Here is a 71,767-nt window from a genome sequence, read left to right on the forward strand (position 1 = left end):
TAAACAGGAGTCTAATGTGATGGGAAATCTTACACATGAAAAAAAATTTATTCTGAATCTAAAAATAGTTTGAGAGTACATGAAGGGTTTTAACACAGATGTAGTCACCACATGTTCTCCAGCTCTTCTGGGAAAGCGGCATAAACAGCTATAGGATGGATCTAGGTTACTTAAAGGAAAAGATCCCCAAAGTCCTTACAGACATTGAATGAGCTACTGATGGAAGTCAAATCACCTTACCTGGAGTTTCTCCTCATTCTACTCCTCTTCCTCCTCCTCCTCTTTCTTCTTCTTCTTTTTTTTTTTTTATTTTGTTTTTTTTTTTTAGTATATTTTATTGATTATGCTGTTATACTTGTCCCAATTTCTTTTCCATTTGCTCCCCTCTGCCCAGTATCCCCTCTTCCTTCCAGCAATACCCCCCTTAGTTCATGTTCATGGGTTGTGCATATAGGTTTTTTGGCTTCACCCTTTCCTATATTATTCTTAACTTTCCCCTACTTTGTACCTGCTGATTATGCTTTTTTTTAAAGTATATTTTATTGATTATGTTGTTACAGTTTTCCCAATTTCTTTTCCCTTTGCTCCCCTCTGCCCAGTACTCCCCTTCCCTCCAGCAATCCCACCCCTCTTAGTTCATGTCCATGGGTTGTGCATATAAGTTCTTTGGCTTCACCATTTCCTATATTATTCTTAACTTCCCCCTGTCTATTTTGTACCAACCACTTATGCTTCTTAATCCCTGAACCATTCCCCCATTTCTCCCCCTTCCCCCTCCCAACTGATAACCCTGCAAATAATCCCCACACCTATGATTCTGTTCCTGTTCTGATTGTTCAGTTTGTTTTTGTTTTTATTTCTTAGATACAGTTGTTGATAGTTGTGAGTTTGTTGTTATTTTAATGTCCATAGTGTTGATCTCCTTTTACTTAAACAAGTCCCTTTAACATTTCATATAATAATGGCTTGGTGATGATGAACTCCTTTAGCTTCACCTTGTCTGGGAAGCACTTCATCTGCCCTTCCATTCTAAATGATAGCTTTGCTGGATAGAGTAGTCTTGGTTGTAGGTCCTTGCTTTTCATCACATTGAATACTTCTTGCCAGTCCCTTCTTGCCTGCAAAGTTTCTTTGGAGAAATCAGTTGACAATCTTATAGGCACTCCTTTGTAGGTAATTCTCTGCTTTTCTCTTACTGCTTTTAAGATTCTCTCTTTATTGTTCACCTTTGGTATTTTAATTATGACGTGTCTTGGTGTGGTCCTCTTTGGATATAGCTTGTTTGGGACTCTCTGTGCTTCCTGGACTTGTATGTCTATTTTCTTCACCAAATTCGGGAAGTTTTCCTTCATTATTTTTTTCACATAAGCTTTCGATTTCTTGCTCTTCCTTTCTCCTTCTGGCACCACTATGATTTGAATGTTGGCATGTTTAAAGTTGTCCCAGAGTTTTCTAAGCCTCTCCTCATTTTTTTCAATTCTTGTTTCTTCATTCTGCACTGCTTGACTGTTTTTTTCTTCTTTATAGTCCAAATCATTGATTTGAACCCCAGTTTCCCTCCCTTCACCATTGGTTTTGTGTGGATTTTCCTTCGTTTCATTAGCATAGCCTTCACTTCTTCCCTTATGCGTTTGCAGTACTTAAGGATATCTGTCAAGTCTGTGAGCATCTTTATCACCAGTATTTTGAACTCTGCATCTGTTAGATTGGCTATCTCCTTGTCACTTAGTTCTCCCACTGGAACCTTGATCTGCTCCCTCTTTTGGCCCATACTTCTCTGTCTCCTCTACTTGACAGCCTCCTGTGTTTGCCTGTGTCTTAGAGCTGTGGCACCTGTTATGTTGTAAGGGGCAGAATCTTAGGTATTCATCAGTACTGGGTGACCCATTTCACCACGTTGTGGTGCTATGTGGGGGAGGGATCTGAGAGGGAACAATGCTATTTTCTCAGGACTCACCCCTTTTCCAGGCACTTCTCCCACTTCCCATATGGGACTGGTGCCTCTAGCTGTTGCCCTGGCCATGGTTCCCAGAGCGGGTGGGACTGTGTATGTCCTAGGACCGTGGGGCCCTCTGAACAAGCGGACTCTGCTGAGAGACCAGCAGTTTCCTCCTCTGCCCCAACTCCCACTGTTTTTCACAGTCAGAAGCAATGAGGCTTTATTTTCCCTGGTGTTGGAACCATGAGCACTACAGTCTGTTCTGGTGCTGAGAGCGCTCTCCAGGTGTTCTTCCCTTTTTTAAATGTGTTACTCACTTTCCACCTGGTGGATCTCTTGGCACTTTATAACTGGTATCTGTCTCCTCCCGTGTTGAGTCGACATCTTGCGATGATGCTGGAGTGTCCTCTCCAGTGAAACTGAAGCTACAGAGCCTGGGCAGGGTGATATGGAGGGTCTGCTGTTGCCCATGCAGCAGACCCCCCCTCTCTTCGCAGCTGAAGGGTCCAAGGGAAAGACAAAGTCAATACAGCTTGGCTTCAGGTGCGCCGCAGGAGTTGCCGGTGTTGACTACAATGTCAAACCGCCTTAGGGACTCCGGCTCCGGATTTTCTGTCGGGGTTGACTCCCTTAGCCTTTCCCCTGAAGAGGTATGCCGCAAGGCAGCGGAGGTTTTTTGGAGTCAGAGTTTTCCTTCTCTGATAGAGATCCACCAGGTGTCATGGAGGCACCCCCGCTCCCACCATTGGCACCAGCTTGACCTCGTCATCACCAGAAGAACGGATATTGGCAGCACCCTCCTCACCCGCAGCTACCACAGTGCAGACTGCGACACGGACCATGCCCTCGTGGTAAGCAAGGTGCGCATAATGCCGAAGAGGTTGCACCACTCCAAGATGAAGGGTCGCCCACGCATCAACACCAGTTGTGCCAGCAACCCAGTTAGGACCCAGCAATTCATCAACAAGATGGAAGATGCACTCGGCGAGGGAGGGGCGGCAGATGACATTATCGAATCCAATTGGCCACGTCTCCGCGACGCCATATACAACTCCGCCATTATTGCTTACGGGAAGAAAGAGCGGAAGAATGCTGACTGGTACGAGGCTCACTGGGAAGAAATGGAACCCGTGATCGAGGCTAAGAGGAAGGCCCTACTGGCTTACAAGGTCACGCCCACTCCCAGTACACTTCAAGCTCTACGGGCTGCCAGGAACAAAGTCCAGAAGACCGCCCGCCACTGTGCCAACACCTATTGGCTAAACCTGTGCAGAAGCATTCAGGAAGCCGCCGATATAGGCAACGCACGAGGAATGTATGAGGGTATCAAGAAGGCAACAGGCCCAATCCCCTCCAAGATCACCCCCCTTAAGTCCAAGACAGGTGAGGTCATCACTGACCAGGAACAGCAAATGCGGCGGTGGACCGAGCACTACCTCGAGCTGTACGCAACGAAGAACACCATAACAGACACTGCTCTTAACGCCATCCCAGACCTACCAGTCATGGAGGAGCTAGACACCCCACCTACTGCGGCAGAGCTCAGCAAAGCCATCGACCGCCTCGCTTGCGGGAAAGCACCAGGAAGCGACGGAATCCCTCCAGAAATCCTAAAGAGCGCGAAACCAGTCCTGCTACAGTCGCTCCACCATCTACTCTGTCGCTGCTGGAAGGAGGGTTACATCCCCCAGGATATGAGAGATGCCAACATTATCACCATGTACAAGAACAAAGGAGACCGCAGCAACTGCAACAACTACCGGGGCATCTCTCTCCTCAGCGTCGTTGGCAAAGTATTCGCCCGGGTCGCTCTTGCCCGCCTGCAGACCCTTGCTTCCCGCGTCTACCCAGAGTCCCAGTGTGGCTTCAGAGCTGGCCGTTCAACAGTGGACATGATCTTCTCCCTACGCCAGCTGCAGGAGAAGTGTCACGAGCAGCATAAACCACTCTACCTCGCCTTTATCGACCTTACGAAGGCGTTTGATCTGGTCACTCGAAGCGGTCTCTTCAGCTTGCTACGGAGGATTGGCTGTCCACCACATCTGCTTGCTGTGGTCATGTCCTTTCATGACAACATGCACAGCACGGTGTCCTACAACGGCGCAACCTCTGAGGCCTTCCCAGTCAGCAGCGGAGTAAAGCAGGGCTGCGTCCTCGCGCCTACGCTGTTCGGAATCTTCTTCTCCATGCTCCTCCAATACGCCTTTAAGGACTGCAGCGAGGGTGTCTTCATTCACACCAGATCTGATGGCAAGCTCTACAACCTGGCCCGTCTACGAGCCAAGACCAAAGTCAAAGAGGTGCTCATCCGTGAGATGCTCTTCGCCGATGACGCAGCTTTGACATCACACTCCGAAGAGGGACTCCAGCAGCTAGTCACTTGCATTTCCCACGCATGCAAGGAGTTCGGACTAGCCGTCAGCCTGACGAAGACGAATGTTATGGCTCAAGGCACGGGGACTCCCCCATGCATCACCATCGACGGGTACACCCTGGAGGTTGTCAACGACTTCACTTACCTCGGGTCCACCATCTCGAGCTCTCTGTCAGTCGACTTGGAGGTCAACCGGAGAATCGCCAGGGCAGCCACAGTTATGGCCAGACTGAACCGGCGAGCATGGAACAATTCCAGCCTCACTGAGAAAACCAGACTGCGCATCTACCAAGCCTGCGTACTCAGCACTCTACTCTATGGCAGCGAGACGTGGACCACCTACGCAAGGCACGAAAGGAAACTCAACAGCTTCCACATGAGGTGCCTGCGACGCGTCCTGCATGTCACCTGGCAGGATAAGGTCCCCAACACCGAGGTGCTGAAGCGAGCCAATATGAGCAGTTTGCATGTAGTTCTTAGCGAGAGACGCCTCAGGTGGCTCGGCCATGTCAAAAGAATGGATGCAGGCCGTATCCCCAAAGACCTCCTCTACGGCGAGCTAGCAGAAGGCAAGAGGATGACAGGGCGCCCAAAACTGCGGTTCAAAGACATCTGCAAAAAGGACATGACACAATGCTCCATCAATCTCAACACATGGGAAGTTCAAGCAGACGACCGTCTAGCCTGGAGGCTCGCGGTCAGGCAAGGTACATCACGCGCGGAGGCTGCGCGCAACGAGGAGGCGGCCCAGAAAAGATCGAGGCGGAAGCAGTGTCAACAGCAGCAACAACGGCCATCTGCCTTCACCTGTAACAAGTGTGGCAGGGATTGTCACTCCCGAGTCGGACTGCACAGCCATTCTCGGCGGTGCAGATAGACTCTCAAGAAGCTACGCCATCGTCTCTCGAGACGGACGGCTGCCGACGACGACGACTCACTTTCCACCAGCTGGCCATGGACACTGTTGCCTCAGTCTCACCACCTTCACTCTGAGTTCTCTCTGCCCTGGCCCCGCCCATCCTACCATTCTGGATGAGTATTCCTTGTTTATATCTTTGTTTGTTGGACTTCCATGCAACTTGATATTCTGTTACTTCTGTTTGCTTCCAGTTTTGAGGTAGTTGTAGTCCTTACTAGTTGTGGAGGGAGATGCAGCATGTCTACTTACGTCTCCACCTTGGCCAGAAGTCTCCTCCTCCTTCTTAAGTGTAGAAATGTTCACATGTTTGGAATGGATTAAGCACAGTTCTGCTTGAGGATAAATGGTAGAGATTTGGTAAGAAGCTTCCAGCTCTCAGATATGAGAACAGACACATAGTATTGGGCGGAGAGTGTCTTCAGGAGGTTTTGATGAGTTATCCCCCACCTTGCTTCCTATGTCCTTTTTGACACATTTGTAAACATATATTCAGGAGAGCATGGATCACTCAGTTATTAAATTGGCACTTATGTAATGAGAAAGTTGCTGCCATTTAAGGCAACTGCTCTAAGCTAGGTTTAGTTGGCACTACAGATGAGGGAAACTAGTTCAGCCTTAAATAGCTCTGTGAGAACAATGACCAAATCTAAGTGCCCTCATCAGGTCCACTCTGTTTCCTCATCAAAGTTCTAAGTCTGCTACTTTAGGCACTGAATGTTTTTGAAATAGTAAAGTGGTAAACCCAGAAACAACTCATGTGTCTGTGATCCAAAGTCCAAGGTTAATATTTGCATGTTGTCCATTTCCAAGTTAAACAGGAAGAATTAGAGATTCATTTTATTCAATAAAATTTATTCCCTAATACCAAGATGGAAGTTTGTTTAGTGATGATTAGATCTCACACACAATAGAATTCAATTCCCCTATTTTAGCAAAACTGCCCTAATCAGAGCTTACACTCTAATGGAGGAGGGAGGATAATATAAACTAACTATAATTCATTAACAATTGTTTAAGAATATGCTGAATATTTGAACTTACACACACTTTGCCACATTTATTTAGCTTCAAAATAAACACAGGATTTTGACTAGTGTAAGGTTAGGTTCTTCAAGTAATTGTTGCAGTTATTGTGGCATCAGGAAGACAGCCTGGTGTTTTAATAACTTTTATGCATAGGAACAATAACAATTGGGAAAGTTCTATATGCTCTGAGTGTCCCCTTCTCCGCACATCTGGAATCAGTCTATAGAGGATTTGTGACATAGTAATATTACTTCTCCAAACCCAGAAATGCGCCTTAGCAAGTAGAGGCCATAAATACAGAAAGAGGTGCTGGAAGAGCCAGTTGCCTGCTTTATTATCTTTATCCAGGGGACTTCAATGTCAGGCTCTCAGTGACTCTATAAAGCTGCCAGGTCTTATTTCTCAGTTACAGGTCAAAGCGGAGTTCAAGAAATTAAAAAACAAACCAAAACAAAACACAAAACAGCTCCTCTCTATCTGAGGACACATCTGTTAACACCCACTGTTTTCTGCTCATGTCCTTCTTTTTGAGACATCTGATAGTAGCAGTCTAGAAAACTTCCCCTATCATTTACCCTGGACACATATGCCTTCAAAGAGGGGCCACAAAGGAGATGCTGGCAGGTAGCTCAGGTACCAATGATTTCTTGGTGTGGATTTAGTCAAATCATAATCCTATCAAATTTCAAGTCCTTAATTTGAGTATTAAACTCCTCAATGTTTACATTTCACTTACTGTCTTCACAGATTTGTAGCCCCACTGTTTCACTCATCAGCATAAGGAACATTTAGTGTTAGGAGCACCAACTCTGGCACCAAGCTGCTTGGGTTTTTTATTCTTGGTTCTGCCATTAGTTGGGTGACCTTGTGCAAATTACTGTTTATGCTTCGGTTCTCTCCTCTGTGCAATGGGGTAATAAGGTTGTCCTGAGGGTGAAATGACTTGATAGAAGTAAAACAATCAGAACAGAGCCTCGTATACACACAGGTAAGTGCTAAAAGTGTGGGCACTTGTATTGTTGAGCACCTACCATTTCTCAAGGTACATGCTAGTCACTCTGTTGCTGTATTGCCACTAAACAAACCTCTATCTTGGTATTAAGGAATAATTTTGGTAGAATAAAACAAATCACTAATTCTTCCTGTTTAATTTGGAAATGGGCAACATGCAAATATTACCCTTGGACTTTGGGTCACAGACACATGAGTTGTTTCTGGATTTACCACTTCACTATTTCAAAAATATTCAGTGCGTAAAGTGGCAGACTTAAGACTTTGATGAGGAAACAGAGTGGACCCGATGAGGACACTTAGATTTGGTCATTGTTCTCACAAAACTATTTAAGGCTGAACTAGTTTCCTCATCTGTAATAAAAGAAGTAATACCCGATTCAAGAAATTATTTAATGAGAATAAAGCAATGTGTTCTGCTGGACTACAAGGATGCAATAAATGTAATTTCCTCTTGTATGGCAAATGAAAGTATTCTCTAACTAGGTGGCTTCATTAAGTCACGACTGTAGATTCTCACTCTGCCATGGAGGAAATTCCTATTGAATAGATGAGAGGGGCAGGGGCTGACACCAATAGTCAACACAAGGCTCAGCAATCATTACCTTGGGGACCAAGTAAGGGCTCCCCAAAACAGGCGGGTGAGAAACCAGGGCACTGGTCTACACCCGAGGTTAAGAACTGCTCTACTGAGTTCCCCCCTTCGGCAAATTGCTGGCTTGTCGGAAGCTCTCCCAATTCCATTTCCTCGAACCGTACACGTCCGGGCTCCATTTCCGTTCTAAGGTGACCCCGTGCTCAGATCCGGCTGGCCCGCTCGCCGCGCGTTACCTGCAAACCAAGGGAAGCCTTTTACTTCCCGACTCTCTGTGCTTACCTGCAAAACGGGGGCAGTGCTTCCTGACTCAAAATAATTAGAAAAACGTATGTAAAATGTTTATTAAATACAAAAGGCATTTATGAACGTTCTCTCTAAAGCCCTAGTGGAAAGGCAGCCACAGCAAGGTTGGCGTCAGCATAACGTAACTAAAGAAGGAAAGCTCTGATTGCCACTTGTCTCAGCATACTACTCTTCATCCAACCTCCGGAGACAAAGGAGACAGGTGAGTAGCAAGCTCCCCGAAGAAACCTCAACCTCTGCGTTATTTTTGTCGAAGGGACTTACCAAGGACCAAGGAAAAAATCGCCCCTCCCCACGCACTTTTCCTTTAAAAGACCGGGACCGAAGCCCCGCCCACTACGGAAAGCGAAAGGGCCTTGCTGCGAAGTCCTTTGCTCCTTCTGCCAGAACTTCGCCAGCCCCTGTACAGGAAAGCCAAAGAGGAGGGGTGCTGAGCGACCGCGGGAACCGGTAGCAGGAAAAGTGGCCTTAGGGACATGCCTGCAGAGGAGGCGTCACTGTGCTCGGCCGTGTCCCTGGAAGGTCAGTGCCACCCACACTGCTGGGCTGATCGCGGAGAGGCCTTGCAGGCTCTGCCGCGGGGTTGGGGTCGGGGATTCGACAGGACTGTAAAGCCAGATATCTTCGGGCCCAAGCTGCTCCCCAGGTATCCCGGAGTCTCAACGCCTAAACCCGCTGTTGGTCCTACAGCCCCTTGCACTTCCCACCCCGCCATTCAGGCGCACAGCCAGCGTCCCCACATACCCCCTTTCAGGGTGGGCGTGGTTGCCTCTGACACATGTTGATCGGGTTGTTCAGCTGGGAAGCTCTACCAGCTTCTGTCTACCCGGTGTTTGCACCGGGAGAGAAGGTCTGGCTGATCTAAAGCTACCCAAGGGGTCGTCATGGGGAGGGTTGCCAAGTGATTGTGGGACTACTCCCTCCCCCCCCCCATTATCATTTAGTAGGCTTCATGGTATAAGTCTCCTGAAAAAAGTAAATAAGTTTTCTTACTGAAAAGTCGCAGTTCCAAGTGCATGTTAGGAAAGGTCTAAGTCTTAAGCAAATACAGAATGGAGGAAAATCTACTGTTTATTGTGCCAGGCACAAGACACAGTACAGGATAAATTAGATTCTTTTCCTGCTTCGTAGAGCTTACCATTTAGTGAAGGAAACAGTAATAAGATTATCACAAAATTATAATTGTGATACTGTATGGGAAAGATGAACTATACTTTAGAAGTATTTAATGTTGGGCGTTAATGTTGAACTCAACAAATGAATGGTTGGGGGGGTGATTAGGGAGAGCTCAGGTAAGTCTGGGAGGCAATCGGAAGAATGCCGTGAGAAAGGTGGCATTAGGCAATGATCTGGTGTTTCGTAAACCAAGGGAAAGAACACATAAAGAATCTGAAAGGCCAGTGTGGTTTAGACAAAAAGGAAGTTTGGTATGGAATGAGGCTGGAAAAGTGGGAAGGGCCTTGTGGCCTCCAGAGAGGAAGTTTTAGGTGGGGAGACAGCCATGCAGCAGGACTCCCCGTCCACTCCTCATGATTGTATCTACTAAGCCACCGTATTTAAATTGCATTCCAGGAAGTTTCCTTAAAAATACACCATCAGTACCTCCTAAGGTACTGCAAAAGGTAATGTAAGATAACACATAGCAAAAGGTACCTGCAAAGAAAAGAGGGAATGCAGAATAATACGCCATAAGGGGGATGCAGCTGTCCTTTGGAGCAGTTATCATTTGGGGGAGGGCACATTACAAGAATGTTCTTAGCAACTTTATTGATAACAGGCAAAAGCTGAGAACAGCCTAACTGTTCATCATCTGGAAACAGGATTTTAAAACTGGGTTATTTGTATACTAGGACACTTCTCAGAAATAAAAAAGGATCAAACTAATGATACATGGAGCAACATGGATGAATCTTAACATTATGCTGAGATTCTGTCAACAAAGAGTACATATTGTTTGATTCCAGTTATATGAAATCTTAGAGCAGACTATGACAGAAAAAAATAAAAGTCATAGCCTCTGGTTGGGGATGGAGGCTGACTTGGAAGAAGCATGAAGAAAATTTCTGGGGTGATGGTAATAATGTACATGTGGATAGAAGTTTTGGTTCCAAAGTGTTTGTGCTTGTCAGATGACATGCCTAAGATTTCTCTACATTTCACTCTATGTAAATTTTGCCTCAAGAGAAAACAAGAATCATAAACAAATACTGAACTATAGTTAATGATACGCATTTTGAAATATTTGAGGATGAGTGTACCATGTCTGTAGCTTCCTTTGAGATGTATCAAATAAAGTGGATGAAAGAGGAATAAGTAGATGGATACATACAGCAAGAAAACAACATGTAGAGACTAGGTGAATGGGTATTGGTGTGTTCACTGCACAATCTTTCAACTTTTCTGTATGTTTAAACATTTTCATAATGAAAGGGAAAATAAGCCTTCAAAGAATATTGTTCATTTTAGGTGACTGAAAACTAACATGAAAATATAAAGAACATAGCCCTCACCTTACCTGAAATACACAGCATATGGAAGCAGCCATATTTTTATTTCATTAAAAAATTTCCCACTCCATGGCTTAATATTAAAATCATTTCAAATTTTTATGGAATATGTAGATCACACATTAAAATTATTCTATGTTGTGTTCATTTTGAATAATGCGATTGATCTTTTTTCTAACCTCATCCCAGGGGAGTGATATTGCCAGAGGGGGCCAGGAGGAGGAGTGAGGGCTGAAAGGAGCAGGAATCGCTGAGAGGAGTACAGCACAGAGGACTGAAGGGGCTTTGGGGCTGTTGGTCAGCTTATCCTCCGGTACTTGGAGGGTATAGAGTTATATCAGTGATCTATCTCAAGTAAATAAAGAATAGAAAGAAATTATGTATTTTTTTTTAGAATATGGAGTTGGCTACTGAATTTAAATCTACCAACAGAGCCCTGGCTGGTGTGGCTCAGTTGGTTGGAGTGTGTTCCCATGGACCAAAAGGTGCAGGTTAGATTCCTGATTGGGGCACATGCCTGGATCGCTATTCTTTTTTTTTTTTTTTTTTTTTTCCAGAAATGGCAAATAGATTTAATATAGAGTATCAGCTTCGATTGATTGATAGTGACTGCCTAGAGTGCTGTGTGGAGTACGTTTCTGAGGCTGCACCCTGGCATGAAGAGAGACAGCTGGGATTAGCAATATCTGAAATCTCACTTGTAGGAAAAACCACAGGCACCAGAGCTGCCGCTGCCACTGCTGCTGCCACCAGCTCCACTGAGGCCAGTGAAGAGCCCAAATGTGAGAGTGGCTGTCAGGCTGGCACTGGCACCAGCACCAAAGCTGCCACTGGCACTGGCACCAGCACCGGCACCAGTGCTGGCACCACCACTCTCTTGGGCTTTGGCTTTAGCTTCAGCTCCCACCTGGATCCGGGCTTTGGCCCAGGGTCCAATATCAGCTTCGTCCCAGTTGCAGGGCCCAGCAGCATTTTCAGAGCCAAACCCAATGCCCATTTGAGCTCTAATCTCCGCTGTCGCCTTGGCTTCAGCTGCAGCCTCAGCCGCAGCCTTTATATCTGCTTCCATCGCCTCTCGGTACTGAGCTGCCCATTCCTTGGGATCCTTCTTCTGTACCTTGCAGGCAAACTTGAGGACTTTCATCTTGCTGGTCTCATAGTAGGAGCGCAGGCCCCAGAAGAACTCATACTCAGGGGGATTGCTATTAGGGACTCGAGCATAGTCAAGGTACTTCTGCTTCACAAACTCATCAATAATGAGCTTCTTCACATCCCCCAAAAGTGAGTGATACATCCCAGGACGCAGCCCCAACTTGCGCAGCACCTCCCAGATGACAGCCTCACTGGACCGATTTCCATTCATGAAGATGATGCTAAGAAGCACCATGAGGAGACCCAGCTTTGGGAGTCCTTGGTTGTTCCCAGTATGCCTGCATCAGTGGGTTCCAAGGTGCTGAGAAGAATGTACAAGTGGTCATTCTTATCAATTTCCTTCAATTGGATCCCAAATACCTTCTCCAAGGAATAGCCTGCTCGTTCAATGATTTCTGGGTACACATGAGTGTATTATTTGATGATGTCCTTCATCATGTCTGAGCGCTTAATGGGAATCTTTGTCTGGTCTTTAGCCAACAGGTACTTCACCAATTCGTTTGCCTTCCCTTGCAAGAGGGCTACATCCCGAGATGGTGGTGCTTCAGGCTCTTGGGATGACTGGAGCTTGGCAGCTCTGTGGCGAGCCTTGCCCCTGCGGGCCTTAGGTGACCTGAGGGAGAGCAAAGTTCTCCGGCCCAAGCAGCCAACCGAGTCCTTGATGCCCTATGGGCCCAAAAGGCTATGGGACCCCTGAAGCCCTGCGGGCCATTGAGGCCATTAGGGCCTTTGAGACCCTTCGGCCACCTGTGGTCCCAGAAGCCTGACCCTGATCACTGCTGCCATCCTCTTCTCCATTCAGATTCTTCACCTTTCGGGCTTTCTTGGCCTTGATCTTGGGCCGAGTATCCTGATTCTCCTGAGTCTGGGCAACTGCACCCTCAGGCTCAGGTTCATCTGCCGGAGCCTGAGAGGCAGCAGCCTCTGTCTCCACAGCCTTTGTATTGACCTTTGTATCAGCCACACAGCTAACCTTTTTGGTCTTAGTCTCAGGCATTGTCACAGCCTGAGGATCAGCATTCTGTATCTTGGTGTCAGCTGCTGGACTCTTCTTTTCAGCTGTCAAAACCTGTGTATCGGTCAGCTTAGTGGTAGGTGAGACCTTAGTGGCAGCTGCCTCCTGAGCTTCCGGGGCCTTTGAGACCTCTGTGGCCTTTGAGAACCCTGCATCATTTGAGACCTTCACAGCTTCTGAAACCTCTGGTGCCTTTGAAGCCTTTGGTGTCTCAGAGACCTCCAAGTTCTCAGTCACTGTCAATACGGTCTGCACCGTCAAACTACTTTCCTTTTCTGAAGTTTCAGCCTGGAGGAGGGTTGGACCCGTACCAATCTCGCTTGTGTCAGACATGTCTCAGGCTGGCCTGGCAAGAGCTGAGCCTTGTACTCGAGCAAGTCCGGGATTCGTCTGCCCTCTCTCAGTCCCTCTCGAAGTCTCAGCCTCCTGGACTCTGGATCGCTATTCTGTTGGGAGGCGTGTGAGAGGCAGTTGGTCAATGTTTCTCTCTTGGATCCATGTTTCTTTCCTCTCTCTTCCACCCTTGTCCTCTCACTAAAATCAATAAGTATGTTCTCCAGGAAGGATTAAAAAAAAAACAACTACCAACACATGTAACATTATGTAGCACAGTGTGAGTGTGATTTTGGTAAGGTCTGAATAATCAAAATCAGCAATAGATATCTCAAGATGTAATTTTGTATTTTAACTAACTGACTTTAAGATAATTGGTTCTTAAATTTTTTTTTTTTTTTAGTGAATGGGTTATCTTTATTTATTTTTTTAATTTTATTTTTTGATTTTTCAATTACAGTTGTCTCATTTTTCCCCCATTGCTCCCTGCCACCCAGCCCACCCCAGCTCCCACAATCATATTCCTCCCCGTTGTCCATATCCATGAGTCCTCCATATACATTTCTTGACTAAACCCTTCCCTTATTTATTCCCCTTCTCTCCCTCCCCCCTATTGACTGTTATTCTGCTCCTTGTCCTATTTAGTTTATTTGTTTATGTTGTTCTTTAGTTTCCTGTATTAGGTGATATCATATGGTATTTTTCTTTCTTTGCCTGGCTTATTTCGCTAAGCATAATTCTCTCTAGTTCCATCCATGTTGTTGCAAATGGCAGGAGTTCTTTCTTTCTTTCTGCTACATAGTATTCCATTGTGTAAATGTACCACAGTTTTTTGATCCACTCATCGACAGATGGGCACTTAGGCTGTTTCCAGCACTTGGATATTGTAAATAGAGCTGCCATAAAATAGGGGTGCATAAGTTCTTTTGAATTAGGGTTTTAAGATTTTTCAGGTATAATCCTAACAGTGGAATCGCTGGCTCAAAAGGCAGTTCCATTTTTAGTTTTTTGAGGAAATTCCATACTGTTTTCCATAGTGGCTGCACCAGTCTGCATTCCCACCAACAGTGCAGTAGGGTTCCCTTTTCTCCACATCCTCGCCAGCACTTGTTGTTTGTTGATTTGTCGATGATGGCCATTCTGACTGGTATGAGGTGGTATCTCATTGTGGTTTTTATTTGCATCTCCCTGATGGCTAATGATGTTGAGCATTTTTTCATGTGTCTATGGACCTTCTGTATGTCCTCTTCGGAGAAGTGTTTGTTCAGTTCCTTTGCCCATTTTTTAATTGGGCTGTCTGTCTTCTTTGTGTTGAGATGTGTAAGTTCTTTATATATTTTGGAGATCAGTCCCCTGTCTGAGATATCATTGGCAAATATGTTTTCCCATATGGTTGGTTTCCTTTTCATCTTGCTGATGTTTTCTTTTGCTGAGCAGAAACTCTTTAGTTTGATGTAGTCCTATTTGTTTATTTTTAACTTTATTTCTCTTGCCTTAGGAGATGTATTCGTGAAAATATTGTTACGTGGGATATCTGAAATTTCCTGCCTATGTTTTCTTCTAGGACTTTTATGGTATCACAGCTTACATTTAAGTCTTTGATCCATCTTGAGTTTATTATCGTGTGGCGTAAGTTGGTGGTCTAGTTTCATTTTTTTGCACGTCCCTGTCCAGTTATGCCAGCACCATTTGTTAAAGAGGCTCTTCTCACTCCATTTTATGTTCCTTCCTCCTTGTCAAATACTAGTTGACCATAGATTCCTGGATTTATTTCTGGGCTCTCTATTCTGTTCCACTGATCTTTATGTCTGTTCTTAATGCCAGTACCAGACTGTTTTGATCACAGTGGCTTTGTAGTATTGTTTGATGTCTGGTATTGTGATTCCTCCTGCTGTGTTCTTCTGTCTCAAGATTGCTTTTGCTATTCGTGGTCTTTTTTGGTTCCATATGAATTTTTGGAGTATCTGTTCTAGATCTGTGAAATATGTCATTGGTATTTTAATAGGGATTGCATTGAATCTGTAAATTGCTTTGGGTAGTATGGCCATTTTGATGATGTTGATTCTTCCCATCCAAGAACATGGTATTTGCTTCCATTTATTAGTATCTTCCTTAATTTCTTTCTTCAATGTTATGTAATTTTCAGAGTACAGGTCTTTTATCTCTTTGGTTAAATTTATTTCTAGGTAATTTATTTTTCTTGTTGCTATAGTAAATGGTATTTTCTTTTTTGTCTCTGTCTCTGATATTTTATTGTTGGTGTACAGAAATGCCTTAGATTTCTGTATATTTATTTTATTTCTTTTTTTTGTCTGATTGCTGTGGCTAGGACTTCCAACACTATGTTGAATAGGAGTGGACAGCCTTGTCTTGTTTTTGATTTCAGGGGGAATGCTTTCAGTTTTTGTCCATTGAGTATGATGTTGGCTTCAGGTTTCTCATATATAGCCTTAATTATGTTAAGGTATGCTCCCTGTATTCCCATTTTGCTGAGTGTTTTCATCATAAATGGGTGTCATACTTTATCAAATGCTTCTTCTTCGTCTATTGATATAATCATGTGATTTTTGTCTTTCATTTTGTTTAGGTGATGTATTATATTTATTGATTTGCGTATGTTAAATCATCCTTGCATCCCTGGAATGAATCCCACTTGATCGTGGTGTATGATCTTTCTATGTGTTGCTGGATCCTGTTTGCCAATATTTTATTGAGGATTTTAGTATCTGTGTTCATCAGTGATATTGGCCTGTAGTTTTCTTTTTTTGTTGTCTTGACCTGGTTTTGGAATTAGGGTAATACTGGCTTCATAGAAAGAGTTTGGGATTTTTCCCTCTTCTTGGATTTTTTGGAATAGTTTGAGGAGGGTAGGAGTTAGTTCTTTCCTAAATGTTTTGTAAAATTCCCTGTGAAGCCATCCGGTCCAGGGCTTTTGTGTGCAGGGAGATTTTTTGATTACTGTTTCAATTTCCTTCTTTGTTATTGGTCTGTTGTGACTTTCTACTTCTTCTTGGTTCAGTTTTGGAAGGTTATATGTTTCTAGAAATTTGTCCATTTCTTCCAGGTTGTCAAATTTCTTGCCATACAGTTGTTTGTAGTAATTTCTTATAATCCTTTGTATTTCTGTGGTATCAGTCGTGATCTCTCCTTTTTCGTTTCTGATTTTGTTTATTTGGGTCCTCTCTCTTTTTTTCTTGATGAGCCTGGCTAAAGGCTTGTTGATTTTTTTTTTTTTTTTTTGAAGAACCAGCTCCTAGTTTCATTGATCTTTTGAATTGTTTGTTTGGTCTCTATGTCATTTAATTCTGCTCTGATCTTGATGATTTCCTTCCTTCTTCTTGCCTTAGGCTTTGTTTGTTGTTGTTGTTCTAGTCCTTGTAGCTGTAGGGTTAGATTTTTTATTTGAGATTCTTCTATCCTTTTCAGATATGCCTGTATTGCTATGACCTTCCCCTCTTAGGACTGCTTTTGCTGTGTACCATAGGTTTTGGGCTGTTGTGTGTTCATTATCATTAGTTTCTATAAATTTCTTGATTTCTTATTTGATGTCATTGTTAACTCATTCATTATTTAATAGCATGTTATTCATTCTCCATGAGTTTGGATGTCTTTGATTTTTTTCTCTGATGTTGATTTTTAGTTTCAAGGCATTGTGGTCTGAAAGGATGCTTGATATGATTTCAGTTTTCTTGAATTTGTTGAGGCTTGTTTTGTGTCCTATCATGTGGTCTATCTTTGAAAATGTCCCGTGTGCATTTGAAAAGAATGTATATTTTGCTTCTTTGGGGTTAAAGTTCTATATATATCAGTTAAGTCCATGTGGTTTAGTGTGTTGTTCAGTGCTTGTATATCCTTGGTGTTTCTTTGCTTCGAAGATCTGTCTATTGTTGATAATGGGGTGTTAAAGTCCCCTACTATGAGTGTGTTGCTGTTAATATCCTTCTTGTTGGTCTTCTAGTATTTTCTTTATGTATTTGGGTGCTCCTATGTTGGGTGCATATATGTTTATCAGTGTTATATCTTCTTGATGGATTGTTCCCTTAAGTATTATGAAATGTCCTTCTTTGTCTCTTTTTATTGCCCTTGCTTTGAAATCCATTTTGTCTGATATGAGTACTGCTACCCCAGCTTTTTTTTCATGTCCGTTTGCTTGGAATACTTTTTGGTATCCCTTCATTTTCAGTCTGTGTAGACAGCAAATATGTGGGTCCTGTTTTCTTATCCATTCCGTGACCCTATGTCTTTTAATTGGAGCATTTAATCCATTTACATTTAAGGTTATTATTGACGTGTATTTATTCATTTCCCTTTGTACCTGTGTTTCTCTCCTCTTTTTTTCTTCTTTTTCTTAAAATATTCCCTTTAGCATCTCTTGCAATGCTGGTTTGGTGGAGATGTATTCTTTTAGTCTTCCATTGTCTGTAAAACTCCTTATTTCACCTTCTATTTTGAATGAGAGCCTTGCTGGGTAGAGTATTCTTGGTTGTAGGCCTTTGTTTTTCATTGCTTGAAATATTTTTGACCATTCCCTTCTGGCTTGTAGTGCTTCTGTTGAGAAATCGGTTGATAGTCTTATCGGAGCTTCCTTGTATGTTATTCGCTGTTTTTCTCTTGCTGCTTTTAGGATTCTCTCTTTGTCTTTGAATGTTGCCATTATATTATGATGTGCCTTGGAGTGGGTTTTTGGGGGGGTTCCTCTTCATTGGGACTCTCTGTGCTTCTTGAACTTGCATAACTTTTTCTCTCAACAGGTTGGGAATATTTTCTGTCATTACTTCTCCTATCAGCTTTTCTATTCCTTGCTCCTCTTCTTCTCCCTCTTTTATTCTGATGATCCTGATATTATTTCTTATCATGCTATTATGTAATTCCCTTACATCTTGTTCATATTTATTCAATCTTTTTTCATTTTGTTGTATTGTCTGGGAGTTTTTTTCTACATTGTCCTCTAACTCACTGATCCGATCCTCTGCTTCGTTTAGCCTGCTTTTGATTGATTCTTCTGTGTTTTCAGTTCAGAGATTGTATTCTTCATTTCTTCCTGGTTCTTGTTAATAGTTTCTATGTCCTTTTTTATGCTGGTGTAGTTCTCTGCAAGTTCCCTGTAATATTCTTGGAGCTGCTTGTAACTTCCTTGGAGGTTGTTGTAGTTGTTTTTGAGGTTGTCGAGTATATTGAGCTTCTTCACCACCATTGTTTTGAATTCCGTGTCTGACATTTGGGTTATGTCTATTCCATCTACCTCTCTTTCTGGGATTCCTCTTTTCTTTTCATTGAGAGGTTATTTCTGCATCTTACCATGTTGGATTCTTCTTGTTTGTTTTTGTTTTTTGGGTTTTTCTGCTTTGACTTCCCACCTTTGTGGTATAGGATTCTTCATAGGAGATCTGGGGGTTTCAGTGGCGCAGTCTCTTTGATCTCCTGAGCCTGATGTTCTTGGGATACCCTTTATGTCGTTTGTTTATGCTGTCTGGTTATATTTCAGATACTCTTTGGTAGGATCTTCCCTCTGACTAGTTGATTGAGAGTCACTCTGTCCACTTTGTCTTGAGTTCTTTTGTGGAGATGCTGTTAAAAACATAAACACACAGCCCAGGCAGGAAACCCACACCCTCAAAAATATCCCCCATCCTCTGTCCCGCTATCATCAGCAAATGAGCCAGTATTAATATAAATGTAGAGAGGTTAGGGCTTTTATATTATAGGAAGAATAGATAAGAGTTGTTTTTAAAGGGGAAAAATGTGATTTTTGAGAGGGGATGATAGATTAGTAAGAGTAGCAAGTAGTGTTGAGACTATGCAGACAGTAGGTAATATTTACATTGTATGTTAATAATAATAGAAAAAAAAGAGGGAAGAATGCATAATATAGTAAGGAAGTGGAATTGTATAGTATTAGATTCATATAGTAGTTATATTCTATTTATTTAGTGTGAAAGGGAAGCTAAACAAAACAGACAAACAAAAATTAAAGAGGAAGGATGAGAAGGAGAGACGGTATGAAACAAATTAAAGAGTTAAAAAAAATTTTTTTAAATAAAAGTAAAAATTAAAATAAAAAATATGAAATTAAAAAAATTAAAATAAAATACAAATAAAACTAAAATAGAAATAAAAATTAAAAACTATATATATACAAAAGGAAAGTTTTTACTCAGTTCAGCCTTTGTGTGTTGTCTTCTTTTTCTGGATCCACTGCTGGTCTAATGAGGCGGGCCAGAGGTTCCTGGTCTTTGCATGTTTGGCACCTGTTTGGAGCCGGCCGGGTGCTTGTGCTCACACGTACGTTAGCCTCAGGCCTGCCAAGCTGTGCCCCAGGAGTCGGTCTCTCTCCCCTTGGGGCGGGGCCTCGGACACTTGTGCACGGTGGAAGTGAGTGTCTGTGAGTCGCTGCTGCCCGCTGTTCCCACGCCGCAGCCACCCACCGTTCCTGCACCCACCTGGGCGGGCACAAGCAGAGCTCGCGCAAGTGGTCTGCGCTCCGGCCTGGTGCCCACTGGGGCTGGCCAGGGGTGTCTGCGCCCGGTCTTCTGTGTGCCCAGCGGGGCCTCCCTGCACCTGTTGAGGCACTGATCTTATGTCTGTTTGGCTGTGTCCGAAAGGCACCCAGACACGCGTCCCTCGAACTGGTTGTGTGCCTGGGCCAGTGTATGAGGGCACTTCCCTGTGCACACCCGCGCTACCCAGGGGGAGGGTTGGGGAGTGGGCTAGCGCTCTTCTGCGCCTGCGCTCCTCAAGAATGTCCTACCACCCCCAACCTTTCCTCCCCTCTCCGCAGTTCACAAGAGAAAAAAATAAAGGAAAATCACGTTCTCACATACACAGCAGTACGTTGTTTCTTGTCTTTCAGCGCCAGATGTCACCTGGTCCTCTCCTGGCTCTGCCAGTGGGCAGAGATCCGCTCTCCTCCCGATTCTTCTCTGGGGAAGCCTGTGGTCGCTAAAAAGTCTTTGTGTACTTCCTTCTGCAGCTCGGGGAGCCAACCCAGTCATAAATCCCATCTCGTCCCTTTTTCCTCCACTATCCTCACCAAACAGGTCATTCCCAGGTGGTTTTCTCTAATCCAGCAGTGACAAGGCTTGACTCCTGCCAGTGTCCAGTTGCTCACCGAGATATTCTGGCTGCAATTAGCCCAAACTACAGACGGGTCTCGGGAGCCAGAAAGCGCAGCCTCCCCTCACTCCTCCGCCATCTTCTCCTCTCTCCAGTTTTTAAAATATTTTTAGATGTCTCAGAAAGAATAGTTCTGGGAATAAGAGTCACTGAATTCACTCATGTTATCATAAGAACATAAACATTTTTATTTTGGTTTAGACTGTAGGTTCATCCAACCTATTACTTTTTGACAGAGGTATCAAAGACATTTCATCAGAGAACATGGCTCTTTCTATTTTGCATCAGCCTCGGAAGGTTAAGGGTAATCCCAGACATTCTAGCTTAAACTACTTGAATCCACTTACATTATAATATTTATTACTCATTTTCTTATGTCATTTTTTTTTTTTAATCTTTACCTGAGGATATTTTTTTTAATTGATTTTAGAGAGGAAAGGAGAGAGAGACATCGATGCAAGAGAAACATTGACCAGCTGCCTCCTGTTTGCACCCTAACTGGGGATCAAACCAGCAACCTAGGTATGTGTTCTGACTGGGAATCAAACCCACAACTTTTGGGTGTTTGGGATGACACTCCAACCAACTGAGCTACCCAGCCAGGACCTTATGTCATTTTTAGGGAGGGGCCTAACCCAGTGGTTCTTAACAGTAAAGGAGTGAGAAAACATGTTGTGTTTTGAAAAAGTATCCCCAGATGATGCTGGTAAGGTTTGTAATTTCTACACTAAAATAGACGTTAACGCTTACCTGATGGCACAACTAGTGAATATTTTCCTCCCCATAGGCTATTGATTATTTTTTAAAACTTTTTATTTATAAAAAAATAGAGAAAAGTTGAAAGACTAGTAACTAAACACTGTATACCCATAACCTAGATTCAGCAAATGTTGCCATAATTGCTATGTTTTCTGCCAAACCATTTCAAAGTCAGTGGCAAATGTCCTGAGACTCCACCGTAAATACTCCAGCATTCATTTCTTAATAATGCTAGTTTCACACCTAAGAATTATCCTGAATCTAGGCCACATTCAGATTTTCCCTTTATCCCAATACATCTTTTTAGTTGTTTTTTTTTTCAAACACATTGCATTTTACAAGTATGTCTCCTCAGTCTTTTTATTCAAGAACAGCTTTTCCTAGCCCTTTTCCTTCCCAATGACACTGACTTCTTTTAAGACACCAAGACAGTTGTGACTTGTCTCATACTCTGGATTGTCCGACTGTTTCCTGTGATCTAATTTGTTCCTCTCTGAGTCTGGCCCTTGTATTCCTTGGAAACTGAAAGCTAAGTCTGGAGAGTGGACCAGGCTCAGGTTGGCCCTTTGGCAGGACTTCTTCACACCAGGAGGTGTACGCCCAGGATATCGGGTTGTCCCACTGTCTGGATGCTCAGTCTGACCTTTGTTTTGAGAGTGACAACAGAGTGTGTTTTTACTGTTTTAATTTGGAAGTCGTCTTCTTGGGGCACCCTTTGGCACCACATGAATACTTTGTTTCCTCTTCAGCTTTTTCCTTGTTGATTTTTTTATGCATTCTTGCTTAAATCAGTGATTTGATTGGCAGTGGCAAAAAGATGATTTTTAAAAATTACTTCTACTTTTCTTCTTCATTTATTAGTTGCCATTCTCTGAAGAAGAGCTTTTCTTTATTAGCTGGAGATTATTCCAATTTTTCCTTAAAAGGTAGGATACATGCTTAGTTCTTTACCAATTTTCAAAGTAAGGAGTCAGTAATAGTCACATATAGTTGTGGCAAATGATCTTTCTTTTAATAGATTTTTGCATATTTAATGTGCTGAAATGAATTTTAGTAATTAATATTTAAATTATAACATATGTGGCCAGTGAGAGGCTCTTCATGTTACCAAACTATAAATGAAAACTGGATCTGAAAACTAGATCTTGGATGATATAAAGGGATGATTATTAGTTGGGATATTATTGTGGTTATTAAAAAGATAAAAAGGACCTTAACCTCTTAGAGATGACAGACTGAGGTATTTATTGATGAGATAAGATTTACTTTGAAGTTGTTCCTGGATGGGTGGGGGCAGGAATAGTTGAGGGCAGAGAGGAAACAAGCTTGGCCACGTGCTGGTAATTAAGCTGAGTGATGGATGCTTAGTGCTTATTATACTGTTCTTTCTGTACATGTTTGAAATTTTTCCTAATGAAAATTTCTGAAGTTATTTAAATTTATGTGGATATTTGCAATTCAAATTTAGTAACCCATGTTCTTTCTTAACTTTGTATTTATGATGTTTTCTATTAAAAGCTTATTTTGAAGAAGTGCGTACATCTTTAACTTTGCTGATCTAAAGCCACAATTTAACTAGTATTGAGACTTAATTGCTGTATAAGTCTAGAAAACCTAAAGCTTTATAAAATTTGAATAATGGTAAAGAACTTCAAATAAAACAGTTACACTATTTTTCTACACTTTTTTTCTTTAAGTGTTTTTAAAGTAAAATATTCTATGTCATTTTTCTGAAATAGTCTTTGTTTTATAAAGAAATATAATTTATTTATTAGTATAAAAATACTTCCTCCTTATTAAAAATTTTGAGAATAATTATTTAGGGAGAATGAGGAAAAAATACTATATTTTCAACCTCAAATAACCAGGGTTTCAATACATTTTATATTTTTCCTCTGCCTACTTTATTTCCTTAGTTCTTAAGAATAACAGTTTTGAAATAATGTTTTCTATTTTAATATGGTGATGATTCATTACACAGGGCACAGGAGCTTCCATCTGTAACTCAGTGAAATTTGGGACTTGATGCTGGCCACTGTTCTGATAATAAATGGAAAAACATCTTCTCTGCTCTCTTCAGACTTTCTGCTTTGGGTTTGGGGCCTTCCTCCACCGACAAATATGTGACTGCTTTTTATTGAACATTAAGTATCTCAGCTATTTCAGATCTAGCTTGCTCCCAGCTTAGAGTCCTTACAACACCTACAACGAATCCCCAAACCAAGGACTGTAAATTAATTCATTTCATTCACTGTAGATGAAACACCCAGCCATAGATGTCACTGATGTCAGTGGACATTTGAAGCACCAACTAGAAATGTGAGGACTGTGGCTGACCTGTGTGTATGTGGGCTGGTGGGGAGTAATGCATCTAAAGAGGTCAAGGTTAAATGCCAGCAGAAACCACCATCTCTCCTGGCTGTAACCCTGGGCTCATACATTCATTCAATCTGTACTACTGAGCCAGGCTCTAGGCTCTAGTGTTAGGAAAACAGCAGTGAGGAGGAAGGACAAATTACATTTTCTTTTATTTATTTATTTTTAAAATTTTAATATGCTTTATTGATTATGCTATTACAGTTGTCCCAATTTCTTTTCCCTTTATTCCCCTCCACTCAGTGACTTCCCCTCCCTTCAGTTGTCCCCCCACCCTTAGTTATGCCCATTGGTTGTGCATATAGTTCTTCTCTACATCTTCCTGTCTACTCCACTCCCTCCTACTATGCTTCTTAATTGCTACATCATCTCCCTCCCTTTCCCCCCTGCCCCCTCCCCACTGATCTCCCCCCAGAATGTCCCACATACCTATAATCTTTTCTCACTCTCGTTGCCTACTTAGTTTGCCTTTGTTTCTGTTCCCTAGCTTCTGTTGTTGGTTGTTGTGATACAGTTTTCATTTCAATGTTCATAGTTTTGATCCTCTTTCTCCTAAACAAGTCCCTTTAACATTTCATATAACAGTGGTTTGGATCTGATGAACTCCTTTTGTTTTACTTTGTCCTGGAAGCACTTTCTCTGCCCTTCTATTCTGAATGACAGCTTTGCTGATAGAGTAATCGTGGTTGTAGGTTTTTGCTTTTCATTACTTTGAATATTTTTTGCCAGTCCCTTCTTGACTGCAGAGTTTCTTTTGAGAAATCAGCTGATAGTCTTATTGGGACTCCTTTGTACATAATTTTTTTCTTCTGTCTTGCTGCTTTTAAGATTCCCTCTTCATCTTTAATTTTTGACATTTTGATTATAATGTGTCTTGGTGTGGTTCTCCCAGGGTCCAGTTTATTTGGAACTCTGTGCTTCCTGGACCTGTAAGTCTATTTCCTTCCCTTTGCTTCATTATTTTTTCACATAATTTTTCAATTTCTAGTTCTTCTTCACCTTCTGGCAACCCTATGATTCAGATGTTGGCCCGCTTATAGCTGTCCCATAGGTTTCTGAGCCTCTCTTCATTTTCCTCACTTTTTGTTTCTTCTTTCTGCACTGGTTGACTGTTTGTTCCTTGCTTATGTTCTAATTTGTTGATTTGACCCCTGGTTTTCTTTCCCTCTCCACTAGTTTTGTATATTTTTGTTCATTTCAGCAGGACTAGCCTTCATTCCTTCCCTGTCTTGTTTAAGATCTGCTGTTAGGTCTGTGAGCATTTGTATAACCAAAGCTCTGAACTGTGCCTCAGAAAGATTTCCCATCTGTTGCTTTGTAAGATTAGGTATTTGCTGGCTAGTCAGCTGGGTCACTGGGATCTATCATGATCTGTGCCATCGTGACAGTTTTTTGTTTACCTTTCCTTCCTGGGCAGGGCTGTCACACCTCCTACGCTATAGGGGGCAGAGCCCCATGCACTCATCACAACCGGGCTACCTTCTCACTACGCTGTGATGTTTTCTGTGGGGGTGGGAGGTCCAAGATGGATTTCTGCTGTTCACTCTCTGCTGAGAGACCAGGAACCTCCTCCTCCGTCCCCACCCCCTCCAGGCCTCACAGTCCAAGGCAGTGGGGGGGTCTGCCTTCCCTGGCATTGGAATTGCAAGCTGACGGGTCTTGTCTGCAGCCAGAGGTGCTCCCCAGGCACTTCTCGCCTCCCCTTAAATATGGGTGTCTGTGCTTACCGCCATCCCGCTGCCATCACCGCAGCTGCCACTGCCAGCACAGCTTGACACCTCTGCCCTGGGTTCGCCCCTCCTACCCATCCGGAAGAGCACCACTTCTTTATAACTTCATACGTTGGACTTCCATTTATTTTCTGTAACTTCTGGCTATTTCTGGTTTTGCGGTAGTTGTATTCCTTCTTAGTTGTGGATGGAGACAGAGCCTATTGGTCTAGGCCTCCATTTTGGCCAGAAGTCTCCAAATTACATTTCCTCATGAAGCTTATGTTCTAGCGAGGAAAGATTATGAACACACATGTGGATAAATATATGTCAGGCAGTGGATATTTTTAAAGGCTAGGTTTGAAACTGATGAGGTGTGCCATTTTATAGAGTGGCCAGGGGAAGCCTCATCAAGTGGTGACATTTGAGCAGAGATCTGAAGTAAATGAGCCACGCAGCTGTCTGAAGGAAGGGAATGCCTGGGTGCAAGGACCTGGAGGAGGGGCAAGTCCAGTGTTTACAACGAACAGCAAGATAGGAACAGAGTGAGCTGGAGGGAGTGGGGTCAGCGCTGTGGGCAGAGGGATGTGGAGGCTGGGTCATGGAGGGCCCCGTAGGCCTCCACACTTGGCTTTTGCCCTGAGATGGAAGCAAATGGAGAGTTGTTAGCATGGGAGGCGCATAATCTGACACATTTTAAAAGGATCACTCTGTGTGCCTTGTGGTTGATAAATTATTGGAGAGCAAGGCAGACCAGGGAGACCAGTCAGGAGGCTGTTACTGTAATCCAGGTGGAAGATGATGGTGGCTTTTGGGGGCAGGTTAATAGCAGCGAAGGTGAGAAGTGGTTGGACCCTGGATATATTTTAGCAGTTGAACAATAGGACTTGGTGATGAATTGCTGAGCAAAAAAGAAGAGTCAAGGATAACTTTGCCATTTTGGTTTGATCAACCAGAAGGATGTTTTGTTATAAGACCAGGAAGACTCAGAGAAGAGCAAGTGTATGGTAGAAGGTGGAGAATTTTCTTGATCATGTTCACTGAAGGGTAACTGTTGGATGTCTAAGTAGAGATGTTAGGGAGGCAGTTAACTCTACACCTTTGGAATTCAGGGAAGAGGTTGGAGCCAGAACAATAAATTTGGGTGTTATCTAGGTAGTTAAGGAGGAAAATGAGAATATGCACATTTCATGTGCTTTCTATTCAATTTCCTGAGCCCCCATTTTTTTTTTTTTTTTTTTTTTTGTATTACTTGTCAACCAGGGGCATGAGGGATAGTGGTGGGTAAGATCAGTGGGGTGACAGGTGGGATCAAATCTAGGGACCAGAGGGAACTTCCAAGCTTAACAAACAGCCCAGGTGAGTCTCGTGCAGGTAGCCCTGGGACCATTCTTTAGAAGCACTACATAAGGCAACTCATTCTTTCCTCTTTCATCTTTGACAAGGCACATCTCGCTGAGTTTTTGGTTCTCTGGTGTTTCTCAGCAAACCTTAGATGAGATGAATGGGTCTTCCCATCTCTCCTTCACCCTGCACTCTTAGCTTTACCTAACATGTGAATGGAAGGAGAGAAACAATTATGGCAAAGGAGCAACTAAAAAGTCAAAATGCCATTATAAGTGCAGCACTTAAAACCATGAAACCACTATCACCACATGTGCCTCATGCTTAGCTAACATTTCGTAGTAATGCCTCCTTACCTTGTGAGTGATCTTTATAGTCAATGAGGTCAGCAGTTTGATTAACACCAGGGCATTTCCCTTCTAATAGTCTCAACCAGTTCTGCCGGTGGGTCAGCTCTCCTCATGGAGAGGCCACTTTCCCAGAATAGTGCTCTTATATTTTGTACACTATCAGATATATTGACAAATTGTTAAATGTTTTAAGAGTTTATGAATTGGTGTTTATGAATCACCAAGGATTTTGTATACTGCGTCCTCCTACATAAACCCTTCTGATGATCTTTGCTTCTCAAGTTGGCACTAAAGATCCACAGGAAATACAGTCAAATGAAATAATATTTGGCGAAGAAAAAAATGGGAGGCAAAAGCACTGTGTAAATATGGTTTATTCTAACAATAACTTGTACTGGGGACAGTACCACCAGAAGTGAGTGTGACTATGGTCACCTGATGGTCCATGTTATTGGTGTCAGTTTCCTATGCACAGATCCATAACATCACAGATGACACAGTTCCCTCCTTGAACCACAATAGCAAGCCACAAGAACAAGTGATTTACTTTTAATCAACTTCTCTCCCTACTTTTTAGGATGGCTGTTTTTCTAAAGACGTTAACATTACAAACCATAAAGACTGAAAATAATTGCCTGAGAAGATGCTTGGGTAAATACATCATGCAAACAACGGCACTAGCACAGCTGCCCCTAACTGCTTCTGCCCCAAAACTGGCCTACCTAATTCATGCAAAAGCTTTTAGTACTGTTGAAGACACCCAGGATGAAAGAAAAAAGAAAAAAAAGAATGAAACTGATTTTAGTAACATTGGAAGAAAAATTAGCGAGCGAATTATTCACGTATTTGATGAGAAGGGCAATGATTTGGGAAACATGCACCGAGCAGAAGTGATTCGGCTCATGGATGAGCGAGACCTGAGACTTGTGAAGAGGAAGCCCAGCACAGAGCCTCCTGAGTATCAGCTCATGACAGGCCCGCAGATTCACGAGGAGCGGCTGAGACTGAGAGAGAGGGAGAAGACTGGACCTAAAACTGGTGGGTAGTTTGCTGTCTGCCCCTTGAATTCCGTAAGGCTACAAGTCAGAAGTTTAAATTAGGCATTTGCTGTAGTGCCTGTGACAATGGGGAGGTGAAAAATTGGAAATTTCAGTTTCACCACTGTTGCCAATGCTTTTCATCCCTCACTTATTTCTGTTCTTTTTTTCTTTCTTTTCCTTTATATCTTGTGTCCATCATCTCCTCCTTTAAACCTATGTAAATGGAGGAAAAACAAGGTAACACCGCCATGCTGGGAACTCTTTCCCACCTGCCCTTAGTTTTGTCTCCTAATGCTCAGGCTGGCAGAGTAACTAATGGGCATAATGAAATGGGACTCGAAAGAAATGGAGTCCAGTTCCCATTTCTGTCCATTTAGCCTCCTTAAAAAGAAAGAAAAGAAAGAAAAAGTAAAAGCCTCTCATCTCAAAGTGGAGGTGTTTAGTCAATTCCATGGAAGTACTTTCTCAGCACTTAAGTGATTTATCTCCATGCCTGAGTATTTTGTTACAATACTGGCAGCAACACTCCTTTAACATATTTTGCCGATCACCTGATAAGGCATTTGTCATTCAAACCTTATAAAAATCCATTAATTGGATGTTATGTGAAGATGTTAGTTTTCATGATTTTTAATTAAGTACTGATCATAATGAAGGATTGTTCAATGGTAAAAGTACCAGGGTGGGGTCAGAAGCCTAGTCCCAGAGCTGCCACAGTGAGGTAGTGCGTCTTGATAAAAATCACACATTGTCTGACTCTCAGTTTGTAACACCACATCTAACAACAAGAATGTTGACTGGAAAACAAAGAATTTTTTTTTTTTTTTTTTTCCTCTGTGTGGTTGCCTCTCACTCACGCCCCGAACTGGGGATCTGACGTGCAACCTAGTAATGTGCCCTGACTGGGAATCAAACCAGCGACACTTGGCTCGCAGGCCGACGCTCAATCCACTGAGCCACAGCAGCCAGGGCTAGAAAAACAAAGAATTTTAAGAAGAGACCAACTAGGGGGATAAGGACACCAAACTATGTCACTGAAAAAAAGTTGACAGACTAGAGAAGACACCTTGCTGTGTTCAGAGATTGTCAAAGGCGTGAATTTGTCCTGACAGGAAGCTAGGACCAACTGGTCGAAGATTTAAGGAAGCAAGTAGGTGTTAATAAAAGAACTCTCTTTTTAGAAAAATTACTCTTATTTTGGAAATTAGATGCAGAAAAATAAACAACTCTTACCATCCAAAATGAACAAGCATTAACATTGTCATACTTCAGATTTCTTAAACAAACCATGACAGAAAGTTGAGGTCCCCTGTGCTCCCTTCTCCCCTGCCCCCTCCTTCCCCAGAGGTCCCTGTTTACCCTCAGGGACTCATCCAGTCTGTGTTGTTAAATTCCAGTTATGTACAGCTACAGTTATAAACAGTATATAGAATAATTTTGTTTGCATAAAATTATAAATGGCTTACTATTGTTTTCAAGATATTTATATAATGGCTATAGCTAATTATCATTACCAAGTGACATTTTATCATAAGCATGTACCATAGCTTTGTTAGTCCATTTCCCTGGCCCTTGGGCTGGTTTCCAGTTTTCATTATTTGGAACAATGAGCATATGCATGTCAATGTCTCCCTGTGCACGCTCTGGACACCTGTGTGGCAAGTCATCAGCAGTGCATGAAATTCTTCTCATCCCCACCCACACTTGGTACTGTCATGCTAGTGGGTGAGAGAACATATTGTTTTAATTTGTATTTTCTTTCACCATTGAGTTGCCTCTTCTGCAAATTACTTATTCGTAGTCCTTCTTTTCTTGCTTTGATGGTTTATTTTTGTCCTGACTTATAGGGTTCTCTGTTCTGTATGAAGGAAAAACCTTATCCTAATTAGATTTCTCACTTTTGTTTTTCTTCTTGTTTTGAGGTCATAAACATATCCTTTTTTTCCCATTTGTATTAAAGCTGTATTTTTTACATTTAGATAGTCGATCTGGGGAGATTTTTGTTTGGGTTGAAGTCTAACTTTTCCCTTGTATGAAAACTCAGTTGTCCCAGTGCCTTTAATGAAGAGTCTGTTACTTCCCTGTAAAATAATTTTCTAGTAGTCAGATTTCTGAGGTGATGCAGGATGCAGCCTGGGTGACCTCACTGTAGCTAGGAGGGCATTACAAGAGAGTAAAATGAGAAAAGTACTTTTCAGGCAGATCCACATCAGAAAGAAAAACAAGGATAATTAAGTTTATCATAAAGCTAAACTTGTTCCTTTTCAAGGACCATTCTTTTGTTGTTCTTTCATCAAATGATGGTAACGATAAATGGAGGCATTCTGTATATAAATATCCTTTCTTGGCAGGCAAAAGAATGGTACCTTTATGTCTTTTTCCCATTTTTAAAAGTGTTTACTGGACTGTGAAACTAGTCATGTGAGAAGACCATTAGGGCCCCTGTGGTAATCTGAGATTTCCTGAAGTATATGTGATGAGCTTTGGTCTCATAAACAGGGCAGTAAACAGTCCTAGCACCAAGTCTCACTGTTTCAAACCAGGCCCAACTCTGACAAAGGAACTCACCTTTTCTTCAAATATCGGACAACATGATTTGGACACAAAGAGTAAACAGATTCAGCAATGGATTGAGAAAAAATACAAAGTTCATGTTACTGTAAAGAAAGCAAAGGATGCAGAGGAGCCAGAAAATAAAATGGTAAGTAAAAATAGGAGTGAGTAATTATTTTTTGTTTTCTGATCTAAAAGTACAATTGTAGAAAATCTGGAAAATGTAAACGCAAAGAAAAGTGACAGTAATTCTATGAATATAGATGATGATGATAACTTTCCAATTTGTTTTTTCAAAATACAACCATACTGTATATACATTACTTTTTCCATTGTAGCATAAATATCTTGTCATGTGAAAACATTCTACTTCATACTCTAAAGGCTATATAGTACCCTATTTTACAAATTATAGAATATCTAACATTTCAATAGGAAAACTAGAAACTTTATAGATTCATTTTTTGAAGTTTGTTTCTTCTTTATAAACACTAGTAAGAAGCATCATATTTAAAGTCAGATTGTCTTCAAGAAAGTGTGTATCGTTTACAGTCCCAGGATAAGTTTACGGAATATCTAGTTTGCTTCCAGAGGTAGATAACTTATCAACTAAAAGACAGCATCAGCCCAGTGATGGTCAACCCTAGTTCCGCGTTAGAATCACTTAAGCCTAGGTCCCCAGCCAGTTGACCCAGAATCTCTAGAACCAGGTGTAGTTTTCCAATAGTCAAAGTGACTGTGAGTGAGTATAAGGAACTGGGCTAACAGTCTGGGGGATAAGTTGATACTCTGCCAATACCAAACCCACTGCTTTTATACTTGTTTGTGAAAGAAGTTAGCCTCAGTGCAGTGACAGAGTAGGAATTTAAAACTATCAAGCCTTTAGTGCCTTACTTTAGTTACATGGAATTTGTATAACTGCCTGGTTACTGTACAAGTTTCAATCTGCTTAATGGGCATGTAAATTTGATTTAGCTAATCACTTAAATAGCAATTCAAGAATGCTGGGGTTTATGGGTATTAGAGGATTAACACCAGAAAGAATCAAAACATTGGTTTTAAATTAACCTTTTGCTGTTTTCCCTTCTAAGGAGGAGATATTTGATCAAATCCTGCAGACTATGCCTGGAATAGCAACCTTCTCATCCAGGCCACAAGCTGTTAAAGGAGGAAAAGCTGTAATAGGTGTTCTTCGTCATTTGAATAAAAAGGAAGAAGTGGCATATAGAGAAACTCAACAAGCCCAGGAAGGAGACCCTTTGAACAAAAAAAATGGAAACAATACAGAATCAGATGTTCTGCATCAGTGATTAACAAAAAAATGTGCTTCTGTAAGAAAATAATCATACCTTGGTACTTGTTGGCTTCAGAACTTATCAAAACCTGTAGTAGTTGCATTTTGATGAGAAAAAAATGTTTTAGCACACAGCGCTAGCTTGGGACTAGTCTCACTTGCTAGAACTTGTATGAGTCACAACCTCGCCCCACAAGAGAAAATGCTTCATCACTCATTGCTTGCTTGGTACTCATCAGTTTCATCACTCGTCATGAGTTCCAGAATAAATGAACGATAAGTACCAAGGTACCACTGTACAGGCATACCTTGTTTTATTATGCTTTATTTTATTGTTTTACAGATGTTTCATTTTTTACAAATTGAAGGCAAGACCCTTCACCAGCAAAAACATTTCAACTCACTTTTTTGCATTGCGTGGTTTACTGTGGTGGTTTGGAGCCGACCCACACTATCAGATCTGCCTGTAAGTGAGCTGGCTGGTCTGTGGAAAGCAACTGGATGTTAGTAGCTGAGGGTAAGCACTGCAACCGTCGAGAGCACCTTGTCTTCAGCACGGTTCAGCGGGTCTCCAGGTTGAGGCAAAGATAAGCCATGTTCTTTTTTCCCTTTAGGAGGGATATATCCACTGAGATGGGAAGCCAAACTCCGTTTTTCACGTGTTTTTTTTACCTTTGGAAATAAGGAAAACAATTAGGATTCAAGATCATAATTATCTGAATTAATTTTACAATAGTTGCACACCCTGATAGGTACACAACACTCCTTTATAAGAAAGTGAAATCCATCCAGTTGCTTTCAGTAGTGGTACAGACTCACACAGTAATAAGTAATTGAAAATATTCTAAGTAGATTGCATCTGGCTTTAATCAGTATTTTATCTTTTAAAAACAGCCTGCCTAAGTCATCTCAACTTACTTTGAGCTTCATTTTCCTCTTGTCAGGGTCATGAACAACGGCATGCCTAGTGAGGCTTTGCTGAAATGAGAGAAAAAATGAAGTTCTGTTTCTAAAGCATTACCTTTTGGTGTCTATTACACGAAAACTCCATGAGTTATTTAAACAGCCTTCTTTTTGTCATGTTCTGTTGAGAGGTGTGACCTCTACAGAGATTTCCAGCAGAGGAGGATTCTTCCTTAAATCCTGGACTGAAATCACTGCCTCTTCCAATGACCCAGGTCAGGAATTTATACAGTCTTGGTAGGTCCCCTGTGGCTTCCTAGTTCTTTTATATAAGAAGAGGTCAGGAAAACTAGTTCTGAATGAATTACCCCAAGCTGAATGAGGTTCTTTTACCCAAAGCTATGTCAACAGCATCCTGAAACCGGTGGAATACCTGACCAGAGTCTTGCTGTTCTTGATGAGAATGCTGACCACTGGCAGCTCCCAGTTGTTTAATGGTCACCCTGTGCTGAGCCAGCCTCATTTCTCTCTTCAGTCTTCATTATAATTCACGGTGTAAGTGATGTGAGAGCACCAGTCAGAGTGAGGGTCTCCCACGCTGCCTGGGCCCCCCACTCTGTCATGTTCCTAAACCTATTTGAATCACACCAAGACGTAGACTAGATGGATCCCCAAATTTCTGTAGTGCCTCATTTCCTTGTTACCCACTTCCCTTCTCAATCTCTATATGATTTGACCTAAAACAATGGCTCCTGGCTAATAGCAGCCTGAAAGGAACCCAAAATATCAGCACACTCTTCTGAATAAGCATTTGGTTGCATAAGCCACTGGTTCTCAAATGTAGCCCACGTGAGAATCACCTGGAATGTTTGTTAAAACACGTTACTGGGCCCCCAACCCCCAGAGTTTCTGATTCAGTAGGTCTAGAACAGGTCATGTGGCTATGCATTTCTAGTAAATTTCCAGGTGATGCTGGAGCTCCTCAGCCAGGGCCGCACTTTGAGAACCATGTGGCAGATGCAAATCTGGCTCGCAGACTTCAGTTCAGAACCACTCCAGCTGAAGCAAGAGGGGAGGGTCTTAGAGCCCAGCTCACCCAGCCTGCAGACCCTGGGACACCATCCCAGAACCCAGGGCTCCTCGCAACCCAGCTGGAAAGCTACACGCTGACAGGACCGCCCCTGGAGGGTGAGCACTTACTTTCATTGCGAACGTTTTGCCACAGCCAGCATGTTCACACACAAACGGACGCCTTTGCTCGTGAAAGGAGAGAATGTGGCTCTGCAGATTGAACACAGTTGTGTAGGTTCTACCACAGCCTTCCCTGGGACATCGACACACATTCCTTTCTGGAGTATGTGTTTTCATGTGTTGCCTCAGATAATCTTTGCGTTTAAACGTTTTCTGGCATACTTCACACATCACTTCTTCTGATGAAGTAGACAAAAAATTTTAACCAATTTCCCCAGGTATTACCAAATAGAAAACATTAATACTGTATTCAACATATAAGTAACATATTCAATACCTAAAACCTTATAATCACATATAAATCAGAAATTTCAGAGGAAACACTCCAGTTTTTCTTGCTTCAACATTTGTCTCAATTATCCCAAGTTATTACATAAAGTCACCCTTGCCAGGGAGCAAGGGTCCTCAGTATGGTGGCAGTGGCAAAGGGAGAAAATTAAACAGACCAGTTCCTTCCTTCTCCTCTGGCACATAGGGCACTCTTTCCCAAAATGCCCCACAGAATCCTAGTGCCTAGAGGCTTTAAAATGCTGAGTATGCACAACAGCTGGCAGAGACCTGGCATAACTCCTACTGAACCCTGGACCATAGGTATCTCTTCTCTTCTGTCAAAGAGCTAAAGTGTCCAGCACCTCACAAAATATCTATTTTAAAGTACATATTTAATATTTCTGTCTTTAAAAGCACTAAATCAGTTCTAAGGGGGAAATGCATAGACCGAGCCATTCATGTCTGCCTTACCTTTATGGGTTGTTCTCACGTGTTTCAGAAGCTCTGTCCATGTTTTTGCCACAAAAGAACATCCTTTTTGACATTTATAGCCTATTAAAAAAAATAAAATTGGTGTGTTGCCTTTTGTGAATATTCAGTGTAAACAACAATCATAATTAGAAAGGAAACTTATCTGCCAGTGTAATTTTCCTCCTACCTTCCAAGAGTATTCTATTCTGTTAGTCTCAAGAGGTGACAGGAAAACCGAACAGCTGCATATCAAGGAAGCTCATGTACAATTTCACCTCAGCGGACTTCACAGAGGTTGCCTTTCCCTTTCTGCTGCTCTCAGGAAGCTGACTGTACTGCACGTAGACACCCAGCTGCTCCAACCTCCACCTCCGTGGTGGTGGCCCCTCACCCTCCCTGCTTTAAGCTTGCCTCTTCTTTCCTCACCAAAAAAGTTTAGTTGATCCTTTGTCTTTGGCAAACCATCAACAGTTATGTGCCCACCCCCTGGCTTCCTCGAGTCTTAAATCTTGTAAGTTTCAGATGGCAAAAAAGAAGCAGGGTACAGCTAAGGAAGAAAATGAACTAGAATAACCCAGAGAAAAACACTATGAACAAAAATTAACATTGCATAAAGCACCAGAATTGGATTATTCTGTCAATGTAACAGCCAGCCTGAGTTCCACCCAACTAAATACCAGACAGAAACAAAAGAATGAGGTTGCCTGGCACTCTTAGCTACTAGTCTCTTATTAAAAAAACAAACACAAAAATATTCCATAAATTCTAGGGCTTGGGAAATTAGGATATAGATATCAAAAATCCCATATGAGAACACAGTAGAGTCAAGTAGTTAGTTTAATCAAGTCTTTTTTTAAAAAGTTTACAATGTGATTGCTCTGAAAACTCCAAACTATTATATTAACTTATTAACTAAGCCCTTCGAACGCTCCCAGGTAAAGAATGACACCAGGAATAAGCAGAAGAGGTTAAAAACTCGGGTTGGCCAAAAAGTCTGTTTAGTTTTTTCCGTAAAATAAAAGACGCGTTTTTCATTTTCACCAATAACTTTATTGATTTGGATATTTTGAGTATGTCAGCTATCTTCCGGTATTGGCTTCTAGTGCGTAGAGGCCAGGGGCGCTGCTAAACATCTTCCAATGCATAAGACAGCCCCACAGGAAAGAATTATTTAGCCAAAATGTCAGTAGTACCAAGAAACTTTGCAAACCACTTTTGACACATTTACTCAGTCATAGCACCTTCCCCATACACTGCATCTTTTTTTTCATTTCAGTTGCGTTACCTTTCTTGAAATAATAAAGCATAATACGCCAAAAATGCTGCATATTTTCTTCCACCTTTAATATTTAAATGCACAAAAATTCACCAATTTTGATGAGTTTTTTAAAAATGCATGCTGATATGACAGCTGTCACAGTACAATCTAACAAAACTGTTTTGAATGAAATTAGACAACTAAGCACTACTAGAACCACTGTATGGAAAAAACTAAACAAACTTTTTTGCCAACCCAACACTATGAAGAAGCAATGCCTTGGCTGGAGCACTGGCACTACCACAAGGACAGAGCACAGCCAGGGCACTGGCTTTGAACAATACATTAACTTTGAACAACAGTGACAGCGGAATGGAAGAACAGACATGATGTACGGACAGCACCTCTTTGGTCAAGAGTATAAAACCTGAACAAGCAGAATGGTGCTCCTACCTTGTTCTGAGTTTCTTATTATGACCACGGAATAGAGTAGAAAGCCCCAAGTATTCAAAGACTTAAACACATATACCCTTTGGCTGGTGTGTTGGAGTAAGCACTGCAAAGTACATACCCTCATGGACCTTCCCATGTCGTTTCAGCCTGCTGGGCGAAGCAAAGTATTTTCCACAGCCTTCATGGGTGCACCTGGGTTAACAAGACATGAAGTATCAGCCAGGCTGTTTTCACAGAAAATTCTCCTTAGGGTAAATAGTACTTTGTCCTATTTCTCCTGCCAAAGTCTCCCCTGCCCACAGCCAAACCAGTCATATAAAAATGATTTAAGATTTAGACCACATCCTAGGTAAAATTAAGTTACCTGACCAAACTTGAGGCAACACAACTGTTTGAAAGAAACAATGTCACATGATTTTTTTGCTTATATGATCAAATTAAACACTTTTATCTTTATTCTTCTGAAATTATACTCCAGTTTCATGGCTATGAAAAAGATGGTTTAGGTCAACACCTAAACCACTCCAAATAGTTTGTACCTAGTTTTTCTAATGATGCTGCCCCAGGATAGGGTGAAAAGAAAACACAGCAGCAGCTTCACCAGCCTCCAGTGAGCAATGGAACATACGTGCCACTTCGGCATCAATGCCACCAGCAGCACAAGAATAAGCAGACCTGCAAGCGATGACAGGCACTGTCATGGCAGCGGCTCCCAGGCAAAGGGCATTGCTGTGTGAGTGGAAGGAAGGTGCCCAGAGCCCATGCTCTTCAAGAGTAGCCATCCAAGCAGGCGGCCAGGAGCCCTCGATGCCCTTCACAGGTCTAGTATCTCCTGTCACTCCTGCTTGTTCCTCATGAAACCCTCTCTAATGCAGGCTACCCACACTGTTTTTGTTTTACAGCAAAAACATAATTAGTATCTCCATAAGGACATGTCATATAATTGAACAGGCTCTATTGGAATAGTTAAGTCATTTATTAGTCTTCCCTTAAAGCTTAACTATAACTGTGCTATTCTCACAGATTAGTCTAAAACATATTAAGTATTTCTTTTAGAGAAGTAAAAGCAAAACTGAACTGGAACAGGCCAATGTATAAAAGGGTGTACACTACACATGTTAACAGAAAAATGCTGATTAATAAACTGCTTCAGAACATTTGTACCCAACCTTTGCATTTCAATCTATTCCCACCTGAAATCTGCCATGTTGACCTTTACCCCCATAGAGTACCTACTTGAACAGTAGTTCATTAGTATGCTGGCACTGATGGATTTTCAGCTGCTGATGTTTCTTAAAGGTCTTCTTACAACCTTCAAAAGTGCACTGTTCAGTAAAGATTTGTTAGTATTGAGAAAAATCAAAGAACCTTTCATAACAATCCTCTCAACATAAAAATATTGTGGCAATTACACACTTGCTACTTTCACCAATTTACTGTAAAGTTCTTTGTCAAAAAACTTTAAAGAGAAACATTTTTGAAAGAGAAAAATGTTTAATTTGGGGTAATCTACCAATAATATATTTTAGTTGGCACAATAAAATTTGCTTTCAAAATAAAATAATTATTCTGATAGTGGGTGTCAGGCTAAATTTAAATATGTGACAAAAATCTGGTTAATGAAAATTTTAGAAACAGACAATAAGCATAAAAATATTCAGAGAATTTAAGCATAGAAAATCATTCCTACTTACTACATAATGTTTCTGCTGATTTTCATGTTTGCGTTCAAAATGTTTCTTCAAGTTTGATTTTGTGTTGAATTTTTGGTCACAGCCACTCGCTGCGCAACTATGAGAAATCGTAAACCCAAATATTAACAAACCAAGAGAAGAAAAGTTTTAAGGCTTTATAAAAAGTTATTCCAAAGTACAGTATAAATCTAGCATGTTTCAAAGTATGAGCCATACCATGTAGGCCTCTGTGCTGTGATGTGATTAACATGGAACAAGATGCAATTCATGTTAGGCTTCTGCAGTTATCATATAGCATCAGACATCCTTTGTACACTAGGCAGAGGGGTGGTGAAAAACGCTAGTTCCGAAAGCCCTGACCCTCTTTAGGCTTATATCCATGTTTAAATTAAATTGTTTTCAGTTTAAAATCTGATAACCATAATTTTCCTGAAAATATTACTATAAACTGCCTTACCAAAAAAACTTCAAAAAAACAACCAAACAAAACAAAACTGGTTTCACAGAAGCATAAACCATTATGCTCTTTGGCGTATCACCAAGCTGGTCAAGTTTTCTTAACAAGCATTTCTGTACCTTGGCCTTGAATTACCTAAATTCTTTGGGAAGCTGTGTTTTTTAAAATATGTGCTCTGCCTGTGGAGAGTTTTTATCAGCCTGATGGACAGGCAGGACTTCCTCTATAGACCCCCATCTTATCTACCATTCCCTGGTAAACACAGAATACTACTCTCATGAAGCACTATGCTATCCAGATGGAGGAGGACAGACTAACAGCACAGTGACAGTGGGAGATATGCCCAGACACCCACTGGAAACACACAGGAGGGTCACTGTGGGGACACTGAGGCAGAAATCCCCACAAGTTCCAATAGTTCTTTTTTTTTTTTAATTTTTAACATATATTTATTGATTCCAGAGAGAGACAGAAAGAGAGAGAGAGGAAGGGAGAAAGAGAAATATTGATCAGCTGCCTCCCACACATGCCCCTATTGGGGACTAAACCTGCAACCTAAGTATGTGCCCTGACCAGGAATCGAACTGGACTAGGCTTCAATCAACTGAGCCATGTTGCCCGGGCCCAGCAGGTGTTCTGGACTTCAGGAACAGAACACTGAGTTTCAGCTGGGTACATAGCCAACATAAAGAGAGCTTTTTCCAGCCTCACTTGCAATTAGGAGCACGACATGGCTAAGTTCTGGTCCACACTGCTTAAATCCCACAGAGCGTCTGAAAAGGAGGCACACCTCTCTTGCACCTCGCTCCATCCTGGTGGCTGCAATGCTTATGCGGTAGCTTCGAGCTCCAACAGGCATCTTGGACCATGATATTAAAGCCCCAAGATGAGGATGGCAAAGGTAAGTTAAAAGGAGCCCAGGTCCTGAGTATGGAGCAGTCCTTGACTGTTTAGGTCTGCATTTCAGTTATGTAAGAGAAAAGGAGACATCTTTAAGCCCCTATAGAGCTGGGTTTTCTGTCACTCTTGACTTCAATCCTGACACAAGCACCTAACCTAACACCAGTGTGGGGCAGGACAGGGCCATGAAAAATCCTGACAGGAGCCAAAGAGCAGGCACAGGAGCACTGAAGACCCTAGCAGAGTTAGCAGGGGTGTGCAGGGAGAGAGGCTGCTGGGCAGTTAAGCATAGCTGGACCACAATTTCATGTCTGAAATTCAAGCAAATAGGTCAAGATTAGCAAAAAAATAAATAAAATGAGAATAAAAAGGCCAAACCACAAAGGTCACTTACATGACATACTAAGAACCTGGACTTCATTTGTAAGCAATGCTTAAAAAGCACTGCACTGTTTTAAGTAGGAAAGCAACCTGGAGGATAATGTGGGAGATGGCCCGTGAGGAGACAAAGAAAACAGCCATTCCAGTGAAGAGCAGGGCTGAAATAAGACAGTGGCAGCTGGAGCAGGAGAGACGGACCTGAGGGACCAGGAACAGGACTTGACAACCTATGTGCTGGGGAGGAGAACACACTGAGGTGTCCAGGGCAGTCGCGTTATCTTCGCTGTGGGTGACCAGATAGACAGTGATGCCACCTGACAGGAACAAGGGAGGGGAAGGCCAAAGAGAAAGCCAACCTCAGGTTGGACTTCAGTGAATTTAAGAAGCCATAGAGACAACTAGCAGCTGGCTATGGGTATCTGGAACTAAAGAGAGCTGGAAAACATCACGTTGTTCCAGCGGAAATGATTCTATTCCATTCATCCTGTGCATCTGTACCCAGATCCATTTTTTCTTTTGTTATTTTCACATAGTGTACAGTAACTTAGTTCAGAAACCAAAAAGCATAAAAAGGGACCTGGATGCATAATGTTTCCTTCCGCCCCTGCCCCTACCCACCCAGTACTTCCCACCACTCCTAGGACAGGAAAAATTTTTAGTTTTTTGGAAGTTTTAGGGCTTCTTATACATAAATAAGGAAATATAAATATAGGTTCTTCCTGTCTACCCCCCTCCCATTATATACACAAAAGGTAGCCCTTTATGTATACATTTTTGAACATTGGTTTTTCACTTAATATGCCTTGGAGATTTTCTTCGTCTCACAGAGATCATCTGCATTCATTTTTAAAGCTGTATAGCATTCCACTATTGTGACACACTTTATAGCTCCTGATGGCACGTGGGTTGATTCCAATGTTTTGTTATTATTAATAGTGTTGCACATGACCTTATATATGCTTTTAATGCAGGAAAAAGTGTGTATGTAGAATAAATTCCCCAAAGTGAAATTCGAGGTCAAAGATTATATTCCAGTCCTATTTTCCAGACCACCTTAGTTATGCTTTACTGGTGTCGCTGAACTATATCTTGAAAAAAATTAAGCTTCATTTAGAGTCATTGATTTTGAGGACATACTGTGTGCTTGAACAGGGACTGAAGCAGACATCTGCCATTTTCAGCACTTGGTCTCTTTCCCTCTGGCTGGCACACCGGTCAGAGGGAGAGCAGATGGCCTTCCACAAGGAACACAACAATGAAGACTGTCCTGTGTCAACAGCTCACCTTCTTCAGACCATGGAAACCTTAGTGATACATGGGACCCTTTACATTCGTCAGCCTAAAACTAATAGAAATCAACTCAGGTCATTAGAAAACTCTACTGCTCAAGGAACTGTCTCATAGAACAAGATTATGATCTTCAATCCTAATATCTGCAAAACCTGCCGTAGAGCTGTTTCCTGACACGATCTCCAGCATATAGCTCTGGACATCTACTAGATTTATTTTGGGGTTATTTTTCCCCAAGGAAAACTTAATGTTTTCCTGGAACATTCTGTTTAGTGGTTCTAAGTGGGGATGCCTGACCAGCAGCATCAACATCACCCAGGAACTTGCTAGAAATGCAAATTCTCAGGCCCCACCCTCGGCCTACAGAAATGAGCTGCTCTGGGGGTGAGGTCCAGCAAGTTGTTTTAACAAGTCTCCAGGTGTTCTGATGCACCCTAAATTTGAGGTCCACTGTGCTTTAAAGAAGTAGTAGATTTAAAAGAAAAGCTGTATCTCCACTCTTTCAGATAAATAAACAGCTACTCCGAGAAGAATAAAATTAGAATTGGTATGGTAGAGGTGCAGGGGCTTAATCCAAAGAAATACAAGATAAACTATTAAAAGTTCGACTTCTGCCCTGGCTAGTATGGCTCAGCTGTAGCCCTGTTCCGTACACTGCAAGGTCACGGGTTCGATTCCCACATATCCAAGTTTCAGGTTCAACTCCCAGTCGGGGTGCCTACAAGAAGGCAACCAACCAATGTTTTATCTCTATTTCTCTGTCTACTCTACCTTTCTCTCTAAAAGCAATAAAAAAAATGTCCTCAGGTGAGGATTTAAACACACACACACGCACACACAAAACAAGCTTGTCTTTCTTACTGCTTTTACCTCTTATCCCAGCAGCTTATCAGTTCAGAAAGTCCCTGACAATGTAGAGCTAAGAAACTGCCAAGGAGTCATTTTCATCTGGTCTAAACTGTGTTTGTTTCAGGGTTGATTTCCCACTTACTGTGTACTTTAAAAGGAGATGAGAGGATGAAAATGCAAAAGGACTTCAGATTAACTCATTCCTCAAATTATTATACACAAATAACCGCAAAAATCCCTACTTCCTTCCACACATTCAAAACTTGGTCTCCTCATATCAGGAGACACAAATGAAGCTTCACATTCTCTTGATCTTGAGGTAAAAATCAATTGGTTTTCTTACCAGGTCAAAGTGCCACACAACCACCTCAGAGACCTAAACCCAGTTCTCTACTTACGCAAAGGGCTTTTCTCCTGTGTGAAGCAGGGCATGGCGGCTCAGGTGGTAGTCCCTGACAAAGGCTTTGCCACACCCTTCTTGGTCACAAACAAATGGTCTCTAGCAGGAAGGAAAGAAAAAAACATGTCAATTCTGCCCACGTTAGTAACTCTGGCATTATTTAAAGGCCTTAAATGTCCAGTAAGCCAGGCCATGTCTCCAGAGATGGAGACACTAAGTGTTGAGCACCTGCTACATCAAGGCCAGACAAGGTTGTCCTGCATGAAGTTATACATCAATGCCACAACTTCTCAAGTCATTGCAGCAGACTTTACTCTATGCATAGCATATGTAATAAGCAGGCAGCCTTCACGGTTGATTAATCTGCTCCTACCTAACCTGAAGCCTGGCTTCAAGTGCAGCTCCCCTCTTAAAGATTACTTGCCTACTACACAGATCTCTACCACAGCATGCGTGTGTCCATTCAAAGCCTAGGGAAGAAGAATGTGTAGGTTCTGCCTTATCCCAAACAAGCTCAGTGTCTGTGCTAAGAGAATGGCTGGCACAGCTACAGGAAAATGCATCGCTCTGGAAAAAGTTCATAGGTGCCAGGACAAAGCAAAGCTCACAGCCCTAAATGCAATCACCCCTTGGGACCTAGTGGTTGAGAGGAGGAAACTCCATCCTGAATCTAAAGGAAAAGCCAAAACACATCCTCCAAAAACCAGTTTTGTGTATTTATTATGGGAAATGAACCATGACAGCAGAGGCGGATTAAGGTTGGTTGAGGCGCCAGGTGCAGAAGGAAATATTGGGCCCCTTAAAAAAAAAGAGACGGGGAAAATAAAAATATATGTTAACCATATTTTTAAATAAATAAAAAATATTATGTACTATTAATATTTTATTTCCAATAAAATTTGAATATATGTATAATATAATTAATAATAGCATAATAATAATCATGAAGTTTTGATGTTGTTTTATTTTTCTAGCTACAAATGAAAATAAAAATATAAAATAGTCTGAATGATTAGAATACTAGAGATTTTTCATTACAGTGCAATTAATGATTAATTAAAATTCAAAAATTATTCATAAACTATGAAAATCCTGGTGCTGATGTAACAACAGGAATTAATTTTATCTTAATATAGTTTCAACAATAGGAATTAATTTTATTTTAATATAATTTCAACTTACCTGAATATTTATTTATACGCACAGAAAACTATTTTTAAAACCATAAATGAAACAAGTACATATCCCCAAACTAATTTACATCCCTTGCATATTTGTGTATATCGTTAAGTCTGCACTGCAGGAGAACCTTTGTAAGTACAAAGTAGCAAATACGATTCTGTTGCTCTCATGAGCAGTAGCGCAGCCACACAGGGCCTATGCAGCATAGTATGTGTACTGTACTGTATAGTATGCAGCATAGTAATGAAATAATGAAAATAAGCTAATATAAACATACTATCAGGTTTTACGGCCAATTGTAAATTTGTACGTAATTAAAATTGCACATATAAAATCAAACTTGGTGTCATTAGAAAAAAGTGTAAAGTTGGGGTTTTGCAGGGCCCTTCAGAAGTCGGGGCCCAGGTTGTGCACCTGTAGCGCCCGCCGTTAAATCCGCCTCTGCATGACAGTCGGGGAGGGAGATGCCAAGCCTCAAATGGCAGTACTGGTAGCAAAGCAGACAGGAAGACAGATGAGCTGTATTACTAGGGGAAGATCCACAGAATTTTGTACAGCTCCTTTCATGGAGTAGGTTCAATCAACGTTTGTCAAATTGGGATTTGGGACAACAAAGGTGACTTGAAGTTTTCCACCCTGTAGGAAGGAGACTGGTAGTATCAATAACCAAAATACAACACCTGTCTAAAATTAGAGGTAAGCTCTCATTTGGACATATGGGTCATAGAGCTCAGAGTCTGGGAGACAGGGGTAAGAAGAAAGACAGGAGACAAAATGTCATGGATGTTACGAGTGAACCCAGTCACTGGGTAGGCCTGCCAAGAAAACTGGGGGAAACTAGAAGGCAGAAGATAAGCCAGTGAAAGGGGTCAATGAGGAAGAGGAAAACAGCTGGAGGAGAAGGTCCCAAAAAGGAAATGGTCAGCCTTCAAATGCTGGAGAGGGTAAGATTAGGTGTCATTAGGCCACAATGAGGAGCGGTCCCTAAGTTAGGGAGGAGCTAGTAGCAAAGGAACCAACTTCAGGCCTCTAACTTAAATAAATTAAGGGCCTTTCACTGAGGCCGTGTGAAGCCAGGCTCTGCCCAAAAGTAGGAAATTGGGCAGATTCCTTTGCCTCCCTTCCCTCAGCTGTCTTTCCTCAAAGTATTCTTTCCCTCAAAGTAAAACCCACACTCCAAACTCATCTGTACCCTGGCCTACAAATGATCCCAAACCTGCTTCTCAGAGTTCCTCTTGTATGGATCCCACCCCAAAACATTGGCCTGCCTCCCCTCCTCCCCTCAGGCCCACAGGCTCTCCCTGCAGTTCTCTCTGCCCAGATTTCCCCTCAAACGGCTACGTGGCTGGATCCCTTCCTTCTCAGTCAGGACAAGAGGGCTTTCCTGAGCACTCTCCAGCAGCTCCCCATTTATGCGTCTCACTCCTACTCATTCCTTTATCTGTTCTGCTTAAAGCACAAGATCTGTGACAACAGAAGCCTTGCCTGTTTTGTTCACTGATTTCTCTCCAGAGCAGGAATGGTACTGAGTTTTGCAAGAATGAATGCATGCTGCTTGCAAAACGTCCAGTACTATAAATCATCCTACACACAAGTTCTGGGACAGAGGTGCTTAAGGCAAGTGCCTGTTGCAGTGGGGACTTCCAATCGTGCACGTATTTACAGATCGCAAGGTGGTGACTCAAGATGAGAGATGAAAGAAGGGGGAAGGGCTGCTCAGTAAACCCCGAGCCCGTGGCAAGGATACCTCGGTCCTAGAACTTCCTGTCTACCTCCCCAGCTCCTTTCCTAACCTAAGGCATGGCTTTCTCATTTCTGTGGTCCACGGCGCCAAAGCTGAACTTGTTCCGCAAAGCCAGGCATGCGACCCTGCGCACTCACGCCCCGCATCCCAGGATTTTGAGGCGGAGCACATAGGGCAGCTGAAACATCCCTAGTCCCAGGGCCCAGACGCCAAGCCCCACCGTGGCCACGCCTTCGGGCTCTTTACCTCCCCTGTGTGCTTGCACAGGTGAGCGTCTAACTTCCAGGCCTTGTTGTAATTGGCGCTGCAGTTCGGAAAGGAGCAGATGAACCTCCTAGGATGCGCGGGGAGCAGCGGCGCGGGGCTCGTGCCTGCTTTGATGAACGCATCGATGACTGTCAGGGATGATACCGCCTCGGCGACTGAGACCTGCGGCTCCAGGGCGCCCGGGGCCAGGCGCTAGGCCACGTGAAGAGCCCCAAGCGGAGGACCGGAGCCCGATGCTCCGGATCAGCCTTGCACCGGCCTCTGCGCATTTCCGGGATTGCGACCTTCCCCACCCCCGAGGGGCGGGACTGGTGCGCCTGCGCGCGGGCAGCAGGCCACGCCCCGCGCGAGCTCAAGCTCCCAGGGGCCCTTTTTGGGTCAGCGTTTCTCCGGATTTGTGTGGGGGGCTTTGGCTTCCTCTTCCGCAGCGAGAAGAGCCTTGTGCCTCAGCAGATCCCTAAACACTGATTCTATGTGACGTTTCCCAGCCGCTACATCCTATTCAAAGTACTAACCTTGCAAAATTTAAGCTATCCTGTTCTTACCACGTTATCGGTTTGCCTTTATGGATTTATTTCCTTGCGTGCAATCTACATGCCCTTCCTAAACTTAGCTGCCGATAAGAATCACATGGAGATCTTTTAAAACTCTTAAGCCCAGAGCATACGCTGTCTGGACCAATTAAATCACGATTTCTGTGGGTGGGAAACAGGAATCTGTAGTTTAGAAGCTCCCAGAATGATCCCAATGCGGAGAATAGGAAGAATATGGTTTTTATAATCAAAAGTGTTACCTCATTGTTGAGGCAGAGAGATCTGCAGGTGATTTGACGGGTATGAAAATTTGAAAAGGATTGTTTACAGTCTTGAATGAATATTGTGTGTATCTTGATTTATGAAAACCACATGTTTAAAAGATGTCCTTTGATGAGAATAACATGATGGATGGTCTGATGTTCTGCCAGATTTGTATTTTCCACAGCCTACATCATTGCGAATCATTAAGCAAGCCCTTGTCTAAATATGATGAACATGTTCCTGCAGAGAACAAGACAGGGCCCAACAGTCAGTCCTGACCTGGATCCTTACATAATAGTCACTCCTGAGCCTCAGTCTCCTCATCTTCATTTATTTTTGAATGAGTCCTTGTCATTTGAAACTGTTCTGTGTGTCCCCTCCCTCTGCCTTTCGCCCATTAAATGCCAGTATCCCTTCACAATCACTGGGAAAATTGGAAAAGGCCCTATACATAGGCAAATTCTCCCCAAGATGTGGTTCCTGACTCTCCAACACAGGACCATTGAGAACCCCACTGGGGAAGAAGGAAATCTGGATTCAGGGGAAGAGATACCAAGAGGTAATAAGGTGCAGAAAATCCAAAGATAAAATGGTTCCCAAAAGGAGGGTTATCAATGGTGTTAAACATTAGTAGAATGACCAATGACTAAGGACACCTTGAAAAATAAAAGACAATTTGGGAGGTTGTTCTCATCACTTTTAGTTATTCCCAAACAATTAGATATTGTCTTATATGGTAAGTGATTGGACAGGTGGATTTTATCAGGAGGACCCAATTTTTATGCTTTGTTGCAGTTACACAATCTCAGAATTCAGTTCTATTTAAAATGCTATATATCTAATATATGTATTATTTGTATATGTGTATATGTACATGTGATATGGACTTAATTCATAGGAAGAATATGGTTTTTATAATAAAAAATGTTACCTCATTGTTGTTATATGTCTATTAAGGCCACCTGTGCAGCTATCCATAGGGTGACAATATGCAAATATCAGGAAGCTTAGCTAAAGACTCCTTTTCCTTCCTTCTAAATGTAAAGAATATTTTTGTGGGTGTGGGAACAGAAGGACAGTACCATCATTTAAAAATGAAGTTGCCCAACAATACATGATAATTTTTATAATTAAATGCAACCAAGAAACTGATAGTGGTCTCTTGCTTATAAGTTAAACACCTGCAAAGGTGTTTGAGCTCTCTCTCTCTACCCAGACATTACCCCTACTTCACATTCCCCCAACTCCTCCCTTCCTCTCTCTCTCCCATGCCTCAGTCCCTCACAGTCTGATCATCCCTGCCTGTCTTCTTCTGTAAGAGTTTCTGCCCCTGTGACTATGGTTTTCCAAAGGTCTTGGCTCAACCCAAGCAGCCAGGACCTTATATAATCTGGCTCCTTAACGCCCCATGGCTAATGACTCCTGAAAAAGTCTCTGGCCCACGTGGAACTCAGGCTTTTCCCCAAGTCCAAACAACTTCAGCCTGGAAGGGATAAGACTGTGGGTCTTGTGGATTAACCTAGACAGAACTTTGGTATGCCTGTTCTAGCTAGAAGATTGTGTCTACTCACCTCAGCTTTGCACCTGTGCTTTTCCATGTGACTTTGTTCTTCCCATAAAGAAGACTGGAGATATTTTCTCTCTCCTTGACTCTAAGCTCAGCTGTGTGACTTACTCTGGCCCTCTAGTTGGAAGTGACAGCATGCCTAGGCCTCCAGAGAACTTGTGTGTTGCTCCCTTGTGCCTTTGCCATTGCCACCAGGAGGACATTTCTGCTTTAGTTTGTCCCAGGAAGAAGACAGGTGAAAAAGCCGAGTCATCCCAGAAAAGCCCAGCACAGATCAGCCTGCCATCATCTGTTCCTCAGCCAATCCTCACATCCATGATCATAAATGAGAGGCAGCCACTGAGTTGCGGGATGCTTTGCTATGCAGCAGTTATATGGCAATACCTAATGGGTACACTCTCTTTGTTGATACTTCCCCTCAGCCAACAAACATACTCAAGTAGTTCATCATAAAAACAAACTCCTTTATATCTCTGCACTTCTCCTCCTCATGGCATGATTTCACTTTTTCCCTTCACAGCCAGCTCACTGAAAAGAGCAGTGTGGTCTCCTTCCTCTTTGCCTATTCATGCTTTCATCATCATCATCATCATTCAAATGCTAAGCATGTACAAAAACAGAGCCAATAGTAGAGACCCCATTGCCCAGCTCCAACAACCCTCAGTTTGCTGCCATTTATGTTTCACCTCACTGCCTCCATTTCAGACCTTCCCCACTCTTTTTTTAAGTATATTGTATTGATTATGTTGTTACATAGTTCCAATTTCTTTCCCCTTTGCTCCCCCTGGCCTAGTACTCCCCTTCCTTCCAGCAATCCCACTCCCCTTAGTTCATGTCCATGGGTTGTGCATATAAGTTCTTTGGCTTCACCCTTTCCTATATTATTCTTAACTTCCCCCTGTCTATTTTGTACCAACCGATTATGCTTCCTAATCCCTGCACCATATCCCCATTTCTCCCCCTCCCCCATCCCAGCTGATAACCCTCCAAATGATCCCCATACCTATGATTCTGTTCCTATTCTGGTTTGCTTAGTTGGATTTTGTTTGTATTTTTTAGATTCAGTTGTTGATAGTTGTGAGTTTGTTGTCATTTTAGTGTTCATAGTTTTGATCTTCTTTTTCTTAAGTAAGTCCCTTTGACATTTCATATAATAATGGCTTGGTGATGATGAACTCCTTTAGCTTAATCTTGTCTGGGAAGCACTTCATCTGCCCTTCCATTTCAAATGATAGCCTTGCAGGATAGAGTAATCCTGGTTGCAGGTTGCCTTTCATCACATTGAATACTGTTTGCCAGTCCCTTCCTGCCTGCAAAGTATCCTCTGAGAAATCAGCTGATAGTCCTATAAGCACACCCCCCCCCCCGTAGGTAACTCTCCACCTGTCTCTTGCTGCCCTCAGGACTCTCCCTTTATCTTTCACCTTTGGCATCTCAATCATGATGCATCCCGGTGTGGGCCCCTCTGGGTCCAGCTCGCCTGGGACTCTCCGTGCTTCCCGGAACGTATGTCCATCTTCTTGGCAAAATTTGGGAAGTTTTTCTCATTTTTTTCAATTCTTGCTTCCTCATTCTGCACTGGTTGACTGTTTTTTTCTTCCTTATATTCCAAATCGTTGATTTCAACCCCAGTTTCCTTCCCTTCACCATTGGTTTTGTGTGGATTTTTCTTCATTTCACTTAGCATAGCCTTCACTTCTTCTCTTATGTGTTTGCCGTACTCAAGCATATCTGTCAAGCCTGTGAGCATCTTTATCACCAGTGTTTTGAATTTTGCATCTGTTAGGTTGTCTGTCTCCTCATCTGTTAGGTTGGCTATCTCCTTGTAGCTTAGTTCTCCCACTGAAACCTTGATCTGTTTCCCCTTTTGGGCCACACTTCTCTGTCTCCTCATTCTGACAGACTCTTGTGTTTGTTTGCCTCTGTGTCTTAGGTAGAGCTGTTGCTCCTGTTAGGTTGTAAGTGGCAGAACCTTGGGGATTCATCAGTACAGGGCAATCTGTTTGACCCCATTGTGGTGCTGTACGTGGGGAAGGGTCTGAGAGGGAACAATACCAACTGCCCAGCACTCGCCCCTTTTCCAGGCAACTCTCTTACTTCCACACTGGACTGGCGCCCCTCTAGCTGCTGCCCTGGTCGTCATTCCCAGAGTGGGTGGGTCTGCGGATGTTCTAGAACCGTGGGGGCCCTTTAAACAAGTGGACTCTGCTGAGAGACTGGCAGTTTCTGCCTCTGCCCCAACCTCCACTGGTCTGCACAGTCAGAAGCAATGAGGCTTGATTTTCCCCGGTGCTGGGACTGTGAGCTTCGAGGTCTGGTGAGGATCTGGGAATGCTCCCCAGGTGTCCCTCCTGACTTTTTAAAACGTGTGACTGCACTTTCTGCCGGCCTGCCACTGCCACCGCTGCTGCCACCACCACACAGTGTCCTCTCCATCTCAGCTCTGCCCCTCCTACCTGTCTAGATGAGCTTTCTTCTTTATATCTTTGTTTGCTGGACTTCCATGCAGTTTGATTTTCTGGAACTTCTGGTTGTCTCTAGTTTTGAGATAATTATATTCCTTCTTAGTTGTGGAGGGAGATGCAGCATGTCTGTCTATGCCTCCATGGTAGCCAGAAGTCCCCCACCCTTTTTTTACTAGAGTATTTTAAAGCAATCTCACACAGCATCTCATTTTGTTGCATTATCTCATTTTGATAATTAGCTCTAACAGATTTTATATATAGTGTGGAGCCAAAGTAGATTTATAGTTGTGAGTACTCAAAACACAGAGTTTATTCTTGCAATATTATTTATTAATCATTGTATTATTTTCCATACAATCATAAACCTACTTTTGCCCCACCCTGTATATACTATATTATCTTCAATTCTATTCTCATACCCAGAAAACTAAACAGTAGTTCCTTAAAATCATCTGATACCTAGAAACCCTCAAACTCAGCATATTCAAAATGGTCTCCTCTTCCCCTCCCCCTCTGCCAGAGTCTTCTTTTTCTAATGAGTGGGTTCACCGTTCACCCAGCTGACAATTCATGGCTTCTTCCCTCTCTCACCCCTTACATTAATTAAATGTCCTATCACAGTTGGTTTCACCTCTCCATCTTCAGTGACACCCAAGCATAGCTCTGAGCCTTCCAGTTCCCATGGTTTGCTGTGATCCCGTCAAAAAAGGGGTGCCTGGAGGTCAACTCAGTCTACTACCCAACCATGTGGGAAGAATTCTGCTGAGAGGCCATCCTATTCCAGATCTCCCCATTTCTCCTCCAGACCTTCTAACAATAACCAGTATGGAAAAAAGTTTATATAGCAGGATTAGAAGGAATGACCCAGGAGTCAGGAAGACACGCTAAGAGAGCATTGTCAGTAGAGTGGGAGGTCTGAGCTTGAGAGAATGACGATGAGACCAGAAAAGAGGAGGCAGGTAGGAGACATTCGAGCACTTTATGGTTTGGCAGGCCAACTTTGAATCTGGGCTCTACCATTTACAACTGGAACTGGTAATCCCTTTAAGCTTATTGTTCTCACCACAGGGTTGCTGTGAGAATTATATGAGACAATTAACTCATGTGAGGTACATAGCACAAGGCTCAGTACATAATAAGTAATAAAAAAAAAATAGTGGCCTTTATTTTTCTCCCCACTTGCTTCTGGTTTATGCCTTTCGTTCTTAAGCTAGAGCTGTGATTGGCAGACTTCTAGAACAGCCCCAAATAATCACTGCTTGCTGGTATTCACAACCTTGTGTAATTACTCCTCTCCTTGGGTATGGACTGGACCTTGTGAATTGCTTCTCGCTAATAGAATACAACAAAGGTGACAGCATGTGCTAAGTTATAGAATATTTGGACTTCCATCTTCCTAGCAGACTCTCCTCCCTTACCTTCTGGGCTTGTATGTTTTGATGAAACAAGCTATCATGTTGGCAAAGCCTACAGGGCAAAGAATTAGGGGTGGCCCTCTGTCCAACAGCCACCTAGGAAATGAGGCCCTCAGCCCAGCAGAATAGAATAGGAACTGAATCCTGCAAACAATCATGTGGCTTAGAAGCAGATTCTTCTTCAGTGGCGCCTCCAGATCACATCCCAGCCCCGGCCAACTGTATCCTTCACTGCAGCCTGGGAGAGACCCTGAAGCAGAGAAGCCAGTTAAGCTGGGCCCACAGGAATTACAAGCTAATAAAGGTGTGTTGTATAAGCCACCAAGTCTGGTAATTTGTTATACAGTATAACTAATACATAGAGTCGAAGTCCTTCATTACACAAAATAACTCCTGACCTGGTGGTCCTGAATTCACATGAAGGAGAGAGCATCTGAACACCAAGAGTTCTGACAGTAGGGGGACTTGGACTCAGCATCCAGCCATTATACAAAGCTTCTTTTAACTAAAAACCAGATTCTTAGTGTGACCAGAATGAATGTAGTTACAGTAATAACTGGACATAGTAGCTTGAATGTGGACTTCCCTGGAAGATCTTCAATGTGTAGTTCCTTTAATTCTGATTTTACTCTTATATTCCAATGTTTACTTCTCCCAGTTGGGTCCAGCACAGCCTAGGTGGTTAGCTAAGGCCATTGTCCCTGTGTCTTGGCAAGGAACCAGGACATTCATCTATGAAATGCACCTGTAACTTAAAGAAACAGAACCACGTGCTCTTCTTTCATAGGCATGCAGTAGAAAGACATTTGGATTGGGTCCCAATTGCCACTAACTACTTGAGTATGACTTTGGGCAACTCTTCCTAACCTGCTTTGCTTCATCTATAAAACAAAGGAGATGCTACCCTGTCTCCCTCACAGAGTTGCTGTGGGCATCATGTAAGAAATCAGCTGTTAACCTCTCTATGCCTCAGTTTCTTCATTGGTCAACTGAGAACAATAGTACCTACCTCACAGGTTGTGAGGATTAAACAAGAAAACATATGTAAAACACATAGCAAAATGGGTGACTCAGAGGAACGGCTCAGTGGGTGTCAGCTCTTCTCACCATGGTTACTATGATTAGCGTAGACACCTTCATCAACCATGAAGTGCTATACATCTGTAAACTGTTACTGACACTTAAGTTCTCAAATATTGGCTCAAACAAAAAGTGAATGAATGAGCACTAGTACATTGGTGAAGGTCAGCCCAAAGGAAACTGGAAGGAAAGCTCCCTCCACTTTGCCTCAGGATTAAGCAACAGAGATTCCACCCCTCAGCACATTCTCGATAAAACCCACATACACATCCCTCAGGGAGCTTCCAAGAGCCAATGACTGTCTAATTGCTCAGTTAGGAGAGGTCCCCCATGCTGTCACCTCTATCTCTGTCCTTGCTCCCAGCTGTACTGTTCTTGCCTGCTCAGCATCTGTTCTTTGACCCCACGTGGACCTCTGGAATAATCCAGCAGACAGTGCTTAGCCCCACTAACGTTTTCCTTCTCGGTGCCCACTCACCATGCATTTCCAGGCTGGCTTCTCTAATTAGGCCTCGTCTTGCTTAGGTCTGATTATCCCATTTTCCTGTGGTTGTAATGGCCCCAAGGTACTGCCATACGCCTGTGCTTAATCACTCACATCCACTTCAAACCCATTTTATTCTGAAGTAGCCAGATTCCATCTACTGAGCCAGGCCTAATTGCTCTGTGATTACCCATGGGGTCAGATGCTGGAATGTGCCCTTTCCATCCACAGCCAGGCAAGACTTTTGTGTTTGATAATTTCCTCTGCCAGCCACCAGAGATACCCCTGAAAGAGGTAAGCAGGCATCTCCATGGAGTCCTTGCCCCATTTATCGGTGGCTTCTTTGTTAACTTTAGGGGTAGAATGCATCTTCAGCTCCCCTGCCACTGTATTGGTCCAGTGTGCCATCATCTCACCTGATTTCCAGGTGCATCCCATGACCAGGCTCACCCTGCCAAATCCTTTCTCCACACTGTGTCTAAGGGATCCTTCCAAAAGGCAGGCATTTCAGGGGTATCCCATAGCCTTTAGGATAAAGCTCCACCTCCTTACAGGTGCCCTTGCAAGACCTCAAAAAAGCCAGCATTACCCACGAGCCCTCTGTCTCACTTCCAAGCCCTCTGACTGCTCACATCTGCCATCTCTGCCTTCCCGTCAGACCTCCCACATCTCTTCACCTGGTTTGTATCACTCTATCCTTCTCTCATTCTGCTGTCCCTCACAAGCAGCAAATGTCAACTCATCAGATGGTAGCTTAGGGGTAAATTCCTCCAAAGAGCTTGACGGGCACGCTCCAGCTGGCCAAGTGGCGCACTCCATAATCCTCAGTAGTCTGCATTTCCCTCCTCATGGCACCCCACACTTGACCACAGCAGTCTCACTTATCTTCCCCAGCAGCTCTTTGCAAGCTCTGGAGGGTGGGATCCCTGTCTCCTTGTCACCACTGTAGCTCCAGCACCTAGCACAGGACCTGTCACATGGCATGTGCTAATACATATTTCTTGACTGAATTAATGCCTTTCCCACCACTGCTATGAAGCAGCAGAAATAAACGTGGAAGTTTTTATAGCATTTCTCTTGGTAAAACATTTACTGGTCCAGATAACATTCCATATGAGACATTAATTTTTGGCTTGAACAAAAGACTTCATTATTACTTTCTGGCGTGCCAATGAGTTTTTTAAATTTCTTTCATGCTTCACAAGTTTCCTGTATCCTACGAATGGCTTTGAAACATCCCTCCCACCCCACCCCCTCTACACACACCTTTTTCTTCTCAATCATTTTAGGTCTATTTTTGGCCAATAATCTATATGAAGTACTTTAGATGTACCATCTCATTTCATCCTCCCACTAAGTTTGTAAGAAAGACATTATTATTCCTACTCACAGGTAAGGAATCCCATGGCCTTGCACAGGACATTCTGTGTCAGCCAACAGCCACACGCCTGCACATTGATCCCTAAAGCTCAGACCCTCAGTGACCCCTCCTTGTCCCCACGTCTGTGGGTACCATACAGACCGAGGAGTCCCTGTACTAATACATGAAGGAGTTTATTTATCAACTACATTTTAGAGTGAAATCTGCATGCTTCTTGAGACTAGAGGGTCATTTATACCACTTACTCATAGCACAGAGGAGGAACACAGAAACTTAAAATAGTCTTTGCAAAACCCATTCATCCCAAAATATACATTAAATCTTTTCACAAAGCAAGGTTTCAGAGCTAGAGAGAATCCATGACCAAGACGAGGACTAGTTGAGACAGGTGGACACAGTGGGCACAGTGCTGGCGACACAAATTGGAGAGTTTTGAACTATAGTTTTAGTACTTCTGGCTCTTTAAAGGCCACCACCCATATTTCTTCACATTTCTGAGGCCTGTGACAGCTTTCGTGGTGCTAGCGCCCAGGACTATCCCCGGAGGCACATCCTGGGGCTGCAGGAAGCCTCTTCTGCCTGTGGGTGGGAAGACCCTGGCCCTTAGCCCAGGGAGCGCTGCTCCTGCCTGGCCGGCTCCCGGTCTCCCTTACTTTTTCTTCTGGGAGCACTTGATAAATCCTGCATACAACTCCTTATCTCAGGGTCTACTTCTGGGGCACCAGGAGACACATCGTTTTATAAGGCTTCTTATGGAAAGCAACATGCCTCTGCCTCCCCCACCCCCATCCCAGGCTCCCTTCAATTTCTTGTTCTCCAAAAGCAGACACTTTACACCCCTCTTTGCTTTTATTTTTTGGTATGTTCGTTTACCTCTCTTAATAACATTCTTATAGTGCTGCTTCCTATTTTTCCATTTTAGGCATTTTCTCTTGATTTTCCCTTATGGTATATGAAGATTAAGATACACACACACACACACACACACACACACACACACACATACTTCTTGTTCCATTCTCCTAACTATTTATAAAATAACAACACTAGGTTATTCTTATGTAGAACATACTATACGGCAGGCATTACTGTAAGCATTTCACATGTATTAACTTATTTAATACTCCCCCAAGCCCTGGGTTCTATTATGTCCCCATTTTACAGATAAGGAAATTGAGTCAGAGGGGTAGAACTTATGGCCCCACCACACAGTTCATAAGTGTGTCTGAGTGTGTGTGTGGGGGGGTGTCCTGAAGGTGGTGGTGGTGCAGATTTGCCCTGGGCATTCTGTCTTCAGAGTCTATACTCTCAGTCTGCTCATTACGCTGTGAGATTATGCCATAATTTTAGGTAAGCCAGGCTTCCATATTTTTACTAACACGATTATATCAGTCTCTTAACATCCACTCCATGTGGTAGACGGTGACATCTCCTTCCTTCCTGCAGATCTTTATTTCCCCATGGGGTCAAAATCCTGAGGAAAAAATATTTTAAACTTAGAATTCCATATTCAGCCAAACGATCAATTAAGTAGGAGGGCAGACAAAAGATATTTTTAGATGTACAAGGTCCCCCAAGTTTTACTTCCCTGTACTCTGTCTCTGGAAGCTACAGAGTACCCCACCAAGATAAAAAGTAAAAATAAGGAAGAAGTGGGTCCAGGAACAGGAGAAGAGTGACGTGACCTTGTGGGTGATGAAGAAAGGGCATCTGGAACCAGATTCTTGGTGACCTAGCTGTGTGGTCAACTCTTCTGCACTTCAGTATCCTCATCTGAAAAACGACAATACAGTACAGGGTTATTGGGGTGAGTAAATGAGATACTACATGCAAGGGCTCACATTAGGCTTCTTATGAAATTGGTGGCTTGCACACAAGCATTGACTGCTTCCTTCTGAAACCCGAATAAAAAGACAGAAATGAGGTTTTTCCAAAAAGCATATTATCCCAGAAGGACAAAAGAGCAAGAGACAACTTGGTACTAGAAAGCAGGACTTTGGACAGCAACTGATTTAAGAGTCAGTAAGTCAAAGAGAGAATTAAGTAATAAATATGGTAAGCATTCAGAACAGTCAAAAGCAGTGAAACTATTCTGTAAGCTTTTAGGCTGGTAGAAAAATAAAACACTTTGGAGATAAGGAGATAAATCCACAATTTTCCTAAAAACAGGGATTTGCCGTAGTTGGTTCTGTCTAGGGATGGTGGGGGAAGAAACGTGAGTGTGGCTGACATTCCTCAGGGAAAGCAAGTTTGACTTACACCAGTCTGTGGAGTTGGTAAAGGGGTTATCAATACAAATAGCCAAAGGAAATAAATTGTTTATTAAAAACCATATGAAGATTTGCCAACGCTGCAGGTGGGGGAGATTTCGGGCAGGGCAAGCACCCTCATTTGGAGGCTGACACAGCATGAAACCTACCCTGAATCAGCCTGCAGGTTTCCTCAGTGAATGAAGCAGCCTGCTCTCAGCGGCCCTGCCAGGGGCAGGCAGCAAATGCTGCTGTCACCTGGCACAGAGGGTGGCCAAGGGACTGAGGGTTTCACTAGGCAAGGAAGGGAGGTCAAATCACTGCTGCAAACTGACCACCACGCCCTGATGACGTCTTGCCCCGGGCTTGTGGTGCTGCATAAACACGGGTTTGCCCTGGAACCAATGCGGTTTCGGAGAAGAAACCATACAGAGCCATCTTGTGGTGGAAAAAAGACACACAGGTTTCAGCCTAAAAACGTGATTGGCTTTTATATGACGCTACAGGTGTAAATACATCTGCATACTATTGTACCTGGATTCCTCCCGTCCTCAGGCAGCACTTGAAAGTGGTCGGCAAATGTTGACAGCCGTCTCTACTTGTCCCACGAACACATTTACCACAGGTAATTAACTTAACTACCTGATAAAAATGTGATTGGCGTGTTGTAATGCCAGCCATTGTCTGAGAAGAGTCTGACAGAAGGTGACTTATGCTGTCTCCTCAGTTATCTTTATAGGCACGTAATCAAATCCAAATTTGATCATTCATTTGTGATTTGATTAAAGTAAACAGCCAAATTGGGGGATTATGATCCTGAAAGATTTATTATTTGCTTCAATTACATGGTTTGGATTTTTGTACTGTTAGAAAAGAAGAGCTTGGTCAGATGGCTCTCCACCGCTGCCAGGGCTGTGCAGCCATGTTCTCTGTGAGGCATGACCCTCGTTATCAGAGATGACATAGGCCTGGAGCATCCATTTGCATGCTTGAAGGACACGTGCACCTCTCTCCTTAGCTTCAGTCATGTGAGCCTTTTCTTACGTTGCAAACAGCAGCCACACACACTGCTATCTCTGGGAGCACGTGGAGCGAACCCCACCCCCACCTGGGGCACATATGACAGCCCTCAGTGGGGGTTGCCAAGCACCTGCTGCCTGAGCACCTGCTAATCCAAGACCAACATCAACTGATCTACAGGACTATTCTAAGCAGCCTGAACAGTGACAAAGAGCTTCATCAGGTCACCTCTGCTGTGGCTGGTGATGCATATTTGGGTTTCTGCCTGCTAACTTCAGCCCTCAAGTAAGCAAGTCACCTCCCACCTGAGCTCAGGGGTTGCTCCTGTCCTGGATACCTATTACAAGAGATTGTTTTTTTAATGTGATGACTACCCAGAGAATAGTCAGGCTTCCTCTGATTTAGGCCATTTCTCAGCTTTCTGCCACAAGCTGGGAGGAGGAAACTTCTGGGCCATATTTAGGAAAGTCAAGCCTCAAGACCGCAATATGGTTTGACATTTCCAGACACTGAGTAATGCTCCTAACCCAGACTGGGGGATAATCTACTACAAAGGGCTTTGACCATGCTTTTGAAGTCAGCTAAGACAGAATTCAGTTAGATTTTAAAAACAAGTTGTTTTCCCTGTCCTTAGGGAAACCTAGAATGTTTCCTGCTCCTCCACACGCATCCAGCCCCGACCCTATCTGTGCCAATCTGACCTTTGCTCAGCAGACGCAGAGGCGCCTGCCCAACCTCCGCCCTGGGCCAATAAGTGCCTTGAGCCTGCTGACTTCCTGCCACAGCGTGCTGGCCTTGGCCATGATTCAGCTCCAGGCTCTGTTGGTCTTACCCTGTCATCTCATTGTTCCACATGTGCCACGTAACACCCACGTCTCCCCAGGGAGGCGGTAAGTGCCACGAAGGCAGTGGGCAAAATGTGTAAAACAGGATTCATTTGTTTGTTTAACAAATACTGACTGCTTGCTCTGGGCCAGTCACTGCTCTAAGCCCTGTTCTCATGGAGTTTCTATTCCAGTGGAAGGCAGCAGACAATGAACAAAGAAGTACATCACATTCTAGATGTAGAATCTGAAGCATGGCTCAAGGTCACTCAGGACTCTGGGGGCCAGAAATGGGAATAAATTCAGAGTCTTCAGTGATGAAAGTCAGTCAGACTCCCCAGCTTCCAAGTTTACCATGCACTGTGGCACACTGATGTTAGGAACCTGTGTGAGGTACCAGGTTTGCAGACAACGTTCAGGCTCTGAGAATCTGTGCAGCTCCCAACATTTTAGGTACTCCAGTTTCTAATCTGGTGATTCTCACAAAATATGCAGCATTTGCCCCACTGGGGACTTGATTAGGAATGACTCTTGGTCATGACATGGCTGTTTCCGGCCGCCTGATAACGCCTTGTAACGCTCATCTCCACATGCAGCCTGGAGGAAGGAGGAAGTCAAGGAGGTTGTCTACACTGCTGATTTCAGATTACCCTCAGCAAACACAGTTCATTCTACAGAGCAAACAGGATTACTCAGTTACCTTATGGGCGCGAGAGAAGGAACTTTACCCATCATTAATGTTTTACTACCTTTCTCAAAAAGTGTAACCTTTAACCCCAAAATCAACTCTAAACCAAAGCTGAGGAGGTCCGACTGCTGGGCCAGTTCCGGGTGCCAGTCTGTCACCAGGCCAATGCTGTTTCAATCAGGAGAAACAAATAAACAGAAAGATAAGCTCTTTAAAATGCACACAAAGCAGACCCAGAACTTCCCAAGCAGAGATAACCAGTCGCTGGGCCTCGTTTGGATGATAGAGGGCTGTCTGCCCAAGTCTCCTCCAGCCTGGGATGGAGATGGGCCCCTGTAGAGACCAAGAGCAAGGGAAGCCCTTCCAAGGCATGGAGAAAGTGCAGCCTCATGCTAACTGCAGAAATTCTGTTATTGACTTGGCCCCGGCACCACGGACTAAGTACCCAAAGATTTGTGCTTCCACAAAGATGCCACACTTATTGTCCTAACTACCAGCAAGCACCTTATTTAGCACAAGGCCTTGAAAGTCTGAGCCAAATTGGGTGGAGAGCACACTTACGTGTGAAACGTTAGGGATACCACAGAACTCCTGAGTCTGGGGTGTGTGGGCTTACCTGGATGCACAGTCCACCTGTGCTGAATGGATCCCTCCTTCCTGTCTAAAACTGACAGGCAGATCCAGACACTTTTGTTTTTATAGATAATAAATGCCTAATTATTTGTGACCTAAGAAGTGAGTCCTTAGGAGTTGGTACAATTTATTATTTATGAGCTAAAATTAGCACAGGACTAGAATATGCTAAAGGTTCTACTTCAGTTCCCAGAGGTCTGGCTGCCGAGCAAGGCTTGGCTCCAGGGTGCACTGAGCACAGCTGGGGTTCCTGTAGTTTATGGAGGAACGCTTTTGTCATTGGTGCTGTCCTGAGTGGGTCATGCTTTTCACAATCACTGCCTTTCTTGCTTTTAAATTGTAACTTACTGCTGGTTTAGCTTCTTTACTGCCAATTTGGTTTGTTGTGAGTTGTTGGATCAGCCCTGCAGTGAGTAGTGGTATATTCCTGCAACCACCTGCACCTTCCCAGGAACTACACGTTAACACAGAAATGCACTGAGGTTCAAAGGTGAACCACCACACCCTCACTGCTAATTTTAAAATGTGCATAGTTCTACTGAATTTATTTGAGGAACTCTTTTTCTATGCCATATGGAAACTGGTTGAGGCAGGTAGGCCAGGAGGTTTTTAGCTTGTAAAAGTGGGCTGCTGTTAAGAAAGTTGTGCAAGCTGCTGTCCTAGAAGCCCGGAATTACGCCGCACCAGTGTGTGCAGCGGTGTGTTAGTAGGTTAGCAACCAGCTCCGGGGATGAAAGTGTGTGTGTTTATAATGTATTTAATGTAGAGACTTATTATAAATTTTATTCCTGGCTGGTTTGGCTCAGTGGATTGAGCGTCGGCCTGTGAGCTAAGTGTCGCTGGTTCGATCTTCCAGTCAGGGCACATCAGAGAAGGAAAACTCTGACTCTAAAAAACCTCCGCTGCCTTGCGGCATACCTCTTCAGGGGAAAGGCTAAGGGAGTAAACCCCGACAGAAAATCCGGAGCCGGAGTCCCTAAGGCGGTTTGACGTTGTAGTCAACACCGGCAACTCCTGCGGCGCACCTGAAGCCAAGCTGTATTGACTCCGTCTTTCCCTTGGACCCTTCAGCTGCGAAGAGAGGGGGGGTCTGCTGCATGGGCAACAGCAGACCCTCCATATCACCCTGCCCAGGCTCTGTAGCTTCAGCTTCACTGGAGAGGACACTCCAGCGTCATCGCAAGATGTCGATTCAACACGGGAGGAGACAGATACCGTGTCACTCCCGAGTCAGACTGCACAGCCATTCTCGGCGGTGCAGATAGACTCTTAAGAAGCTACACCATTGTCTCTCGAGACGGACGGCTGCCGACGATTATAAATTTTACTGATGTAGATGTGTGACACACAGTTGACAAAAAAAATACAGCATTTGTGATTGTACATTCCGTACAGCCAATTGATTCTCACAGAATGCTTCTGGTCCATTTTTGTTGAATTAGTGTATACATGGCCAAACTATAGTTGCAACTGATATAGCAAGGGTAGTCCCTACATAAATGTTAATTGATATTTTTGGTTGAGAGTAAGACAAAAGTAAAACAACAAAGACTACGTCCAAACTTCAGTTATTTATTAATGATATGTGTCAATTCTTTGCTAAATCAGATAACATTTTCAAACACTGGAAGAATACATTTTCAGTTTTTTAGCTATTTGCAGTTTAACAGCTATCCACATACACTTAATTTTAATAAGCATTATTAACATTTTCTCTATCACTTTCTTAGATCCAGACAATCAACAAAACAATAGACTAAGCCTCGATTCGTAACATTTTGCTAATTTCTATGGTGCAAACACTCGCACCCACATGGGTACAGTGGTCGGTCTCAATCTCCTGACATGACGTCACTGAATGTGCAGTTGGGAAGAAAGGCCCAGTGACAGCCCTTATGCAGTTGTCCCACCACACTGCTGCCATCCCCAGGAGACCTCAGGAGCACAGACAATGGTAAAGTGCAGTAAAAAATCAAATAGGAAGTGATCAGCTTTGAGTACTACCATCTTTGTTTTTTACATAATTTCATTATTATTAATGGCTGCGTTTAATAATTGACTTGGAACATTCCTGAAGATTCTTTCGAGCCTGCCCCAGCCAGCCAGGCACACCACTGAGTGCGTGGCAGTGAAGGTAGCTGTGAGGTAACAAAGGACAGTTAGGATTTCAGACACAGTGGTTGTGTTTCCCATTCCAACTTCCCTCCATTTATAATTTGGCCAGCGTCTAAGCCTGTCCTCACCCCTGTGAGTGTTAGCCCCCACCCTTTGTCATAGTCCTGGGCCCTGCGCCCAGCCCCCCAGGACTGAGCTGTGGCTGCACAGCCTGTCTGCAGGGACGCGGCAGAGACAGGTTTCTGCTTGTGGCCCCGTAGGAATCACAGCCCCACCATAAAGAGGAAGTGCTAGGAGCAGTTTAAGAATTAGGAGGAGAGTGCCAGCCAGTGAGTAACAGCTTAGTGCAGCCATAAAAATCTGCCCGGGGTTACATCTTGAAAAACAAGGTGTTACCTTTTCAAGTGTTTAATTTTCTCTCCCTTAAAAACTGAACCAAAAACTTTAATTACAGGTAGATCATAAAACTCAAATTTCAGTATCAAAGGACACATCCAAGGATAGGTAAGTATAATTTATACATCTTGTAATGCTTTATCAAATGACTAAAAATGGCCTTTGTTAGTCTGCATAACTGCGTTAATTCTTTGATTGGTTGGTGGAATTTTAAGTTTCATTTTTCTTAGTATCTAATTCTTAATGACAACATATCTTAATGTCTTTCTAAAATGGTCTATATATTTAAAAATATAACAAGACAAAAACATTTTCCCCATCTCCCACTCCCATTTTGTCACTGAAATGAACTGGGATCCTGCCGGGGTGAGTGACTGCTGTCTCCTTGCTGTCCTCCCTCGGGGACTGTTCTCAACCAGTCCGGCCTCCCACCCTGTGATCTTCTTGGGATAAACAGTTTTTAAAAACAAGCAAGCAAATTAGCAATTTTCAAGCCATTCTGAAGTTTTAAACAGTAACTCTTTGAAAAATATTACAGGAGAATATATTTAAATCAATACCTTCTATTTGTGGTATGTATGTAGTAATAGATTGAACAAAGAAAAAATAAGATAAATTCTTCTTGATCTAAAAAGCCTGGGAAAAGTAGGCAGTCACATGCTTTCTTTCTTTCGTCAGGGGAGACAGATATCTTGAGATATGCCGATCTGGTTTCCAAGACGGCCCTGGAGAGAAAAGAATGCAGGTGACACTGGCTGAAACAGAACTGTCACCTATCATTTGAACAACTTTAATATTAATAGCATTTATGTACATTCAAATACACTCTTCTCCTTGTGCCCAGATGGTGTATTGACATAACCGCTTTCATGGAAAAGTTTTTGGATGACAAATGCATTTTAGTTTTTGAAGGAGGAAACATTTCTTGTTGGCTTAATTAATGAGGTTTAAATGTCCCCTTTTTTTCTAGTAGATCTCTCTCTCACCCATCTCACAGCCTTAATAACCAGGGTGTGATGAACGGAGGGTGCCTGGTGGAGCAGTCTGCCCACATCTCCTAGGGGCTCACTGAATCACCTGTCCCTCTGGGCCTCCTTCTCCATGTCTGTTTTATTGGTATCCTAACAGGCAGTCACATCCCTCCTGTTCCTGAGGCAGTTGTAAGCCCAGTAAGACAAGGTATGTGAGCTTCTGTATCTTAAACATGCTGCAGCTTTGGTCCTGCCTCTGATTTCCCCCAGCCCCAACCTAGGTGGGTGAGAGGTTCTCTAACTGGCCAAGAATACAAAACTGACTGTTTAAACCAAAGACTCTCTTACGAACTTATGCAGATGTCTAGTGTTGGACCATGGTCAGTACATTTGTCTTTAAACGCCAGAAGTCCAAGGTTTCTTCTGAGGCTGGTGGATAAGAAGGAAGAGGGGTGAAGTTGGGTCTCATCCGGGAACATGGAACTGAGTAAAAAGAGTCATTAGCAGCACTTTGGGAAAACTAGCTATAAGTTCTAGAACATCATTCATTCCACAAGAAACTATTGACTGAATTATTCTTAATCCAAAGTAGAAAACAATTCCCTGAGTATATGCCCCAAGTAATCATGGACAAATGGCTAAAGCAGTTGAAATAAAATTCAAATTAATTTGTGAAGAAACAATTATGTATTTCAGCAACAATAGCCTAAATCAATAAAAGCATAGGAAAAAGCCTTAATAGAAATTGGAAATCTCTGTGACTTGTCCAATCCAGAAATTTGGGAGATGTTTGACAAGGACTGAGAATTGACAGCATTTCCTAGGATGTTACTAATAGGTGTAACTGAATAGGATGACAATTCATCGTCACATAGCTCCTCACTATTTGCCGAGACAAATAATAACCCAGACACCACGGACCAAAATACAACAAAAATGGAAATTTAATAAATATGTATTAAACATTTTTTATGCTGATGATAACACAAACTGTCTTCTATGTTTGGATCAGTACAGTAAAATACCTCTACATCTGTATCAGCCATGAGATCACTGATCTGTGGGCATATACCATACTTTGTGCTTTTAAAACACAATGTCATATATTTAAACTTTATTTAAAAACTATAAGAAACTGTTATTCCCACCGGATAGATAAATAAATTAGAAATGATAAGCCAGGTCTCTAGGCTCCCAGTTTACTGAACTGCCCACCTTACAGGTGCCTCACAAGCTCTCTTCTGAGATCCTTCATAGGTAGGTAGGAGCCTGCTGGCAAGAGGCAGCGTTCTTCCCAACACGCACCCCATCCCTCCCTTGTCTGCTGTTCTGTGATCTGAGGCCAGGAGGGTTATGAGGTGTTATAAGAGGCTACTATTTGGTTTGCCTAACTCCTTGGCAAGGGAAACCACAAAACATGTGTTTTTGCAGAGGGATGGCACTGATTATTGTAAGTGAGATAAAGAGAAATTTGATTGCTCTAATGTTGAAAAGTATTTGAAGACAATTTGTGTATACACACACATAACAAAGAATGCAGAGGAGGAACGGCATGAAAAGAGAGGAGGGAACAAGGGGGAAGAAATGCTCCTTGAAGCAGAGCAGAGAAAGAAGACACAAGATTAAGAAATAAACATTGTTTATGGATCTCCAGACTTAATGAGTATAATTCTGATAACAACTTTTTCAACAAATATATTTATTCTTGCTGATACACTCTTTAACGTTTTATTTTTAAAAACTGTGGTAAAATACAAATACAAATAATATAAAATATATCATCCTAAGCATTTTTAAGTGCATAGTTCAGTGGCAAAAAGTATATTCAGATTGTCATGCAAACATCACCACTTGATCCCCAGAACTCTTTTTATCTTGCAAAACCGAAACTGTATACCTATTAAACAACAACTCCCTCCAGCCCTTGAAACCACCATTCTACTATGGATTTGACCACTCTGGGCACCTTATGTAAGTAGAAACATACAATATTTGTACTTTTGTGGCTGGCTTATCTCACTTAGCACAGTGTCCTCAAGGTTAATCCATGTTGTACTGTTCGTCAAAATTCTCTAAAGGCTGAATAATAAATATTTTGTTATATATTTACCACATTTTATTCATTCATTCATTCATTCATCTGTCAACGGACACTTGGGTTTCTTCCACCTTCTGGCTATTTTGACTATAATGCTGCTGTGAACATGGTGTATAATATAGTACAAGTCCTTGTTTTCAATTCCGGTTTATATAATAGAAGTAGAATTTCTGGATTATATGGCAATTCTATTTTTTAATTGTGGTTTTAAAAAATTCCACATAACATAAAATTTATCATCTTAATTTCTAAGTGTACAGATCAGTAGCGTGAATCTACTCTTAATTTTTTTGAGGGACCACCATATTGTTTTCCATAGTCTATAACACAGTCTTCTATTCTTCATCAGCAAATGAGATAATGAAGCTCTTATAAGAGTACATTTAAATTTAATAAATGTCAACTAAATAACAACAGCAGCGATGGAAATAGTAATAATGAGGCAATTCAGTGACAATTTAGGGGGGACTTTCTGTTGTGGGACACTATAGATGGCATAAACCTGTATAATATTCTCTTTGCCTTTACCACCCTTATAATCTCCCTGGAGACACAAACACATGGGTCTCCAACTCATAATTTAATCAGGAAGAACCAGAGCACATGCTGAAGCTATGGCACAGGTGGGCAGGAGCCCATCAGGGGCATCTCTTCCCAACTCTGGCATCAGTAACATCACAGTAGTGGCTTGAAGTCAGCCAGGGGAGTGTTTACACCACAGGAATCATAAACATGACAAATCAAGGCTCGTTCCCCCTCTCCCAAGTTGCTGGTTGTTAAACATTTACCAGCATACTCCTGAGCACACCTCATCAAGGACTTTCACAGACAGAAGATGATCTTGGAAGGACAGTAAGTGGAAGAACATCTGTGCTTAGGAAACATCTGCTCATGGACCTACTCTCTCTTGCCATTTTTCTATGCATCATGGAGTTGTTTCTCAGTGCCAGGCCCTGAAGGAGAAATGACAGTGGGGGCATGTCTGTGGAGCCCCCAGGACTCCTTCACACATCCCTCTGACATCAAGTCAGAAGTCCCTGTGTGCTGGGGTCTAATCAAATGGGGAAATCTCACAGGCCACCTTTAAAGTGAGAGTATCACACCAAAATACTGCTAAAATTGCAGTGTTTTGGGTAGGAAATCACCTTCTCCTGGAGATTTTCCTATTCAGCTTAACCTAAAATTCAAAGTCACTAAGATAAAACTTGTCCTTTCAAAATTATCATATTTATTGATTTGTATTAGAAGAAAACAAGTGGAGGTCCACATTCTCCATCAATTTCATTTTCTTCTTGCTGTAATTACATAAATTTCCTTTAAAACAATTATTGAACCATTAAATGTTTATGAAAGGCATTTGTTGTTCAAATAAGACATTGTTGCTTTTTGTCTGTACTTGCACAGTCTTAAATCAGTAATACCCATAAAATGGGAAGGGAAGGTAGGCTTATCATATAACCTCTGATAAAGGATTTCGAGCCAGCTGGAGCATCCGCTAAGATTACTAAAGCGTTCTCAGTAACTATCTATATTTGACTTTGGCACCTTTTTGAAAGTCAAAAGAGACATTTGTGAGGAGCCATAAAAAGTCATTACATATGCAGAACAATTGAAGCCCCTTAGCATCTGGGGAAGGAAACACATCTGTCTTGTCTATTTCTTTCCTAAGTGTCTCACTGAATCAACTTTTATGGGGATAGGGGAGGGAGGAGGGTGTTGTAAATATCCCATTCTATTGGGATCCAAGAGCTAACAATACCCCTGTGACTATAAACACATTCAGGAAAGAGGTGCACTCAAGTAAGCAGAGATCTTTGTGACAGTGGCCTCGGTGTGGGCCACAGGCCAGCTAATCACATTACCATGAGTGCCAAGAGGTGGCCTGCAGACAGTGAAATAAAGAGGAGGGGAAAAGCAAGACTAATCTCATTAAAAGGAAAGCTAAGATAGACGCTGCTTTTACTTAGCTGCTTAAAACTCCCAGTTTTCCCAGGACTGGGTCACCTGTGCAACCTCACGGCTCAGGCCAGTTCAGGAGTATTGTTCTGTGCTGCCAAGTGCCAGGCCCTGGTGAGCTGCTCAGACCTTGTCTTCAGAGGATTCTTTTAAAGAAAACAGACATCACCTCTCCACCCCCAAAACATGCCTTCTGGAGACAGTATTCCTCATCATCTTATTTTCTGTTTATGATCACCCTAAATTGTCTAAAAGCACTAAGTCCTCCAAAGATTTGAACAAAATGTCAAGTTTTACACGTCTTTTGTGACTTTGAGGAAAGAATAGCTTACACAAAATCTGAGGAAACACACTAGATCAGTGATTCTTAAAGTGTGGCCCATGGATCCCTGGGGGGCTGGAGATACTTTCAGGGGCCCCTCCAGATCCTCCCTTTTCCAACTGCACATCTGTGGGAGGTGCACTTCCTTACATGCTTCAACTCAACCAGCTGATCACAACAGACTGGAGAAGACACGAGAACTCAGCTGTTAAAGAGATTTACAAATTAGAAAGCAAGACATTAGAGATTTGTGAAGATGGGAAGCAATGCTACTCTTTTCACTAAATGTTTTGTTGTTTCCCAAAATATTTTTACTTTTGATCAAAAAATGCTATTTATGTTAATGTGTCAAGGATTTACTACTGTTAATTTTAAGTAAATTAATAAAATATTTTTTAAATTCCTCAGTTTTTGTTTCCAGTATGGCAAATATGGGTGGGTATAGCCCACACATCAAAAGCTCTTTGAGGTCCTCCAAAGCTTTCAGGAATGTAAGGAGATCCTGTGACAAAAAGTTTCAGAACTGTTGCACTAGAAAGACATAAAAATATTCAGCTGTAACATCACTCATTGCTCAAAACTTTAGTTTTGCAGATTGTGGACTGACCAATCTTTGGACAACTGGGATTTTCCTCAAACTGCTCTAAGGCCAAAGCCTTAAATTAGCCTCTGAGAAAGACATATGATATACAAAGAATGAAAAACTGCAGGAATTCAGCTAAACAAGGAAAAAGCCAAAGAGGCCATATCAGCCATGCAGGTTCTGTGTGTCAGAGTTAGTTCCTTTTTATTGCTGAGTAGTACTCCATGGTATGGATGTACAACAGTTAAAATGTTCACTTATTGAAGGACATCTGAGTTGGCTGCAAATTTTGGGTATTACAAATAGACATCTATGTATAGGTTTTTGTATGAACATATCTTCATTACTTTAAGTTAATTGTCCAGGAGTCATATGGTAATTTCATGTTTATTTTTTTAAGAACTTGCCAACCTGTTTCCAGGAGATGCTACCAATTTACATTCCCACCAGCAAGGTCTGACTGATCCAGCTTCTCTGCAACCTTGTCAGCATTTGATGTTGCCACAGTTTTGTTTTGTTTTGAAGTCACCTGATAAGTGTGTAGTAGGATCTCATTGTGGTTTAATTTGCATGTCCCAAATGGATAAGATGTTGAACATCTTTTCATGTACTTATTTTATTTTCCATCTGTATATCTCCTTTAGTAAATTGTCTTTTGTCCATATTTTATTTCGATTGTTTGCTTTTTTTGACCATTGACTTTTAGGGTTATTTTTTAAATGTATTCTAGATAGTAGCCTTTTGTTAGATATGCGATTTGTAGATATTTTCCCCTCGTCTGTACAGCTTACCTTTTCATCCTTTGCAATAGGATCTTATAGTGAGCAAAGGTTTTAAATTTTGAAGTAAAATTTATCAATTTTTCCTTTTATGGATTATGCTTTTGCTGTCAAGTCTAAGGACTTTTTACCTAGCCCTAAACCCTCAAGATTTTCACCTATTTTTTTCTTAAAGTTTTATAGTCTTACATTTTACATTTAAATCCATTATCCATTTGAAGTTCGCTTTTGTATAAAGTGTGAGAATCAGCTTTTTTTTTCCCTATAGATGTCCAGTTTTCACAGCATCATTTTTTGAAAAGTCTATTCTTCCCTCCATTCAATTGTTTTTACACCTTTACCAAAAAGTAGTTTTGTGTGTTTGTATAGGTCTATTTCTGGCCTCTCTATGCTTTCTTTGATCTACGTGTCTACACTTACACCACTACCACACACTCTTAATTATTGTAGCTATATGTTAAGTCTTGAAAGCAAAAAGACTGAAATGGATTATATTTTGAATATTTTTTTGAGCTGAGTGTTTAGTCTTTATTTATAATAAATATATTAGTTAAGCATCTACATTTTCTTAACGTCTTGTCTATTACCCCAATTTATGTTTTCTATTGAAATTTACACTTTTCCCCAGGTTCTGACATTTACTTTGTGAGGGCTAATTCCTCATCTATGAAATGGGGAAGAGAAGTCCATCCTTTGGAGTTTGCTCATACTATACAGGAGGTAATGCCAGTGAGATTGTATGAAATCGCATGTAAAACCAACTAGCACAGTACCAAGCCTGCAATAAAGTTTCGATGGTCCCATCCTCACTTCTCTTTGCTCAGAGTGCTTCTGTTACTCATGCTGATAAGTGGAACTGTCCATTGTATTTCTGTAACTTGTTCTTGCACCATGTGAAGTAATACATAGCTCTTTCGTAACAATCCATAGTACAGGGACTATGCAGGTACTTTATTAGTCAAAGTTATAATCTCAAATGCATCCTATACTGAGTTTCTGACTGGCTGATAGCTGTGGTTATCTGATGCCTACAGCATGGCAAACCTATGAGGGCCTCCAGGGGCTATCCCTGCAATAATAGCGAAGTCATTTTCCCCTGTTACTAAGAACAATCCCCTCTTCCTTGACCTATACACACACACACTCAAGTGTAAAAGAGGAGTTGTATTCTAAGTGCAAAAAAAAAAAAAAAAGTACATTTCAAGTTTGTGTTTTTTTTTAAACCATCTCAATCTCTCACCATGCACTACTATTTTCTCCATTTTATGTTTTCCCTTTACTAATGATAACTTAACCTGGACTCACAGATGTGTATTTCCAAACTGTTTTTCAACAAAAAGCCTGTTCTTGACACATTTAGATGTTTTATTCTGTTATGTCTTTCCAGTTCCTCCAATATTCTTCCTATGAGTTACATGATTCAGCAGTTTAATGACTTTACAGAAAATTGTGTCCACAATGACTGCTTTACAAGTCATATATTTTTATTTATAGACAATACAAAGGAAATTGTGTTTCCCATAAATATTATAAAGGCATTTTAATTAACTTTTTATTTTAACATTTTAAATTGAGAAATATAAAACAACCCCAGGAAAGTGCAGACAAATAAATGTTCAGTTTAATAAATACTTTAACATTGTTTACCTGTGCACTGACCACCTAGGCTGTTAAATGGAACATATCCAGAACCCAAGATGTTTCTCTGTGTCTCTTCTCATTTAATTCCCACTCCAGCCAAGGCAACCACTATCTTGCCTTCTGTGATGACCCAACTCTTTACAGTTGATTGTAAAGTTTAATATATTGATAGTTCTCACTATTCCTATTATTGTTTTAGTTTAATATTTATGTATGTACCCTTGAGCAACAGAGTTGATAAATAATATGTATGTATTCTTATTTGTCTTGCTTTCTTCACCACAGTACTTTTGCAATATTCATCCATGTTACTGAATATAGCCATGGTTCATTCATCCTCATGGCTGCATGGTTCTTCAATACATCAATATTCAACTACATATTTATCCTTTCAGCTGCTGTTGAACATGTGTTTTATTTCCAGTATTTGACTGTTGTGAATAATTTTAGCACATTCTTTCATACTTGTGTCCAGCTGGACGTGTGCATGCATTACTCTGAAGGATATTTTAGGAGTTGGGTTTCTGGGTCATAACATCTATATATTTTTTCAAAGTAGTTATATCTATTAATGTTTAACAGGTAATATATGTAGCCAGTGTTGCATTTTAAAGGAACCAAGGATGTATATTTGTTTTCCTTCTTCCTCACCCCAGTCCCTTGAAATGTGAAGCGCTACTTCCTGGTGATCAAAGAACTCAGTCTCCTACTCTTCAGACTATGCAAGTGACAGGGTGTCAAATTGCAGGATTGAGCGCTGGTTTTAAATGTGAACAGAATTCACCTTACTAATTGCTAAAGTGTGGGAGGGTACATTA

General features: G+C 42.3%; 2 protein-coding genes and 1 pseudogene across 3 annotated transcripts; 1 reads left to right on the forward strand and 2 right to left on the reverse strand.

Annotated features, from left to right (window-relative positions):
• The first annotated feature begins 8,448 nt into the window (after positions 1–8,448).
• Positions 8,449–32,735, forward strand: MTIF3 (mitochondrial translational initiation factor 3). 2 transcript variants are annotated; one of them, XM_090273766.1, is made up of 5 exons: positions 8,450–8,692; positions 20,721–20,812; positions 27,406–27,866; positions 30,412–30,569; positions 31,513–32,735. In XM_090273766.1, the coding sequence occupies exons 3-5, from the start codon at positions 27,407–27,409 to the stop codon at positions 31,729–31,731; spliced, it is 837 nt and encodes a 278-aa protein (XP_090129892.1). In that variant the 5' UTR covers positions 8,450–8,692; positions 20,721–20,812; position 27,406; the 3' UTR covers positions 31,732–32,735. The 2 variants fall into 2 exon arrangements, with proteins under 2 accessions (XP_090129893.1, XP_090129892.1); XM_090273767.1 differs by lacking the exon at positions 20,721–20,812 and having other exon boundaries at positions 8,449–8,692.
• LOC150012427 (melanoma-associated antigen D2 pseudogene) lies at positions 11,238–13,177 on the reverse strand (annotated as a pseudogene).
• Positions 32,008–47,880, reverse strand: GTF3A (general transcription factor IIIA). Its single transcript, XM_090275170.1, has 10 exons — positions 47,854–47,880; positions 45,465–45,677; positions 42,291–42,391; positions 38,016–38,112; positions 37,558–37,646; positions 36,440–36,513; positions 34,611–34,691; positions 33,819–34,048; positions 32,634–32,693; positions 32,008–32,387 (listed from the first exon to the last, which is right to left on the reverse strand). The coding sequence occupies exons 1-10, from the start codon at positions 47,878–47,880 to the stop codon at positions 32,220–32,222; spliced, it is 1,140 nt and encodes a 379-aa protein (XP_090131296.1). The 3' UTR covers positions 32,008–32,219.
• Positions 47,881–71,767: the final 23,887 nt, after the last annotated feature.

This window comes from Furipterus horrens, unplaced genomic scaffold, assembly GCF_987537825.1.
Source record: "Furipterus horrens unplaced genomic scaffold, mFurHor1.1.pri manual_scaffold_4, whole genome shotgun sequence".
Classification (NCBI taxonomy): Eukaryota; Metazoa; Chordata; class Mammalia; order Chiroptera; family Furipteridae; genus Furipterus; species Furipterus horrens.

Bases quoted from the DNA above. Each gene is read 5' to 3' on its own strand.
- MTIF3 (XM_090273767.1), top strand. From the start codon at position 27,407: ATGGCTGTTTTTCTAAAGACGTTAACATTACAAACCATAAAGACTGAA. The intron at 27,867-30,411 runs GTGGGTAGTTTG...GTTTCAAACCAG, and splicing joins GAAGACTGGACCTAAAACTG to GCCCAACTCTGACAAAGGAA. The intron at 30,570-31,512 runs GTAAGTAAAAAT...TTCCCTTCTAAG, and splicing joins AGGAGCCAGAAAATAAAATG to GAGGAGATATTTGATCAAAT.
- GTF3A (XM_090275170.1), bottom strand. From the start codon at position 47,880: ATGGAAAAGCACAGGTGCAAAGCTGAG. The intron at 42,392-45,464 runs GTAAAGAGCCCG...CCTTCCTGCTAG, and splicing joins TGTGCAAGCACACAGGGGAG to AGACCATTTGTTTGTGACCA. The intron at 32,388-32,633 runs GTAAGTTGAGAT...TTATTTCCAAAG, and splicing joins AGAGGAAAATGAAGCTCAAA to GTAAAAAAAACACGTGAAAA.